Source organism: Anomaloglossus baeobatrachus, unplaced genomic scaffold (genome assembly GCF_048569485.1).
Source record: "Anomaloglossus baeobatrachus isolate aAnoBae1 unplaced genomic scaffold, aAnoBae1.hap1 Scaffold_2584, whole genome shotgun sequence".
In the NCBI taxonomy this organism is placed as follows: Eukaryota; Metazoa; Chordata; class Amphibia; order Anura; family Aromobatidae; genus Anomaloglossus; species Anomaloglossus baeobatrachus.
In genome coordinates this window covers 13,485-85,573 of record NW_027442137.1, presented here as the reverse complement: position 1 = coordinate 85,573, position 72,089 = coordinate 13,485, and the positions used below count along the sequence as shown (strand labels likewise).

Genomic DNA, 72,089 nt, shown 5'->3' with positions numbered 1-72,089 from the left:
AACTAATTATAAGTAAGCCATTATACTAGCAAACACTCAGTGTACCTAGTGGCATCCTATACGTGGCTATTGGACTTTGCTATAGTCCCACTAGTGCCAAGACATTTGCAGAGCGCATCTGCCTGCGTTGCACACTCCAACTAATTATAAGTAAGCCATTATACTAGCAAACACTCAGTGTACCTAGTGGCATCCTATACGTGGCTATTGGACTTTGCTATAGTCCCACTAGTGCCAAGACATTTGCAGAGCGCATCTGCCTGCGTTGCACACTCCAACTAATTTTAACTTAGCCATTATACTAGCAAACACTCAGTGTACCTAGTGGCATCCTATACGTGGCTATTGGACTTTGCTATAGTCCCACTAGTGCCAAGACATTTGCAGAGCGCATCTGCCTGCGTTGCACACTCCAACTAATTATAAGTAAGCCATTATACTAGCAAACACTCAGTGTACCTAGTGGCATCCTATACGTGGCTATTGGACTTTGCTATAGTCCCACTAGTGCCAAGACATTTGCAGAGCGCATCTGCCTGCGTTGCACACTCCAACTAATTTTAACTTAGCCATTATACTAGCAAACACTCAGTGTACCTAGTGGCATCCTATACGTGGCTATTGGACTTTGCTATAGTCCCACTAGTGCAAAGACATTTGCAGAGCACGTCTGCCTGCATTGCACACTCCAACTTTTTTAAACTAAGCAATTTTACTAGCAAACACTCAGTGTACCTAGTGGCATCCTATACGTGGCTATTGGACTTTGCTATAGTCCCACTAGTGCCAAGACATTTGCAGAGCGCATCTGCCTGCGTTGCACACTCCAACTAATTATAAGTAAGCCATTATACTAGCAAACACTCAGTGTACCTAGTGGCATCCTATCTGTGGCTATTGGACTTTGCTATAGTCCCACTAGTGCCAAGACATTTGCAGAGCGCATCTGCCTGCGTTGCACACTCCAACTAATTATAAGTAAGCCATTATACTAGCAAACACTCAGTGTACCTAGTGGCATCCTATACGTGGCTATTGGACCTTGCTATAGTCCCACTAGTGCCAAGACATTTGCAGAGCGCATCTGCCTGCGTTGCACACTCCAACTAATTATAAGTAAGCCATTATACTAGCAAACACTCAGTGTACCTAGTGGCATCCTATACGTGGCTATTGGACCTTGCTATAGTCCCACTAGTGCCAAGACATTTGCAGAGCGCATCTGCCTGCGTTGCACACTCCAACTAATTATAAGTAAGCCATTATTATTATTATTATTATTATTTATTATTATAGCGCCATTTATTCCATGGCGCTTTACAAGTGAAAGGGTATACGTACAACAATCATTAACAGTACATAACAGACTGGTACAGGAGGAGAGAGGACCCTGCCCGCGAGGGCTTACAGTCTACAGGGAATGGGTGATGGTACAATAGGTGAGGACAGAGCTGGTTGCGCAGTGGTCTACTGGACTGAGGGCTGTTGTAGGTTATAGGCTTGTTGGAAGAGGTGGGTCTTGAGGTTCCTCTTGAAGCTTTCCACGGTAGGGGAGAGTCTGATGTGCTGAGGTAGAGCATTCCAAAGTATGGGGGATGCACGGGAGAAATCTTGTACGCGATTGTGGGAAGAGGAGATAAGGGAGGAGCAGAGAAGGAGATCTTGTGAGGATCTGAGGTTGCGTGCAGGTAGGTACCGGGAGACTAGGTCACAGATGTAGGGAGGAGACAGGTTGTGCATGGCTTTGTATGTCATAGTTAGTGTTTTGAACTGGAGTCGTTGGGTGATGGGAAGCCAGTGAAGGGATTGGCAGAGTGGCGAGGCTGGGGAGTAGCGAGGGGAGAGGTGGATTAAGCGGGCCGCAGAGTTTAGGATAGATTGGAGGGGTGCAAGAGTGTTGGAAGGGAGGCCAGAGAGCAGGAGGTTGCAGTAGTCGAGGCGGGAGATGATGAGGGCATGCACTAATGTTTTTGCTGATTCTTGGTTAAGGAAAGCACGGATCCGGGAGATGTTTTTGAGTTGTAATCGGCATGAGGTGAAGAGGGCTTGGATGTGTGGCTTGAAGGATAGAGCAGAGTCGAGGGTCACTCCAAGGCAACGAGCTTGTGAGACTGGGGAGAGTAAGCAACCATCGAGTTTGATGGAAAGGCTTGTTGGAGGAGATGAGTGAGGAGGAGGAAAGACAATGAATTCTGTTTTGTCCATGTTAAGTTTTAGGAATCGCACAGAGAAGAAGGATGAAATAGCAGACAGACATTGTGGGATTCTGGTTAGTAGAGAGGTAATGTCAGGTCCATTATACTAGCAAACACTCAGTGTACCTAGTGGCATCCTATCTGTAGCTATTGGACTTTGCTATAGTCCCACTAGTGCCAAGACATTTGCAGAGCGCATCTGCCTGCGTTGCACACTCCAACTAATTATAAGTAAGCCATTATACTAGCAAACACTCAGTGTACCTAGTGGCATCCTATACGTGGCTATTGGACCTTGCTATAGTCCCACTAGTGCCAAGACATTTGCAGAGCGCATCTGCCTGCGTTGCACACTCCAACTAATTATAAGTAAGCCATTATACTAGCAAACACTCAGTGTACCTAGTGGCATCCTATACGTGGCTATTGGACTTTGCTATAGTCCCACTAGTGCCAAGACATTTGCAGAGCGCATCTGCCTGCGTTGCACACTCCAACTAATTATAAGTAAGCCATTATACTAGCAAACACTCAGTGTACCTAGTGGCATCCTATACGTGGCTATTGGACTTTGCTATAGTCCCACTAGTGCCAAGACATTTGCAGAGCGCATCTGCCTGCGTTGCACACTCCAACTAATTTTAACTTAGCCATTATACTAGCAAACACTCAGTGTACCTAGTGGCATCCTATACGTGGCTATTGGACTTTGCTATAGTCCCACTAGTGCCAAGACATTTGCAGAGCGCATCTGCCTGCGTTGCACACTCCAACTAATTATAAGTAAGCCATTATACTAGCAAACACTCAGTGTACCTAGTGGCATCCTATACGTGGCTATTGGACTTTGCTATAGTCCCACTAGTGCCAAGACATTTGCAGAGCGCATCTGCCTGCGTTGCACACTCCAACTAATTTTAACTTAGCCATTATACTAGCAAACACTCAGTGTACCTAGTGGCATCCTATACGTGGCTATTGGACTTTGCTATAGTCCCACTAGTGCAAAGACATTTGCAGAGCACGTCTGCCTGCATTGCACACTCCAACTTTTTTAAACTAAGCAATTTTACTAGCAAACACTCAGTGTACCTAGTGGCATCCTATACGTGGCTATTGGACTTTGCTATAGTCCCACTAGTGCCAAGACATTTGCAGAGCGCATCTGCCTGCGTTGCACACTCCAACTAATTATAAGTAAGCCATTATACTAGCAAACACTCAGTGTACCTAGTGGCATCCTATCTGTGGCTATTGGACTTTGCTATAGTCCCACTAGTGCCAAGACATTTGCAGAGCGCATCTGCCTGCGTTGCACACTCCAACTAATTATAAGTAAGCCATTATACTAGCAAACACTCAGTGTACCTAGTGGCATCCTATACGTGGCTATTGGACCTTGCTATAGTCCCACTAGTGCCAAGACATTTGCAGAGCGCATCTGCCTGCGTTGCACACTCCAACTAATTATAAGTAAGCCATTATACTAGCAAACACTCAGTGTACCTAGTGGCATCCTATACGTGGCTATTGGACCTTGCTATAGTCCCACTAGTGCCAAGACATTTGCAGAGCGCATCTGCCTGCGTTGCACACTCCAACTAATTATAAGTAAGCCATTATTATTATTATTATTATTATTTATTATTATAGCGCCATTTATTCCATGGCGCTTTACAAGTGAAAGGGTATACGTACAACAATCATTAACAGTACATAACAGACTGGTACAGGAGGAGAGAGGACCCTGCCCGCGAGGGCTTACAGTCTACAGGGAATGGGTGATGGTACAATAGGTGAGGACAGAGCTGGTTGCGCAGTGGTCTACTGGACTGAGGGCTGTTGTAGGTTATAGGCTTGTTGGAAGAGGTGGGTCTTGAGGTTCCTCTTGAAGCTTTCCACGGTAGGGGAGAGTCTGATGTGCTGAGGTAGAGCATTCCAAAGTATGGGGGATGCACGGGAGAAATCTTGTACGCGATTGTGGGAAGAGGAGATAAGGGAGGAGCAGAGAAGGAGATCTTGTGAGGATCTGAGGTTGCGTGCAGGTAGGTACCGGGAGACTAGGTCACAGATGTAGGGAGGAGACAGGTTGTGCATGGCTTTGTATGTCATAGTTAGTGTTTTGAACTGGAGTCGTTGGGTGATGGGAAGCCAGTGAAGGGATTGGCAGAGTGGCGAGGCTGGGGAGTAGCGAGGGGAGAGGTGGATTAAGCGGGCCGCAGAGTTTAGGATAGATTGGAGGGGTGCAAGAGTGTTGGAAGGGAGGCCAGAGAGCAGGAGGTTGCAGTAGTCGAGGCGGGAGATGATGAGGGCATGCACTAATGTTTTTGCTGATTCTTGGTTAAGGAAAGCACGGATCCGGGAGATGTTTTTGAGTTGTAATCGGCATGAGGTGAAGAGGGCTTGGATGTGTGGCTTGAAGGATAGAGCAGAGTCGAGGGTCACTCCAAGGCAACGAGCTTGTGAGACTGGGGAGAGTAAGCAACCATCGAGTTTGATGGAAAGGCTTGTTGGAGGAGATGAGTGAGGAGGAGGAAAGACAATGAATTCTGTTTTGTCCATGTTAAGTTTTAGGAATCGCACAGAGAAGAAGGATGAAATAGCAGACAGACATTGTGGGATTCTGGTTAGTAGAGAGGTAATGTCAGGTCCATTATACTAGCAAACACTCAGTGTACCTAGTGGCATCCTATCTGTAGCTATTGGACTTTGCTATAGTCCCACTAGTGCCAAGACATTTGCAGAGCGCATCTGCCTGCGTTGCACACTCCAACTAATTATAAGTAAGCCATTATACTAGCAAACACTCAGTGTACCTAGTGGCATCCTATACGTGGCTATTGGACCTTGCTATAGTCCCACTAGTGCCAAGACATTTGCAGAGCGCATCTGCCTGCGTTGCACACTCCAACTAATTATAAGTAAGCCATTATACTAGCAAACACTCAGTGTACCTAGTGGCATCCTATACGTGGCTATTGGACTTTGCTATAGTCCCACTAGTAAAAAGACATTTGCAGAGCACGTCTGCCTGCATTGCACACTCCAACTTTTTTAAACTAAGCAATTATACTAGCAAACACTCAGTGTACCTAGTGGCATCCTATACGTGGCTATTGGACTTTGCTATAGTCCCACTAGTGCCAAGACATTTGCAGAGCGCATCTGCCTGCGTTGCACACTCCAACTAATTATAAGTAAGCCATTATACTAGCAAACACTCAGTGTACCTAGTGGCATCCTATACGTGGCTATTGGACCTTGCTATAGTCCCACTAGTGCCAAGACATTTGCAGAGCGCATCTGCCTGCGTTGCACACTCCAACTAATTATAAGTAAGCCATTATACTAGCAAACACTCAGTGTACCTAGTGGCATCCTATACGTGGCTATTGGACTTTGCTATAGTCCCACTAGTGCCAAGACATTTGCAGAGCGCATCTGCCTGCGTTGCACACTCCAACTAATTATAAGTAAGCCATTATACTAGCAAACACTCAGTGTACCTAGTGGCATCCTATACGTGGCTATTGGACCTTGCTATAGTCCCACTAGTGCCAAGACATTTGCAGAGCGCATCTGCCTGCGTTGCACACTCCAACTAATTATAAGTAAGCCATTATACTAGCAAACACTCAGTGTACCTAGTGGCATCCTATCTGTGGCTATTGGACTTTGCTATAGTCCCACTAGTGCCAAGACATTTGCAGAGCGCATCTGCCTGCGTTGCACACTCCAACTAATTATAAGTAAGCCATTATACTAGCAAACACTCAGTGTACCTAGTGGCATCCTATACGTGGCTATTGGACTTTGCTATAGTCCCACTAGTGCCAAGACATTTGCAGAGCGCATCTGCCTGCGTTGCACACTCCAACTAATTATAAGTAAGCCATTATACTAGCAAACACTCAGTGTACCTAGTGGCATCCTATACGTGGCTATTGGACTTTGCTATAGTCCCACTAGTGCCAAGACATTTGCAGAGCGCATCTGCCTGCGTTGCACACTCCAACTAATTTTAACTTAGCCATTATACTAGCAAACACTCAGTGTACCTAGTGGCATCCTATACGTGGCTATTGGACTTTGCTATAGTCCCACTAGTGCCAAGACATTTGCAGAGCGCATCTGCCTGCGTTGCACACTCCAACTAATTATAAGTAAGCCATTATACTAGCAAACACTCAGTGTACCTAGTGGCATCCTATACGTGGCTATTGGACTTTGCTATAGTCCCACTAGTGCCAAGACATTTGCAGAGCGCATCTGCCTGCGTTGCACACTCCAACTAATTTTAACTTAGCCATTATACTAGCAAACACTCAGTGTACCTAGTGGCATCCTATACGTGGCTATTGGACTTTGCTATAGTCCCACTAGTGCCAAGACATTTGCAGAGCGCATCTGCCTGCGTTGCACACTCCAACTCATTATAACTAAGTTGCATTGTCAGGGATATTTATTCTTTATTATTCTGCTGTTAATAAAGCTAGACCACCACTGCAATCTTCACCACCTCTCAATTTTTACTACCACATTTTCAGTCCACAATCTTGTCGCAATCAACATGAGTGGCAAAATGACAGATGCTGGTGGAAAGGGGAAGAGGCGTGGTGGAAAAGGCAAAAAAGGTTTTGTCTGTGGGGAAAGTGCAGCAGCACTGAATACACGTTCAGAGACAACGCTGGCAGCTGGACACGACAAAATCTCCAAGGCGTAACTGGAGAGCTCTGGCCATTTTTCTAGGTTTGAAGCCCAAAAGGAGCAAGGCTCCAGTTGCACAGTCATGGCATCGATGTTCATTTGGAGATACTCCTGTATCATCCTCTCCAGCCGTTGAGTATGTGTCAGACTTGTTGTCTCTGGTGGCCTTGCAAAAGAGGGTCTAAAAAAATTATGAAAAGATTCCATAAAATTGCTGTTACCGGCACCAGATACGGTCCTACTGGTACGGGTAGACTGTTGAAGATGACGAGACCGTCCCATGTTTGTCAAGTTACAACTGGGAGATTCCCTCCCTGCACCTGCACGGTTGTTTGGTGGAAAAGCCGAGCTAAGATCGAGTAACAGCTTCTGCTGATACTCCTGCATACGTGCGTCCCTTTCTATGGCTGGAATTATGTCACAAAATTTGGACTTGTACCGGGGATCTAATAGTGTGGCAATCCAGTAGTCATCATCACTAGTGATGAGCGAGTACTAAAAAGCTCGGGTGCTCGAAGCTCGGGCCGAGCCTCCCAAGATACTCGTGTACTCGGCCCGAGCAACGAGCCCAATGTTATCCTATGGGAGACCCGAGTATTTTTGTGAAATGACCTCCCGGCAGCATGGAGAAACCCTAAAAATGGCACAAAAGTCTCAGAAGAGTGCTCAAATGACATGGCAACAGCATGGGGAAGACCCCTTGAAGCATTTATCACTCAAAAGTCACAGCTGTGAACAATTTTGTCTGCGTTTTACGCCATTTTTACGGACTCACCAGAAAACCTTCCAAAATGACCCCAAAATGATTTTTCATGGCGGAAATGTTAAGGGCACATACCCAATAGTGAGATAGATCTGGTGTATGTTACTTTTTGAGATTAATACATGAAAGATTTTAAGTGAAAACATTGTGTGGCACTCCGATGTCCCTGAGAAGAGACGTACATGAAGGCCTCTTGAGTCTAATGTGCCCATTTTGAGGAAGTGAGTCTTTGTAGTATTTTCCTTTGCCAGGGCAGTCCAAAATTGTGAGGTTCACCAATGCCCCTGCATACAGACGTGCATGAGGGCCTCAAAACATTAAGTGTCCATTGTCAGGAAGTGGGTGTATTATAGTATAGCCCTTAGGCAGGGCAGCCAAAAATTGGGAGGCTCCACATTGTCCCTGGATAGAGACGTGCATGATGGCCTTTAAACCTGAAGTGCCCATTGTAAGGAAGTGGGTCTATTTCAGTATAGCCCTTTGCCAGGGCAGCCAAAAATTGGGAGGCTCCACGTTGTCCCTGGGTAGAGACGTGCATGATGGCCTCAAAACATTAAGTGTCCATTTTAAGGAAGTGGGTGTATTTCAGTATAGCCCTTAGGCAGGGCAGCCAAAAATTGGGAGGCTCCACATTGTCCCTGGGTAGAGACGTGCATGAGGGCCTCAAAACATTAAGTGTCCATTTTAAGGAAGTGGGTGTATTTCAGTATAGCCCTTTGCCAGGGCAGCCAAAAATTGGGAGGCTCCACATTGTCCCTGGGTAGAGACGTGCATGATGGCCTCAAAACATTAAGTGTCCATTTTAAGGAAGTGGGTGTATTTCAGTATAGCCCTTAGGCAGGGCAGCCAAAAATTGGGAGGCTCCACATTGTCCCTGGGTAGAGACGTGCATGAGGGCCTCAAAACATTAAGTGTCCATTTTAAGGAAGTGGGTCTATTTCAGTATAGCCCTTAGGCAGGGCAGCCAAAAATTGGGAGGCTCCACATTGTCCCTGGGTAGAGACGTGCATGAGGGCCTCAAAACATTAAGTGTCCATTTTAAGGAAGTGGGTGTATTTCAGTATAGCCCTTAGGCAGGGCAGCCAAAAATTGGGAGGCTCCACGTTGTCCCTGGGTAGAGACGTGCATGAGGGCCTCAAAACATTGTTCCCATTGCAAAGGAGCGGGTCTCCTGTCGTTGTAATGTCCATTCTGCAAAGAATGGGCGAAAAAATTTACCACTGGGGGTATACCTGAAACAAAGACCTAACTATTGTAACGGTCATCATGATGGCGCATGAGGAGAAGGAGGAGCAGTCCAGCGATTATCCAAAGTCGAGAAGTGTACCCATGGGTGAGTGGAGGTACATGGCAAACTTTAAATTCCGCTCTCATTTGCTGGTGGTGTGGTGAAGTCTGGCCCAATCCAACCCTTGTTCATCTTTATCAGAGTCAGCCTGTCAGCATTTTCAGTTGACAGGCGGGTGCGTTTATCTGTAATGATTCCACCTGCGGCACTAAAAACACGCTCTGACAAAACGCTAGCAGCAGGGCAGGCCAGGACTTCCAAGGCGTAGAGAGCCAATTCATGCCACGTGTCCAGCTTGGATACCCAATAATTGTAAGGCACAGAGGAATGTCGGAGTACAGTTGTTCGATCTGCAAGGTACTCCTTCAGCATCTGGGCAAACTTAGGATTTCTTGTGGCACTACCCCGCACCTCAGGGGCTGTGGTACGTGAGGGGCTGAGAAAACTGTCCCACATCTTAAAGACTGTTCCCCTACCTCTGGCGGATTGGACTTGTGCCTCTCTCGGCTGTACGCCTCGGTTGTCCACTGATTCCTGACCTATGCCGCTAGCGTTTTGGGAGGGGAATGCTTTGCCTACTTCCGTGAGTATGGCCGCCTTCCGAAACTGCTGCATTTTGGTTGACCTCTCCTCCACGGGAATAAGAGACAAAAAGTTCTCCTTGTAGCGTGGGTCTAACAGTGTTACCAACCAGTAATGATTGTCGGCCAAGATGTTCTTAACGCGAGGGTCACGAGACAGGCAGCTTACCATAAAGTCAGCCATGTGCGCCAGACTCTTAACAGCCAGGACTTCAGTAGCCTGACCAACAAGATGACTGAACATGCTGTCCTCCTCCTCCTCCTCCTCCTCCTCCTCCTCATCTACCCTGTCCTCTGGCCAGCCACGCTGAATCGAGGATATGACTGGTGTGCATGTCATATCCTCAATTTGGCCGGAGAGTTGCTCCATGTCTTCATCCTCCTCCTCGTCATAGTCCTCCACTGCACGTTGTGATGAGACGAGGCTGGGCTGTGTGTTATCACCCACACCCACTACTGTTTCTTGCTGCAACTCATCGCGCTCCGCCTGCAATGCATCATGTTTGTTTTTCAGCAGGGACCGTTTTAGAAGGCAGAGTAGCGGTATGGTGACGCTAATAATGGCGTCATCACCACTCACCATCTTGGTGGAGTCCTCAAAGTTTTGGAGGATGGTACATAGGTCTGACATCCATCTCCACTCCTCAGGTGTTATGTGTGGAGTTTGACCCATTTCCCGACGGCTTAGGTGATGCAGGTACTCAACAACTGCCCTCTTCTGCTCACATATCCTGACCAACATGTGCAGAGTTGAATTCCAACGCGTGGGGACATCACACACCAGTCTGTGAGCCGGAAGATGCAAACGGCGCTGAAAGCCGGCAAGGCCGGCTGAAGCAGTAGGTGACTTTCGAAAATGTGCAGACAGGCGGCGAACTTTTACCAGCAGATCAGACAGCTCTGGGTATGACTTTATAAACCGCTGAACCACGAGGTTGAGCACATGGGCCACGCATGGAACATGTGTCAGCTGGCCTCGCCTCAAAGCCGCCACCAGGTTCCGGCCATTGTCACAAACGACCTTTCCTGGCTTTAGGTTCAGAGGTGTGAGCCAGTGATCTGCCTGCTGTTTCAGAGCTGTCCACAGCTCTTCTGCATTGTGGGGTTTGTCACCTATGCAGATTAGCTTCAGCACAGCCTGTTGCCGCTTCGCCGAGGCAGTGCTGCAGTGCTTCCAGCTTGTGACTGGTGTGGAGGGCACAGTGGATGAGGATGCGCAGGAGGAGGAGGAGGCTGAAGAGCATGACATTCCGGAGCTGTAGAGTGTGGGTGAAACACTGACTGAGGTAGGGCCTGCAAACCTTGGTGTGGGAAGGACGTGTTCCGTCCCTCGCTCAGACTGGGTCCCAGCTTCCACAATATTAACCCAGTGTGCCGTCAACGAGATGTAGCGGCCTTGCCCACAAGCACTTGTCCACGTGTCTGTGGTTAGGTGGACCTTGGGTGAAACAGCGTTGTTCAGGGCACGTGTGATGTTTTGTGACACGTGGTTATGCAACGCGGGGACGGCACACCGGGAGAAATAGTGGCGGCTGGGGACCGAGTAACGTGGGACAGCTGCCGCCATCAGGTCACGGAATGCTTCTGTCTCCACCAGCCTAAAAGGCAACATTTCCAGCGCAAGCAGTCGCGAAATGTTAGCATTTAGAACTGTGGCATGTGGGGTGTTGGCAGTGTATTTGCGCCTGCGTTCAAAGGTTTGCTGAATGGATAACTGAACGCTGCGCTGGGACAAGGACGTGCTTGATGATGGTGTTCTTTCTGCGTAGGCAACTGCAGGTGCAGGAGTGGAGGAGGCTTGTTCGCAGGCAGCATGGACAGAGGATTGGCTCGCATGCACAACCAGCGAAGACGTAGCAGTGACATCAGCAAGCACTGCTCCTCGACTCTGTTGTACTTCCCACAAAGTCGGGTGCTTGGCTGACATGTGCCTGATCATGCTGGTGGTGGTCAGGCTGCTAGTTTTGGTACCCCTGCTGATGCTGGCACGGCAGGTGTTGCAAATGGCCTTTTTTGAATCATCTGGATCCAACTTAAAAAACTGCCAGACTCGTGAAGACCTAACATTTGTACAGGCACCTTGTGTCGTCGTGTTGTTCCGGGGAACGGTTGCCTGACTTCTGCCTGGGGCCACCACCCTGCTTCTTACTGCCTGTTGTGATGCTACGCCTCCCTCCCCCTGTGCACTGCTGTCCTCGCTCTGCATATCCTCCTGCCAGGTTGGGTCAGTTACTGGATCATCCACCACGTCGTCTTCCTCTTCCGCACCCTGCTCCTCCTCCTGACTTGCTGACAATTGTGTCTCATCATCGTCCACCACTTGTTGAGACACGTTGCCAACTTCGTGAGAACGTGGCTGCTCAAATATTTGGCCATCTGTACAGACGATCTCCTCATGACCCACTTCAATATGAGCTGGCGAGAGGCCAGAATGTGTGAATGGAAACGTGAACAGCTCTTCCGAGTGTCCAAGTGTGGGATCATTAATGTCCGAGGAGGACGTGTACTCAGCCTGGTGGTAGGAAGGAGGATCAGGTTCAGAAATGTGCGGTGCAGTATCACGGCTACTGACACTTGACCGTGTGGAAGACAGAGTGTTTGTGGTGGTGCCAATCTGACTGGAAGCATTATCCGCTATCCAACTAACAACCTGTTGACACTGGTCTTGGTTCAAGAGCGGTGTACTGCTGCGGTCCCCAAGAATTTGGGACAGGACGTGCGAGCGACTAGATGTGGCCCTTTGTTGTGGCGAAATTAGAGCTTGCCCACGACCTCGGCCTCTGCCTGCACCACCATCACGTCCACTTCCTTGTTCCTTGCCAATGCCCTTGCGCATTTTGCAATGCTGTGCACTGCTGACGTGTATATTCACTACTTGTGCGTTATATCAAAGTTTCTGGAAATTGCACACAAGTGCACCTGTACGCTGCCACCGACAGGCACACACGTGCGGTTTTTAAATGCAAGCACGGACGCACTAAGAACCTAACACAGGTTTTAGGAGCAAAAATTAAGAACTCTGACACTATCAGCCACTGCTGACTGACGTGTATTATACACTACACTTGTGCGTTATATAATAGTTTGGTAAAAACGCACACCAGTGCACCTGTACGCTGCCACCAACAGGCACACACGTGCGGTTTTAAAAACCAAGCACGGACGCAATAATAACCTAACACAGGTTTTAGGAGCAAAAATTAAGAACTCTGACACTATCAGCCACTGCTGACTGACGTGTATTATACACTACACTTGTGCGTTATATAATAGTTTGGTAAAAACGCACACCAGTGCACCTGTACGCTGCCACCAACAGGCACACACGTGCGGTTTTAAAAACCAAGCACGGACGCAATAATAACCTAACACAGGTTTTAGGAGCAAAAATTAAGAACTCTGACACTATCAGCCACTGCTGACTGACGTGTATTATACACTACACTTGTGCGTTATATAATAGTTTGGTAAAAACGCACACCAGTGCACCTGTACGCTGCCACCAACAGGCACACACGTGCGGTTTTAAAAACCAAGCACGGACGCAATAATAACCTAACACAGGTTTTAGGAGCAAAAATTAAGAACTCTGACACTATCAGCCACTGCTGACTGACGTGTATTATACACTACACTTGTGCGTTATATAATAGTTTGGTAAAAACGCACACCAGTGCACCTGTACGCTGCCACCAACAGGCACACACGTGCGGTTTTAAAAACCAAGCACGGACGCAATAATAACCTAACACAGGTTTTAGGAGCAAAAATTAAGAACTCTGACACTATCAGCCACTGCTGACTGACGTGTATTATACACTACACTTGTGCGTTATATAATAGTTTGGTAAAAACGCACACCAGTGCACCTGTACGCTGCCACCAACAGGCACACACGTGCGGTTTTAAAAACCAAGCACGGACGCAATAATAACCTAACAGGTTTTTTTGGGGAGCGACAATTACAGTACAGACAAGTCAGACACTATCTGGACTGTTTTACACTGTGTACACCAGCCCCAGATATGAAGGCTGGTATACGGTCACCACTACCCTGCCTGCCTGCCTGCCTGTATACTGCTACAATAGTCCTGACAAGGACTCTTTTGGTCACTAGCCTGTATTCAGACCTGGCTATACCCTGCCTGTATATAGCAACAATAGTCCTGAGAAGGACTCTGCTACTGTACGCCGACCTGGCTATACCCTGCCTGCCTGTATACAACTAGAATAGTCCTGAGAAGGACTTTTGGTCACACTGTTTGCAGCCCTGCAACTGAAAAAGCTATAAAGGGCCGCAAAGCTTTCCCTGAATCAGCGACACTCTCCCTACACTCACTGTCAGAATAGCTGTGAGCAGAGCACAGCGCGCCGGCCTATATAAAGGCTCGGTGACGCTGTGCAGGCCGGCCAATCACTGCAATTCCACAACTAACAGGGCTGTGGCATTGCAGTGGTCTGCCAGCCAATCCCTGCATGAGGGCTGGCTCTCAAAAGAGCGCCAACATGCAGAAATGAAGACCACGAGTAAAGCACGAGTATCGCGAGATTACTCGGTCCCCGCCGAGCAGCCCGAGTACAGTGATACTCGTGCGAGTACCGAGTAGTGACAAGCATGCTCGCTCATCACTAATCATCACTTCTAATTTTGACAATACGACTGTCATGTTGGAGGTAGTGCAACAAAAAGGCACTCATGTGTCTTGCGCAGCCATGCGGACCAAGTCCACGCTGTGTTTGTGGCATAGAGGTGCTACCCGTTCTTTCTTCCTCTGACATCTCCCCCCAACCTCTTTCAACTGAAATTTGACCAAGGTCTCCCTCATCCGCTGAGTCTTCCATGTCCATGGACAGTTCGTCCTCCATTTCTTCATGTTCTCCTGCACCTTGCTCAACATTTCGCCTGCTACTATGCGCCCTTGTCGATCCCTGTTCCCCATGGTCCCATGCCTGCTGCGTTGGTGATGATGAACGTCTGGACCTTGGTGATGTTGTTGTCCCTTGCGCATATGAATCCTCCTGTAGTTCCTCCCCTTCATGTTGTCCCACCCCCTGACTCCGAATAGTGTTTAGCGTGTGCTCCAGCATGTAAATGACTGGAATCGTCATGCTGATAATGGCATTGTCAGAGCTAAACATATTCGTCGCCATGTCGAAACTGTGCAGAAGGGTGCATAGGTCCTTGATCTGAGACCACTCCATCAGGGTGATCTGCCCCACCTCTGCATCTCGTTGGCCCAGGCTATACGTCATGACGTATTGCACCAGGGCTCTGCGGTGCTGCCACAGTCGCTGTAACATGTGGAGAGTTGAATTCCAGCGTGTCGCCACATCGCATTTCAGGCGATGAACCGGCAGGCCGAAAGACTTCTGGAGCGATGCAAGTCGCTCTGCTGCGGCGCTTGAACGGCGGAAGTGAGCTGACAGTTTTCGTGCCCTGTTCAGAAGGCCATCTAGGCCGGGATAGTGTGTTAAAAATTGCTGGACGACAAGGTTCAACACGTGAGCCATACAAGGTACGTGTGTCACAATGCCCAGGCGAAGTGCCGCACCCAGGTTTGCAGCATTGTCGCACACGGCCTTACCAGGCTGCAGGTTGAGTGGAGACAACCATTTATTAAACTCGGACCGCAGAGCTGACCACAACTCCTCAGCTGTGTGACTCTTATTCCCAAGACATGTCAAGCTAAAGACCGCCTGATGCCGTTACGCTCTGCTGCCAGCATAGTAATGAGGCGTGCGTGATTCCTTCTGCGCAGTGAGAACGCTGGTGGCCTGACCAGGCAGGCTTGGGGCGGAGGTGGAGGACCCAGATGAGGTGGAGGATGCAGAAGCTGTGGCGGAACTTGGACAGACAGAGGATTGACACACAAGTCGTGGGGACGGCAAGACTTGTGCAGCAGACCCTTCACCATCTATCACCATAGTTACCCAGTGCCCAGTCAGCGACATGTAACGTCCCTGTCCATGCTTACTGGTCCAAGTATCGGTGGTGAAATGCACCCGTTCACACACAGAGTTTCTCAAGGAAGCGGTGATGTTGTGTGCGACATGCTGGTGTAGCACGGGCACACCTTTCTTAGAGAAGTAGTGGCGACTAGGCATCTGGTACTGGGGCACAGCGACAGACATAAGGTCTCTAAAATCCTGTGTGTCCACTAGGCGGAAAGGCAGCATTTCGGTAGCCAACAGCTTACAGAGGGATAGAGTCAACCTCTTAGCTTTGTCATGGGTCGGAGGAAGTGGCCTTTTATTTGACCACATCTGAGGGACAGAGATCTGGCTGCTGTGTGTAGACGGTGTTGAGTAGGGTGTCCCTGGAAAAATGCAGGTTTGTGAGGAAAGTGCAGGCGGAGACATGATGTTGCCTTCATCCAACGTTGGTGCTATCGATGTCTGAGAGAGCTGTACACACTCACTTGTTTCCCCTTCCAAACCAACTGACGACCTTACAAGCAAACTGCCTGTTGCGGTTACAGTGGTGGAAGTTTGGCGTGGAAAAACAGGTGTGACAGCTGTCCCCACAGTCCTAGAAGATGAAGAGCGCGCGGATGCACTGGAAGGGGCGGGCGGTGGATGGTTCGCTCTTGCAGCATTGCAGCACAGTGAGCTTCCCACCGGGACCTATGATATTTATTCATGTGACGATTCATGGAAGAAGTTGTCAAACTGCTGAGGTTTTGACCTCTACTAAGAGAATCATGACAAATTTTACATATCACATGATTTGGGCGATCTTTTTCTATGTCAAAAAAGGACCAGGCTAGGCAAGGCTTAGAGGCCATGCGACCTGTTGATCCACCCCGAATAATGCTCATAGGCAGAGTGGTGGCTGAGGATGCAGTTGTAGACGTGCTACCAGTGCTCCGACTCTGTCCAGGAAGGCGCAAGGTAACTTCGTCGTCGGTTGCATCCTCCTCCACCGCCTCTGTTGACCTCCTCGAGTGCCTGACTGGGGGTTGACAGTAGGTGGGATCTAGAACTTCATCATCAATTGTTGTGTTTTCACTCCCCTCCCCCTCAGACCGAGCCTCTTCTTGCCCTGACCGAATATTTAAGTTGTCATCCCAATCGGGTATCTGCGTCTCATCTTCATCAGTATGTTCCTCATTGTCTATAACCACAGGTGTTACAGTTTGTGACAAAGGGTCAACATTATGCTCAGAAACTTGGTCCTCACGGCCTGAATCAGAGTCACAAAGGTTCTGGGCATCACTGCAGACCATTTCCTGTTCTGTACTCACTGTAGCTTGGGAGCAGACCTCTGATTCCCAGGCTATAGTGTGACTGAACAGCTCTGCAGACTCAGCCATCTCAGTTCCACCATACTGTGCAGGGCTGATGGAGACTTCAGAGCTGGGAGAAATCAAGTGTGATTGGGATGACAACTCAGAGGACTGGTGTTTTTTGGATGCGGTACTTGAAGTGGCTGAGAGGGCACTTGTTGGACCACTTGAGATCCATTCAAGCATTTTCCTTTTTTGCCCATCATCTACCTTTCTTCCTGTTGTTCGTGTCCGTAAAAAAGGGAGCACATCGGATTGTCCACGGTAAGTAGTAGACATCTTACTTTTGCTGGTAGATGGTCTATCTTCAGCAGATGATAATGGAGCTTTGCCACTTTCCCCACAGACAAAACCTTTTTTGCCTTTTCCACCACGCCTCTTCCCCTTTCCACCAGCATCTGTCATTTTGCCACTCATGTTGATTGCGACAAGATTGTGGACTGAAAATGTGGTAGTAAAAATTGAGAGGTGGTGAAGATTGCAGTGGTGGTCTAGCTTTATTAACAGCAGAATAATAAAGAATAAATATCCCTGACAATGCAACTTAGTTATAATGAGTTGGAGTGTGCAACGCAGGCAGATGCGCTCTGCAAATGTCTTGGCACTAGTGGGACTATAGCAAAGTCCAATAGCCACGTATAGGATGCCACTAGGTACACTGAGTGTTTGCTAGTATAATGGCTAAGTTAAAATTAGTTGGAGTGTGCAACGCAGGCAGATGCGCTCTGCAAATGTCTTGGCACTAGTGGGACTATAGCAAAGTCCAATAGCCACGTATAGGATGCCACTAGGTACACTGAGTGTTTGCTAGTATAATGGCTTACTTATAATTAGTTGGAGTGTGCAACGCAGGCAGATGCGCTCTGCAAATGTCTTGGCACTAGTGGGACTATAGCAAAGTCCAATAGCCACGTATAGGATGCCACTAGGTACACTGAGTGTTTGCTAGTATAATGGCTAAGTTAAAATTAGTTGGAGTGTGCAACGCAGGCAGATGCGCTCTGCAAATGTCTTGGCACTAGTGGGACTATAGCAAAGTCCAATAGCCACGTATAGGATGCCACTAGGTACACTGAGTGTTTGCTAGTATAATGGCTTACTTATAATTAGTTGGAGTGTGCAACGCAGGCAGATGCGCTCTGCAAATGTCTTGGCACTAGTGGGACTATAGCAAAGTCCAATAGCCACGTATAGGATGCCACTAGGTACACTGAGTGTTTGCTAGTATAATGGCTTACTTATAATTAGTTGGAGTGTGCAACGCAGGCAGATGCGCTCTGCAAATGTCTTGGCACTAGTGGGACTATAGCAAAGTCCAATAGCCACAGATAGGATGCCACTAGGTACACTGAGTATTTGCTAGTATAATGGCTTACTTATAATTAGTTGGAGTGTGCAACGCAGGCAGATGCGCTCTGCAAATGTCTTGGCACTAGTGGGACTATAGCAAGGTCCAATAGCCACGTATAGGATGCCACTAGGTACACTGAGTGTTTGCTAGTATAATGGCTTACTTATAATTAGTTGGAGTGTGCAACGCAGGCAGATGCGCTCTGCAAATGTCTTGGCACTAGTGGGACTATAGCAAAGTCCAATAGCCACGTATAGGATGCCACTAGGTACACTGAGTGTTTGCTAGTATAATGGCTTACTTATAATTAGTTGGAGTGTGCAACGCAGGCAGATGCGCTCTGCAAATGTCTTGGCACTAGTGGGACTATAGCAAGGTCCAATAGCCACGTATAGGATGCCACTAGGTACACTGAGTGTTTGCTAGTATAATGGCTTACTTATAATTAGTTGGAGTGTGCAACGCAGGCAGATGCGCTCTGCAAATGTCTTGGCACTAGTGGGACTATAGCAAAGTCCAATAGCCACGTATAGGATGCCACTAGGTACACTGAGTGTTTGCTAGTATAATGGCTAAGTTAAAATTAGTTGGAGTGTGCAACGCAGGCAGATGCGCTCTGCAAATGTCTTGGCACTAGTGGGACTATAGCAAAGTCCAATAGCCACGTATAGGATGCCACTAGGTACACTGAGTGTTTGCTAGTAAAATTGCTTAGTTTAAAAAAGTTGGAGTGTGCAATGCAGGCAGACGTGCTCTGCAAATGTCTTTGCACTAGTGGGACTATAGCAAGGTCCAATAGCCACGAATAGGATGCCACTAGGTACACTGAGTGTTTGCTAGTATAATGGCTTACTTATAATTAGTTGGAGTGTGCAACGCAGGCAGATGCGCTCTGCAAATGTCTTGGCACTAGTGGGACTATAGCAAGGTCCAATAGCCACGAATAGGATGCCACTAGGTACACTGAGTGTTTGCTAGTATATATGGCAAAATTATAGATGGAAAGGGAGAAGGGGAGGGGGGGAGAGAGGAGGCTGTAATTGACTACAAGGGTATGAGTTATGAGTGATCATAGGGATAGTGTTACATAAGTGGAAATACCTATGGAGGACCGGATGTGTAAGCGCATACCTTATACAAACCTATAGAGTGCTGATGGGTGAGAGTGTGATGTTAGATATAAGACATCCTATAGTGAATAGTGAGCCGTAATCAAGTGCAACAGGGATATTTCACGTGACTATGGGAACATGGAAGGTAAAGAAAGGGGAGAAAAAACTGTTAGACAAGGTAATCAGACATAATGTAACCAGTTGATCAGACATGACAAACATGACAAATAAAAAACAAGGAAGAATGGAACTCCATACATAGTGGAACCATATATAGTGTGAACACGAAAAAGAACCGGGCGTTAGAAAAAATGTGCACGGCCCAATGAATCAAGTCGGTTCTTCATATTCATGGTTTAAGCCCTTGGGTTCCAACGTGCCCAGAGTATATATCCAGAAAGATTCCCTTTCTTTGAGCTTCCTAATTCTATTGCCTCCTCTGCGTATGGCTGGGACATGTTCGATGACTTGGAATCTTAATTGGGCCACTGTGTGATTATGCGTCACAAAATGGTGTGGGACTGGTAATAGAATCTGCTTACAATGTATTGTTGACTTGTGCTTAGCACAAAAAAAGGGAATCTTTCTGGATATGTACTCTGGACACATTAAAACCCAAGGGCTTAAACCGTGAATATGAAGTACAGACTTGATTCATTGGGCCGTGCACCATGTCACCATGTGTGCAATTGCATTGTCCAATGGCTCACAATGGTTATGCGTTTTCATTGGATGGATAATCGAAGCCATGTTTTTTTCCTTTCTCTTGGGTTTGTTGTGTGAGTAGCCTATAGGATTAAGTTAGTTACCGCAGGCAGTGGATTTAGCTTCCTGTCTTTGGTCCAGTGGTAGATTGATTGTTTGGTCTATGAGCTGTTATGGGTTTTAATCCAGGTGAATGCCCATGGGCTGCCTATAACTGTGTGAAATATGTAGTTTTACTGGGCTGGGATGAGAGAATCCATCGAAGCATGGTGTAGGGATTGTGGTTCCTGTGTGCTAAGAAGAAAGGCTAGCACCAGCCAGAAAGCCCCATTACAGCCAATAATCAACCGCTAGCCGCTGGAACTCGTTGCTCTAGATCATGTCAAACTCTCACCAAGCAGGAATAGATACATTAGCCCACCATCCCACCCAAAGAGCAACTTCTGCTGCGCAGCTGGCTTTCTAGGCAGCAGCGCTATTGTGATGTCAGCGGGGGACATTGTGACAAGCCAGTGTTCCGTCACTTCATGTTGTGCACTGTTCAAACGGAAAATACATCAACAGGCAGACTACAGAAAAGCTTACTGACAAAGGATAGAGAGGGGCTTTCTCAGAGGGCTTTTTACAGTTTGTCTATTCCCAATTAGCCGTTTAAGTATGCTTAATGAAAGTACTAATTCTTTCATAGGCCGCCCATTCTTAGTATTTGACGTTCCTTATATTGCGGTATCAGGCTTCGCAGCAGGTTGCAAAACATTCATCACCCATGACTGTCCCCAATTGGGCTCAGAAGCTAAATGTCTATCATGACCTCTCTTTTTGAAAGTCCAAGAGCAAGCAAACTCTTCCTCCAGGAGAGGGAGCCAACAGATCACTAAAGACATTGCTCAAAGAAAACACCGAAAAACAATGGAAGCTTTAATTGGAGTGGAATCTGATAGACAGCACCTGATGCCAAGTCTGCATCTTCTAACACCTGCAGTCACTGCAGCAGCTGAATCCAATGTGTCCAAAAGGGATCTATTCTATTCAATTGCAAATGATCTAGATAAGACTGAGAATAAGATACTGCACGGGACATAGCAGAGTTGGTCAAGTTGAGTGGAGATGAGTTTGCTATTTGGCACAGCTTTTGCATCAATAAAGCAAGTAAAAGGTGTGAAAGATAAAAAAAAAGGGTGAAAGTGTGAAAAGTGAATTGGCCAAATTGAGGTGCATATAAAGTTTTTGCTTTCTTTCAATTCACTAATGAGGCTCATTTGAATCAGGTGAATTGAGTTCTGCTTTTGGAAACTCGGTTAAGAAGGGGTGCACCGGTCCTGGAGGTACTGCAATACCAGGTCAATGCGTGGAGTGGACAGAGCAAGATTTTTTCCATCTCCTTGTTCTAAAAATCCATTTAATATATGGTCCCTAGAGAGGGGACGTATCAGATATTAAACTGATAAGAACAGATTTAATTTTTTTTTTTTCTGTTTATCAGTAGGACTTCAAAATAACAAAGGTGATCGCCTCCCGTTGCCTGGGAACCGTCCAGGCACAAGAGGGCTATGTGTCACCAGAAGGCGCACACACTCCCTCAAGGCCGGCAGACGTGCAATCCCAGGCACCTTCCAGTACCGACCAAGGTAGCGTCCTCCGAAACTACACTTGATCTTAGCCAAAAGGCCGAGAAGCTATAACCCGAATTGGTTACGGCCTTGAGTGGCACCCTGGCCTATACCGGACACATCTTAGGGAGAGGGAGACAAACCCACGCCTACAGAAGACATTTTGTCACCCAAGCCAAACCCTTGAAAAGGCTGTTTTGCAGAGCAAAAACAAGGAGAATGGTACTTTTTGCAGCCGCCGCCCACTGCAATGAATCTGAATAACTCCTCCTTTTGGGCACAAGCACCTCCCCTCCCCCTTGCAGTCTTTCCAATTCATGATACAAAAAGACGGACGGACAGGACAGGACAGGACCATCTGCCTGACTTTCCGTCACTGCCACCCTTTGCCATCCTTGCCCGTAGAAAGCCCTTTCATCATCCCCAAACCCTAATCTTTTCCCTTCCCTTCCCAGCTGCGTCTCACTCCCTTTCATTAGGAAGTGAGCGCAGCCTTTTCTCCGTTCTGCACATGCGCGACGTTAAACACAAATGCGCAGGCGTGCGTTCCATTAGCCTCACTGCATTCCACTCCCATACAGGAAGTGGGCACAGCTATTACTACGGTCGCACATAAAAGAACCCACGGCCACCACTGCACATAGCTGACTCCACCACAGGACACCCACTTCTACACCAACGCAGGTAAGACAGGATCGGCACCTCTATGCTCCCGTTACAATCAGGCTCAGTCACCATGTGATAACGCTCTCAACTCTTTAGTTGCAGGCTCCCCTTGCTTCACCTCCACTGGCTGTGCTGCCATTTCCTCTCCCACCTGGAAGTTATACTTTATTCCACTATTTTCCTGTTTCTCTCTTCCCCCTTTTCCCATAACCTACTTTTATCTGCATTTGTGGGGTATCTATATGCTATTTACATCATAGTTTTATTCATTAATATGGAAGGGAAGAGTGCCCATGAGAGTGTTGAACTGCGGAGAGCAAAAGATTAAGCTGCTCCGATTTGCCACCATTGATAAGCTGTTCTCAGTAGATACACATGCTATCCAAACAGCAGCATCCACCATTGCTTCAGCCCACCCATTCAGTGACAGCTCACCAAGTCAGCCAGAGGAGTGGTGTAAGGAATTACACGTAGGCACTGACTCCACACCTTCACATCACAAGAAGGGGGTCTACAGGCTAGTGCAAGAATACGAGCAAGTCTTCAGCAAACATCCGCTAGACTTTTGAAAAATAAAAGGGGTCAAACACTACATCCCCACAAGTGCACACCCACCCATCAAAGAGAGATATAAGCCAAATCTACCTGCACATTACCAGTGTACCAAGGACATGTTGAGCAACATGAAGGAGGCTGGGGTTATCCGTGACAGTTGTAGCCTCTGGGCAGCTCCGTTGGTCCTGTTAAAGAAGAAGGACAGCACCACTCCCCTGTATTGAGGAATAGCTAGCTGCATTGACAACTGCAAATTATTTTTCTACCCTTGATCTCACTAGTCACTATTGGCAAGTGTCCGTTGCTGAGGCAGACCGGAAGAAGACCGCCTTTGCCACCCCGATGGGTCTCTGCGAGTTCAAAAGCATGCCCTTCGAGCTGTGCAATTTGCCAGGAACCTTCCAGAGGCTGATGGAATGCTGCTTGGGACACCGAAACTTTGAAACGGTACTGCTATACCTTTATGATGTTATTGTTTATTCTAACGCAAACAAGATTTTAGGGTGTATAAAAAGGGAGATTAGATCCGATGATCCCAACGTATTGTTACCCCTCTATAAATCACTTGTAAGGCCACATCTGGAATATGGGGTAAAGTCCTGAGCAGGTTGATAACCATTGGTTTGAGCATGGTAGGGTGTAGTACGCATCTTCCTGCATCGGTAAAAGCTGCAGAAGTCCTTGAAGATTTCCGCTTCAAAGGCAGTGCCTTGATCTGTGAGGACTCTCTCTGAGTAGCCATGAGGTCTGCATAAGTGTGCTTGGAAGACCTTCGCTGCAGTATGGGCCATTAGATCTTTGACTTGTACCACAACCATAAATCTCGAGTAGTTGTCTACCATCGTAAGTGCATACGTGAGCTCACCTCGATATTCTGCAACAAAACTCCCTTTTTCGATTTCAGTTTCAGCAAACACTCCTCTTCCTGTAGAAAATATTTATCATTACCTAAGACAGTCATTCTAATGCATGACAATATTAAGGCAATTTAGTTAAAACTTGTTTTAACTCACCTTTAAGGGGATTGATGTATTTCATGGTCAATCCAGGTTTGTCAGTGATGGCACTGACATAATGTATGGCGTCTTTTTCGGGCGTTATCCTTTGCCTTTTCATTGTGAAAATCCAGTTGCCTATATCAAAGCAAATTCTACTACTTGTAAAGTATGCAGAAAATGAAATGTAGAACATATAACATCAACTGCTTAGGAACGCATCATAGGTTAGTACTTAAAAGGATATTGTCATGTTCTAGTCATAATGCAAGCTGGACATTTTTCATGTTACCCTGTAATCGCCGGCCTGTTCTAATGCTCACAAGCCAAGATATAGGCTCAGCTGCTAAGGCTTCCCTCTGCCTTCTGAATGAAAATTGAATATGTCTGGCTCACTGTGTATATAGCAGGTGCTCAGAAAAAATAAGAGTTAATTCAATAGAAATAGCTCTGGCACACTATAGTGATCAATAACGTAAGAAAAGAACTCTTAGAATGCTGAAAATTCTTTATTTGTGCAAAAGGATAATTCATCCAACGTTTTGAACTTGTTTTTAGGTCTTTATCAAGGATAAAGTTATCTAAGATCATAAAGGGTTACAAAACCATATAAACACGTAATTAGTACATAGTACAACATAACAGTACAATATATTGCTACTTGAGAGTACAATGGGTCAAATGACCATGATGCACATACAAAAAAATTTTCCAAAGCCATAGTGAAAACATTTGTACTGAGGAAAGAAAATTTCCACATGACCTATCTGGAGAAACATTCTGGATCAAACAACCAAAAATAGTCAAGCAGGTAAATACACACCTATATGGATAACAGGATGATATGTGTTCAATTGTATAGCGTCATTGCCATTAAGGTACAAATGGAAAACTTGCAATCCTATATAGTGAAGGAAATGAACACATATCATATCAAAGAACACAGGAACATGGGTGTGAGAAAAACCTCAATGTTTATACTTTGTTCTTTATAATGGTGTGAACATGTATATGTCTCAGTACCTTATGAACTTGAGAATTCTAGTGAGTAGATGATGAAAGCCTATTCCAGAACTGGAATCGGTAAATAATTGTAGGTGGAATCTAAATGAAAAGATGGTACAAGTGTTATCATGACACGTGGGCTATAACACAATGGACCGTGTGACAAAGAAGAAAGGAGAGAAAGAAGAGGAAGAAAATGGAACTACCTGTAACATTACGTGATAGTCACTGGTAAGTATCACTTGACAATTCAGGTGAAAAAGGATTCCTTTATTAAAGGGTTCTCAGTCGCCTCAGGATCATGAAATACTAGGGTAAATGATATGAGAATGGGTAAGAAGCACCACTAAAGGAAATATGAGATGCAGGACATATATCTATAAACCCCTGAACTACATGATAGAAATAAAAAGAAGAAAAAAGAAAAAAAAGAAGAAAGAAGAAGAACACATAGAATGCGGAAAGAGAATGGGTACAACTACCTGAGTTACTGCAGGGAGGCCCCTGGTAGGTATTGTGAGGGTTAGTGGAATTCCTTCACTGAAGGGTTCTCAGTTGCCTCAGGTTCGTGAAAAATGCTATAGACAAATAATGCCCGGAGAAAAGGGGTTCATATACAGCGAATAATGGTAATACAAGGTACATGTGTCCCATGTAATAGTATAAATATATATATATTGTACTAAGCTCTACACCAGAAATAGAAAGTAGTCCCTCTGCCTTCTGTCTAGGTGCCCTGAGTTATGTCCTGTAAACTGTCACAGTGACCTAGACACACATGTGTAGTAGGGGAATATCCCTGCTGAGATGCCAGTGCTAGAGCACTCGTTTGCTGTGGAGTTGAACGCTATGTGAGCAGTTCTTACCTTCAATGAGCAGAAGTCTCTTTTTTCAGATTTCAATATCTCTGTGGGTATCTGGCAGAAATATGGAATACTCTTTACTGCTAAGACCCTGTACACCACTCCCACTAAAGGGGGCTTTACACGCTGCGACATCGCTAATGCGGAGTCGTTGGGGTCACGGAATTTGTGACGCACATCCGGCCGCATTAGCGATGTTGCTGCGTGTGATACCGATGAGCGATTTTGCATCGTTGCAAAAACGTGCAAAATCGCTCATCGGTGACATGGGTCTCCATTCTCGATTATCGTTACTGCAGCAGTAACGATGTAGTTCGTCACTCCTGCGGTAGCACACATCGCTCCGTGTGACACCGCAGAAACTAGGAACCTCTCCTTACCTGCCTCCCAGCCGCTATGAGGAAGGAAGGAGGTGGGCGGGATGTTCCGGCCACTCATCTCCGCCCCTCCGCTGCTATTGGGCGGTCGCTCAGTGACGTCGCTGTGACGCCGCACGGACCGCCCCCTTAGAAAGGAGGCGGTTCGCCGGACACAGCGACGTCGCCGGGCAGGTAAGTATGTGTGACGGGTCTGGTCGGTGTTTGTGCGGCATGGGCAGCGATTTGCCCGTGTCGCGCAACAGATGGGGGCGGGTACCCACACTAGCGATATCGGGACCGATATCGCAGTGTGTAAAGTAGCCTTTAGTCACATGACCAAGACTGTATCTGTGTCCCTACAACACACTTGAGACAAATGTGTGTGTGAGCCTGCATTGTGGGGTATATATAATATATTATAGAGCTGGGAAGGATCATTCTAAGCAGTGAGCTGTTCCAGTATTTGTAGGAAAATACCCAGTAGAAGCATCAAACACAGCACCAATACCTCCCATCAGTATTCCACCACAGTGCCATGTAACCCATGCCCTACACTCCCATCTACACCAATACTATACAGGCACAAACTAGTATATCTGACTAAAAGCCCCCAAAATATGAAGAACGGCCTATAGTTGAGTGTGGATATAAAATCTATGTGAGCAGAGCTAGAATAGAAATCACTGATCGCATTGAAGTCATTCTGACCATAAATCACCATGATATCAAGGTGAGGAGTTGTGTGTTACTGCTGGGAGGAAAGGGTTAACAGTGGAATATTAAGGTGCATTTCTGTGTGCAGTGTTACTAGTCAATGTAACAATTCAGTATGAGCTGCTCTTGGTGCCGGGGGAGGGAGATGCTCTCCTGAGCAAGATAGATGGGGAATGAACATGATATCTATATAGTGTAAGGCAGGGGGTCTCAAACCAGGTGATCATGTCTGATCAACTGGTTACATTATGTCTGATTACCTTGTCTAACAGTTTTTTCTCCCCTTTCTTTACCTTCCAGGTTCCCATAGTCACGTGAAATATCCCTGTTGCACTTGATTACGGCTCACTATTCACTATAGGATGTCTTATATCTAACATCACACTCTCACCCATCAGCACTCTATAGGTTTGTATAAGGTATGCGCTTACACATCCGGTCCTCCATAGGTATTTCCACTTATGTAACACTATCCCTATGATCACTCATAACTCATACCCTTGTAGTCAATTACAGCCTCCTCTCTCCCCCCTCCCCTTCTCCCTTTCCATCTATAATTTTGCCAGTACAATATTAGTTTACATTAGGCACACACTCACATATTCCTTTCCTTAGTGATTTATTGTAATTCACATTCACATACAATTCTCTATGCCTGCCCCATTACTACATTCATACCTACTTGACCCTATCCTGATACCCCTTGTCTCACCTTGTTGGTCCCTACACCTGTTATCATGTCCTTTCCTGTGTCTGTCTTGTCACACAACACTTATGTCCATTATGTCCATGCATGGCCCAATGAATCAAGTCTGTACTTCATATTCATGGTTTAAGCCTTTGGGTTCCAATGTGCCCAGAGTATATATCCAGAAAGATTCCCTTTCTTTGAGCTTCCTAATTCTATTGCCTCCTCTGCGTATGGCTTGGACATGTCCGATGACTTGGAATCTTAATTGGATCACTGTGTGATTATGCGTCACAAAATGGTGTGGGACTGGTAATAGAATCTGCTTACAATGTATTGTTGACTTGTGTTTAGCTCAAAGAAAGAGAATCTTTCTGGATATGTACTCTGGGCACATTAGAACCCAAGGGCTTAAACCGTGAATATGAAGTAAAGACTTGATTCATTGGGCCGTGCACCATGTCACCAAGTGTCCAATTGCATTGTCCAATGGCTCACAATGGTTATGCGTTTTCATTGGGTGGATAATCGAAGCCATGTTTTTTTCCTTTCTGTTGGGTTTGTTGTGTGAGTAGCCTATAGGATTAAGTTGGTTACCGCAGGCAGTGGATTTAACTTCCTGTCTTTGGTCCAGTGGTAGATGGATTGTCTGGTCTATGAGCTGTTATTGGTTTGAATGCAGGTGAATGCCCATGGGCTGCTTATGACTGTGTAAAATAGTATTGATTCATGATGGATTTCAGACTACATGTAGATATCTTCAGTCTTTCTATCCACATCATTTAAATGAACATTATCCATGCAGCTTGAAATTCATCCAATAAGAGAAGCAACCTTGTACAACCAATCTGATAAGGGCACAGTATATCCTAAGGGAAGGTTATGGCTATAAAAGGGGACTTCTTGGAGTCACCAGGTTGTTGATGGATGTTGCATGATCTAGTCTAAGCTCTTAGGAGCTGGCTAGGGGATCAGAACCAGGATGCCTTGTGGACTCGGTCTAGGGACTTTGGCTTCAACTAGAGGATCACTTGGCTACATGGCTTCAATCTAGGGGCTCCAATTCCGATTGGAGATCATAACCGCAATCTAGGGATTTCGACTCCGGCTGCCAGGATTATACCATATCATCATACCAGAGACTACTTAAGGAAGAAACCCAGGTTGGACAATTTTGTCACCTGGCTACAGACTTTGCAGACCTCAGCCAGCTTCCTAAATCTGGCGCTATTCTATTGTCGGTGGGTGCCCGACAAATTACACAGCTATGTAAAATTTTGGTTTATGAAACTTCAAATCCAGTGACTGATTATTATGTTTTCTAATGTCCTGATTTAAAAAAAAAAATAAATATTTTTTTTTAACCATCAAATATTGATTTTGTACAATCCATGTGTGAAGTTACATACAAGTGACATGAACAAGAAAAATACTTATTGTAACCAAAAATATTCACAATTTTATATATAAAATACATTTATTTATTGTACAGTCATTCTGCAACTTTATTAGAAATTTATTCTTGCACTTTTTCCTTTTCTCTAGATCCCCCTTTTCTCTTATAGAAGGCCTGTGGATCTTCTCTGTGAAGCATCCGGCAATCATGTTCACGTTTCATTTACTTTGGTATCGTCGTTCCATCTCCTTGATATTCCGATGAAAACCTTCTTGTTCTTCCCACCAGCACCAAGGTTTTCAGACAAGTAGTCCAAATAGGAATGTAAAAAATGTAACTTCAAATTCATTAGACAACCCAAGGCTTTGAAACGTTTCAGCATGTTCTCCACGATGGACTTAAATTTTGATTCTTTGTTGTTACCTAGAAACGTATTTATTGCTTCTTTCAAAGAGTCCCAAGCCCTTTTTTCAACAGTTTTCATTATTGTTTAAAACACGTCATCCTTCATTCATGGGTTTCTGAATATCCGAACCCACAAAAATGCTTTTGTGCTGCCCCTGTGCCAGCAGCCGCCGTTGGTCGGATCCAGACCTTCTAAGAGAGTGGCTCGACCCGGGGGTCTCGCGGACATGTCGAATAAAAGGAGGAATGTAGATGTATGGGCTAGGCCGTATTAAGTTTGTGACGCCACCAACGGTGTGTGGTGAGGTGGGACACCACCGCTGCCGTTATGGGATACCCGGGAGAGATGTAGTGGCAGCTGGATGTTAACCCCTCCGTGTGTAGGGATGATTGCCCCGGGGCCCAGTGTCTTTGTGCAGGGTATGGTGATGGCAAGGGCCGGCGCGCCTGAGCAAGCAGGGGGATGTTTGGTTACTCACAGTAAATGAATCACACGAGTCTTTCGGTAAACCAAAGGTGCTGGTGGCCTGCCGCCCCGGCCGGTTGCATTCAGGTCCCCCACCCAGGCTGGTGGTCGCTGTCCTTTACTCTGCACTTGTTTTTGTGTATGGTGGACTGCCTGGTCTGGAACTCAGGAGTCCGCTCCCGGCTGGATATGGCCTAAGGAGCCGTGCCCGCAGGCGCTGGCCCGTGGGATCTAAGGGCCCTGGCGGTGGCCTTATCCCTATCAGTGGGCTGTTGTCTTCTTTGAGGGACTTTAGGTGGGATAGGACCTATAATCCTGCCCTCAATCATTTAATTAGCTAGGCCGCTGGTTTCGGTCCTGGCTTCAGGGTCCTAGGTGACTAGGGTTTCAGGTCGGCTGTGTGTTTCCTAAGTGAGGAAAGGTGTTGTGCGGGGGCCTATCTGTAACTACCTGGTTTTGTCAGGGCATCACACCTTCCTTCAGACTTGATTCTGACAGTCCCTGAAACTTGGTACACAGGTACTTAAACATCTCTCCTTCTTTCAGTAGCGCTTTCACAAACAGCTTCATCAGTCCAAGCTTACAGTGGAGTGGTGGCAAGAGAACTTTAGGTGGGATCAACTAAGCTTTATGCAACAATGTTCTTGAGTCCCGGTTACAAAGATGTTCTTGTTGGCCAATTTTTTTTGCTCCAGTGAAGAGTCCTAACCTGGCTTTCCAATTCACACAAAAAGCATGTGTTCTGCCTTCTTTTACGTAATGCTGTGAATCTCTAGCATACAGCTAAACCCTAGTTCACATTTCAAATAAACAGACTGTGGAGTTCAATAGCCTTGATTTATTAGCTGGTAACGTGAACTTGATTGCAGTATACATGGAATATACAGTGAATATAGGAATATCCAAGATGCAGTTGAAGACAGAATACGGTATATCCAAGATACTGTTTTATACGGGTAAAAACTATAACAAGAAAATGATTACAGTCAGTACAGTGTTAATACAGAGTTAACATAGCATAACAGTACATGAGATGCAGTTCTTACGAGAATGTAGGTGAAAGGTCACTGCATCTGCAATACATAGAAATCCTATCTAGACAAACAAGACAGGGATGACACTAAAGGTGTAGAAGTACAATGTACAATGCATTTACTACACTCTTCCATCTAGGATTCTATCACTAACACATGTAATTTGCTTTGCTCACCGGATTACACTAGGCAGGGGTGAATGTACAGAGAGGTAAGTTGGCATGTCCTTTCCTGACAAATCCAAAGAGAAAATGGCTGCAGGCTTCTTCTCAGCTCAGGGAGGCATTCCTTACCCAGAATACATTTAGCTTAAAGGGAAACTCAGCAATTCAAAAGAATAACAATGACCTCTAGGGGTTGTAACAGAAATTTCAATGAATGACTATTAGCAGGCTGCCATGAGGCAGAACAGCATGGGTATTTAATATATCCTCCTTGCTGCCCAAGAAGCAATGAGAACATTTTTAGACCACCACATATTGACCATCCATGCTCCTTGTAGTTAAGTTTCTTGAGAATAAAGTCTAAATTCTCACAGCTTTCTTCCAAGTGCATAGCATGTGTGACGCCCTGGACTAGCCAGGTAGTCACAAACACAAAATCACACACACCCCCTCCCCTGGATAGTCTACATCAGTCACACAAAATCCTTGTTGCCTCCTCCAGGGTCTGATGTCCACACCAGGTGGGGCGGAGCCAGGCGGTTGGCCCCACCCACCGAGGAGTTCACAGGCCTGGAGGCGGGAAAAAGCAGTTAGTTTAGTTTTGTAGTGGAAAGTGAGAGGACAGAAACTGTTAGTGTCTGGGTAGGAGCCCAGGCACTGTCAGCAAGGTCGGCAGACGGTGGTGGCCGTCTGCAGGAGGTGGTACAAGTCAGCTGAACCGTAGGACCGGGGACGGGCGGTGACCCGAGGGGAACTGAACCGGTGAGCGGATCTGTACCAAGCACAAAGGCAGGGCCATTGGACCCTGACCAGGCTAGGAGCCGCCGACAATGGTCAAATCCGAGAGTGACCGGAATCCCAGGGGTTCCCTAACACCCAAGACCCGACAGAAGGCAACCGTCCACACCGTGAGGATAAAAAGCCACCGCCATAGGCTAGAGATCCAAGGGCCAGCGCCTGCGGGCAAACGGGCTCCCTCGGTACGTACACCCCAGCCATCCAGCCTCCCCGTACCGCCACCGGGCCCCGGGATCACCAACCCCTACCCACGGAGGGGGAACCAACATCCTAGCTGCTCCCTGCCATCGCTCCCGGGATCCCCGTCACCAGCAGTGGTGGTGCCCATTATCACCACGACCTGTGGGTGACGTCACTAACTATCTCCCCAAACAAACCACCCCCTTTTCACTCGTGGGCGAGGAGCGCTGCTCGAGTCCCCGGATCTGGCCCTCCGCTCGAGCCACCGAGCAGCAGCAGCAGCAGAAGTCCCCGAACCCGAGCGTAGCGTGCGTGGCCCCTCTGCCCGCGACACATGCCCTACACACACTGAAGAATACTTACTGCCATTGAGCAGTAGCACAGCTTTCAGACTTTTTGGATGAAACAATGACGTGTCTCCACTCGCTCACATTGTACTTAATGTTACATTTTCCATCAGCACAGGAACATTGCTTGAATACACTAGAGCACCATCTTCAGAAAAGTATGGAGGGAATCTTTTCAGAATTCTAACCTTTTGGAAACCTATTGTCACGCTCTCCGGGTCCCCTGCTCTGCCCCCCGGCTCACCTGCCACGCTCCCCGGCTTCCCTGCTTCGCTCCCCGGCTCCTCTGGCAGACATCCCCCGCTCCACGGTCTCCAGCCTCCACCACCTGCGGTCCCCAGGCGGCCCGGTCCCCGCTCCCGGCGCCCGTCGGCAGCCCTGCTCCAGGCCGGCTCCCCTGCTTCCTATACACCGCTCCCTGCCCTGGCTTCTGGCACCCGGGCCTCGCGCATGCGCATTAGGGCGCGCGCGCGGTCATTGACCCTCTCTTAAAGGGCCAGCGTCCACTGACAGGAAATTGAACACACAGGTACAGGGTATAAAGGGGTTTAATGTCCAAGTGGGCGGGGCCTGTTCTTCGTGTTTCCTAAGCTAGGAGTCAGGTCTCCTTGTGTCTCTGTGATATACTTACCTATCTCTCTTCTAGAGCCGCTCCTGCCTCGCCATCCGGTCCTGCCGATTCCCGAACCCCGAACGCTGACTATCTGCCATCCCGTCAGTCCGTACCATCTCTGATCCCTGTGGTGACCCGTCCTCTCGCTCCATCGGTTCCGGACTCTGCCTGACATCTCGGCCTCCGAACCTGAGCTCCGTCACCCGGACTACCATCAGTGACTCCGTGGTCCCAGGGACTTCTCCATTCCACTCTTTTGCACGGACTGTCCTGCTACCCGTAGTGCTCCGGCTACCGGACCCCTTGCCTTCATTAAGGTGTTCGGCCCAGTGGATCCACCTCCTGGGTCTGCCCGTCCACCTGGCCCTAACACCTATAGAATCAGTGTTTGTGAAAAAACTGTACGTGATGATATTTTTTCAATATTTTTACTGAGTCCAATGATCGAAAGTATGAAAAAAATCACATCTTTCAAAAATTTTTACCCTTGGAAACCTGTGTTATTATTACTATGCACGAGCCCTAAATTGTCTGAAAAACAACAAATATGCTGGTTGGATAGACCTTGACCCCACAATTCAACGGCCACAATTAAGGAGAAAAGTGCTAAGAGAGTTAAATTTGCCCCTGAAATAACCCATGATACGGGCCAAGGAGGGACACACCATTTTGATCCGAAAATAGCCCAACACCATGAGAGACGGGCAAATCCGTGAAAAGACAAAGTTTCAAGCTACAACTGACGCAGGATCTACAGCACATACGCCCATTGTAATTGTTCATGATTTCCGGCCACTACGCATTTCAGCCTTCAGGGACCTGGTAATTCGAATGCTATGTCCAGGAGTAGAGATGAGCGAACCGGTCCCGGTTCGGCTCGAGGTCGGTTCGCCGAACGGAGCTCCCGTTCGAGTTCGGCTCGTCGAACGTTCGACGAACCGAACTCGAGCCAATAGGAAACAATGGCAGGCAATCACAAACACAGTAAAACACCTAGAAAACACCCTCAAAGGTGTCCAAAAGGTGACAAACAACTCACAACACAACACAAACACATGGGAAAGTGACAAGGACATATACTCATGCGAAAACAAAACAGCTGGACAAGGAAAAAGAGGAGGACACACAGATATAGGCATGGCACGCCATTCTAAAATCATGTAAAACACCGCAAGGTGACTCCAAGCGGAGTCTCCCTTTTTTCCAAAAATTGGGCCCCACACACACCCACCCCTTCAGTGGCAGCAGTTGTGCCCCAGTTGTACACTTCACAGCTACATTTGCATCAAGCACATTCAAAAATACGCTATTCTTAACCGTCCCCAGGATGACACCGGGGTAGGTAGCAAAGTCTTTCCTGATCCCAGCTCTGTTCATCTTGGCTTCTTTTAAAAACACAGCAAGCAAGGGTTACTCCAAGCGGAGTCTCCCTTTTTTCCAAAAATTGGGCCACACAGACACCCACCCCATCAGTGGCAGCACTTGGGCCCTAGTTGCAAACAGGATGTTTTGATTTGCATCAAGCAAATTCAAAAATACGCCATAATTAACCGTCCCCAGGATGACACCGGGGTAGGTAGCAAAGTCTTTCCTGATCCCAGCTCTGTTCATCTTGGCTTCTTTTAAAAACACAGCAAGCAAGGGTTACTCCAAGCGGAGTCTCCCTTTTTTCCAAAAATTGGGCCACACAGACACCCACCCCATCAGTGGCAGGACTTGGGCCCTAGTTGCAAACAGGATGTTTTGATTTGCATCAAGCACATTCAAAAATACGCCATTCTTATCCGTCCCCAGGATGACACCGGGGTAGGTAGATAAAGTCTTTGCTGACCCATGACTTGTTCATCTTGGCTTCTTTTAAAAACACAGCAAGCAAGGGTTACTCCAAGCGGAGTCTCCCTTTTTTCCAAAAATTGGGCCACACAGACACCCACCCCATCAGTGGCAGCACTTGGGCCCTAGTTGCAAACAGGATGTTTTGATTTGCATCAAGCACATTCAAAAATACGCCATAATTAACCGTCCCCAGGATGACACCGGGGTAGGTAGCAAAGTCTTTCCTGATCCCAGCTCTGTTCATCTTGGCTTCTTTTAAAAACACAGCAAGCAAGGGTTACTCCAAGCGGAGTCTCCCATTTTTCCAAAAATTGGGCCACACAGACACCCACCCCATCAGTGGCAGCACTTGGGCCCTAGTTGCAAACAGGATGTTTTGATTTGCATCAAGCAAATTCAAAAATACGCCATAATTAACCGTCCCCAGGATGACACCGGGGTAGGTAGCAAAGTCTTTCCTGATCCCAGCTCTGTTCATCTTGGCTTCTTTTAAAAACACAGCAAGCAAGGGTTACTCCAAGCGGAGTCTCCCTTTTTTCCAAAAATTGGGCCACACAGACACTTACCCCATCAGTGGCAGCACTTGGACCCTAGTTGCAAACAGGATGTTTTGATTTGCATCAAGCACATTCAAAAATACGCCATAATTAACCGTCCCCAGGATGACACCGGGGTAGGTAGCAAAGTCTTTCCTGATCCCAGCTCTGTTCATCTTGGCTTCTTTTAAAAACACAGCAAGCAAGGGTTACTCCAAGCGGAGTCTCCCTTTTTTCCAAAAATTGGGCCACACAGACACCCACCCCATCAGTGGCAGCACTTGGGCCCTAGTTGCAAACAGGATGTTTTGATTTGCATCAAGCACATTCAAAAATACGCCATAATTAACCGTCCCCAGGATGACACCGGGGTAGGTAGCAAAGTCTTTCCTGATCCCAGCTCTGTTCATCTTGGCTTCTTTTAAAAACACAGCAAGCAAGGGTTACTCCAAGCGGAGTCTCCCTTTTTTCCAAAAATTGGGCCCCACACACACCCACCCCTTCAGTGGCAGCAGTTGTGCCCCAGTTGTACACTTCACAGCTACATTTGCATCAAGCACATTCAAAAATACGCTATTCTTAACCGTCCCCAGGATGACACCGGGGTAGGTAGCAAAGTCTTTCCTGATCCCAGCTCTGTTCATCTTGGCTTCTTTTAAAAACACAGCAAGCAAGGGTTACTCCAAGCGGAGTCTCCCTTTTTTCCAAAAATTGGGCCACACAGACACCCACCCCATCAGTGGCAGCACTTGGGCCCTAGTTGCAAACAGGATGTTTTGATTTGCATCAAGCACATTCAAAAATACGCCATAATTAACCGTCCCCAGGATGACACCGGGGTAGGTAGCAAAGTCTTTCCTGATCCCAGCTCTGTTCATCTTGGCTTCTTTTAAAAACACAGCAAGCAAGGGTTACTCCAAGCGGAGTCTCCCTTTTTTCCAAAAATTGGGCCACACAGACACCCACCCCATCAGTGGCAGCACTTGGGCCCTAGTTGCAAACAGGATGTTTTGATTTGCATCAAGCACATTCAAAAATACGCCATAATTAACCGTCCCCAGGATGACACCGGGGTAGGTAGCAAAGTCTTTCCTGATCCCAGCTCTGTTCATCTTGGCTTCTTTTAAAAACACAGCAAGCAAGGGTTACTCCAAGCGGAGTCTCCCTTTTTTCCAAAAATTGGGCCCCACACACACCCACCCCTTCAGTGGCAGCAGTTGTGCCCCAGTTGTAAACTTCACAGCTACATTTGCATCAAGCACATTCAAAAATACGCTATTCTTAACCGTCCCCAGGATGACACCGGGGTAGGTAGCAAAGTCTTTCCTGATCCCAGCTCTGTTCATCTTGGCTTCTTTTAAAAACACAGCAAGCAAGGGTTACTCCAAGCGGAGTCTCCCTTTTTTCCAAAAATTGGGCCACACAGACACCCACCCCATCAGTGGCAGCACTTGGGCCCTAGTTGCAAACAGGATGTTTTGATTTGCATCAAGCACATTCAAAAATACGCCATAATTAACCGTCCCCAGGATGACACCGGGGTAGGTAGCAAAGTCTTTCCTGATCCCAGCTCTGTTCATCTTGGCTTCTTTTAAAAACACAGCGAGCAAGGGTTACTCCAAGCGGAGTCTCCCTTTTTTCCAAAAATTGGGCCACACAGACACCCACCCCATCAGTGGCAGCACTTGGGCCCTAGTTGCAAACAGGATGTTTTGATTTGCATCAAGCACATTCAAAAATACGCCATAATTAACCGTCCCCAGGATGACACCGGGGTAGGTAGCAAAGTCTTTCCTGATCCCAGCTCTGTTCATCTTGGCTTCTTTTAAAAACACAGCAAGCAAGGGTTACTCCAAGCGGAGTCTCCCTTTTTTCCAAAAATTGGGCCACACAGACACCCACCCCATCAGTGGCAGCACTTGGGCCCTAGTTGCAAACAGGATGTTTTGATTTGCATCAAGCACATTCCAAATCAACAAGCATTTACTCTCCCCAGGATGACACAGGGGTAGTAAATTCCTTCTGGATCCATGACTTGTTCATTTTGATGAACGTCAGTCTGTCCACATTGTCACTGGACAGACGCGTGCGCTTATCTGTCAGCACACACCCAGCAGCACTGAATACACGTTCAGAGACTACGCTGGCAGCTGGACACGACAAAATCTCCAAGGCGTAACTGGAGAGCTCTGGCCATTTTTCTAGGTTTGAAGCCCAAAAGGAGCAAGGCTCCAGTTGCACAGTCATGGCATCGATGTTCATTTGGAGATACTCCTGTATCATCCTCTCCAGCCGTTGAGTATGTGTCAGACTTGTTGTCTCTGGTGGCCTTGCAAAAGAGGGTCTAAAAAAATTATGAAAAGATTCCATAAAATTGCTGTTACCGGCACCAGATACGGTCCTACTGGTACGGGTAGACTGTTGAAGATGACGAGACCGTCCCATGTTTGTCAAGTTACAACTGGGAGATTCCCTCCCTGCACCTGCACGGTTGTTTGGTGGAAAAGCCGAGCTAAGATCGAGTAACAGCTTCTGCTGATACTCCTGCATACGTGCGTCCCTTTCTATGGCTGGAATTATGTCACAAAATTTGGACTTGTACCGGGGATCTAATAGTGTGGCAATCCAGTAGTCATCATCACTTCTAATTTTGACAATACGACTGTCATGTTGGAGGTAGTGCAACAAAAAGGCACTCATGTGTCTTGCGCAGCCATACGGACCAAGTCCACGCTGTGTTTGTGGCATAGAGGTGCTACCCGTTCTTTCTTCCTCTGACATCTCCCCCCAACCTCTTTCAACTGAAATTTGACCAAGGTCTCCCTCATCCGCTGAGTCTTCCATGTCCATGGACAGTTCGTCCTCCATTTCTTCATGTTCTCCTGCACCTTGCTCAACATTTCGCCTGCTACTATGCGCCCTTGTCGATCCCTGTTCCCCATGGTCCCATGCCTGCTGCGTTGGTGATGATGAACGTCTGGACCTTGGTGATGTTGTTGTCCCTTGCGCATATGAATCCTCCTGTAGTTCCTCCCCTTCATGTTGTCCCACCCCCTGACTCCGAATAGTGTTTAGCGTGTGCTCCAGCATGTAAATGACTGGAATCGTCATGCTGATAATGGCATTGTCAGAGCTAAACATATTCGTCGCCATGTCGAAACTGTGCAGAAGGGTGCATAGGTCCTTGATCTGAGACCACTCCATCAGGGTGATCTGCCCCACCTCTGCATCTCGTTGGCCCAGGCTATACGTCATGACGTATTGCACCAGGGCTCTGCGGTGCTGCCACAGTCGCTGTAACATGTGGAGAGTTGAATTCCAGCGTGTCGCCACATCGCATTTCAGGCGATGAACCGGCAGGCCGAAAGACTTCTGGAGCGATGCAAGTCGCTCTGCTGCGGCGCTTGAACGGCGGAAGTGAGCTGACAGTTTTCGTGCCCTGTTCAGAAGGCCATCTAGGCCGGGATAGTGTGTTAAAAATTGCTGGACGACAAGGTTCAACACGTGAGCCATACAAGGTACGTGTGTCACAATGCCCAGGCGAAGTGCCGCACCCAGGTTTGCAGCATTGTCGCACACGGCCTTACCAGGCTGCAGGTTGAGTGGAGACAACCATTTATTAAACTCGGACCGCAGAGCTGACCACAACTCCTCAGCTGTGTGACTCTTATTCCCAAGACATGTCAAGCTAAAGACCGCCTGATGCCGTTGCGCTCTGCTGCCAGCATAGTAATGAGGCGTGCGTGATTCCTTCTGCGCAGTGAGAATGCTGGTGGCCTGACCAGGCAGGCTTGGGGCGGAGGTGGAGGACCCAGATGAGGTGGAGGATGCAGAAGCTGTGGCGGAACTTGGACAGACAGAGGATTGACACACAAGTCGTGGGGACGGCAAGACTTGTGCAGCAGACCCTTCACCATCTATCACCATAGTTACCCAGTGCCCAGTTAGCGACATGTAACGTCCCTGTCCATGCTTACTGGTCCAAGTATCGGTGGTGAAATGCACCCGTTCACACACAGAGTTTCTCAAGGAAGCGGTGATGTTGTGTGCGACATGCTGGTGTAGCGCGGGCACACCTTTCTTAGAGAAGTAGTGGCGACTAGGCATCTGGTACTGGGGCACAGCGACAGACATAAGGTCTCTAAAATCCTGTGTGTCCACTAGGCGGAAAGGCAGCATTTCGGTAGCCAACAGCTTACAGAGGGATAGAGTCAACCTCTTAGCTTTGTCATGGGTCGGAGGAAGTGGCCTTTTATTTGACCACATCTGATGGACAGAGATCTGGCTGCTGTGTGTAGACGGTGTTGAGTAGGGTGTCCCTGGAAAAATGCAGGTTTGTGAGGAAAGTGCAGGCGGAGACATGATGTTGCCTTCATCCAACGTTGGTGCTATCGATGTCTGAGAGAGCTGTACACACTCACTTGTTTCCCCTTCCAAACCAACTGACGACCTTACAAGCAAACTGCCTGTTGCGGTTACAGTGGTGGAAGTTTGGTCGTGGAAAAACAGGTGTGACAGCTGTCCCCACAGTCCTAGAAGATGAAGAGCGCGCGGATGCACTGGAAGGGGCGGGCGGTGGATGGTTCGCTCTTGCAGCATTGCAGCACAGTGAGCTTCCCACCGGGACCTATGATATTTATTCATGTGACGATTCATGGAAGAAGTTGTCAAACTGCTGAGGTTTTGACCTCTACTAAGAGAATCATGACAAATTTTACATATCACATGATTTGGGCGATCTTTTTCTATGTCAAAAAAGGACCAGGCTAGGCAAGGCTTAGAGGCCATGCGACCTGTTGATCCACCCCGAATAATGCTCATAGGCAGAGTGGTGGCTGAGGATGCAGTTGTAGACGTGCTACCAGTGCTCCGACTCTGTCCAGGAAGGCGCAAGGTAACTTCGTCGTCGGTTGCATCCTCCTCCACCGCCTCTGTTGACCTCCTCGAGTGCCAGACTGGGGGTTGACAGTAGGTGGAATCTAGAACTTCATCATCAATTGTTGTGTTTGCACTCCCCTCCCCCTCAGACCGAGCCTCTTCTTGCCCTGACCGAATATTTAAGTTGTCATCCCAATCGGGTATCTGCGTCTCATCTTCATCAGTATGTTCCTCATTGTCTATAACCACAGGTGTTACAGTTTGTGACAAAGGGTCAACATTATGCTCAGAAACTTGGTCCTCACGGCCTGAATCAGAGTCACAAAGGTTCTGGGCATCACTGCAGACCATTTCCTGTTCTGTACTCACTGTAGCTTGGGAGCAGACCTCTGATTCCCAGGCTATAGTGTGACTGAACAGCTCTGCAGACTCAGCCATCTCAGTTCCACCATACTGTGCAGGGCTGATGGAGACTTCAGAGCTGGGAGAAATCAAGTGTGATTGGGATGACAACTCAGAGGACTGGTGTTTTTTGGATGCGGTACTTGAAGTGGCTGAGAGGGCACTTGTTGGACCACTTGAGATCCATTCAAGCATTTTCCTTTTTTGCCCATCATCTACCTTTCTTCCTGTTGTTCGTGTCCGTAAAAAAGGGAGCACATCGGATTGTCCACGGTAAGTAGTAGACATCTTACTTTTTCTGGTAGATGGTCTATCTTCAGCAGATGATAATGGAGCTTTGCCACTTTCCCCACAGACAAAACCTTTTTTGCCTTTTCCACCACGCCTCTTCCCCTTTCCACCAGCATCTGTCATTTTGCCACTCATGTTGATTGCGACAAGATTGTGGACTGAAAATGTGGTAGTAAAAATTGAGAGGTGGTGAAGATTGCAGTGGTGGTCTAGCTTTATTAACAGCAGAATAATAAAGAATAAATATCCCTGACAATGCAACTTAGTTATAATGAGTTGGAGTGTGCAACGCAGGCAGATGCGCTCTGCAAATGTCTTGGCACTAGTGGGACTATAGCAAAGTCCAATAGCCACGTATAGGATGCCACTAGGTACACTGAGTGTTTGCTAGTATAATGGCTAAGTTAAAATTAGTTGGAGTGTGCAACGCAGGCAGATGCGCTCTGCAAATGTCTTGGCACTAGTGGGACTATAGCAAAGTCCAATAGCCACGTATAGGATGCCACTAGGTACACTGAGTGTTTGCTAGTATAATGGCTTATTTATAATTAGTTGGAGTGTGCAACGCAGGCAGATGCGCTCTGAAAATGTCTTGGCACTAGTGGGACTATAGCAAAGTCCAATAGCCACGTATAGGATGCCACTAGGTACACTGAGTGTTTGCTAGTATAATGGCTAAGTTAAAATTAGTTGGAGTGTGCAACGCAGGCAGATGCGCTCTGCAAATGTCTTGGCACTAGTGGGACTATAGCAAAGTCCAATAGCCACGTATAGGATGCCACTAGGTACACTGAGTGTTTGCTAGTATAATGGCTTACTTATAATTAGTTGGAGTGTGCAACGCAGGCAGATGCGCTCTGCAAATGTCTTGGCACTAGTGGGACTATAGCAAAGTCCAATAGCCACGTATAGGATGCCACTAGGTACACTGAGTGTTTGCTAGTATAATGGCTTATTTATAATTAGTTGGAGTGTGCAACGCAGGCAGATGCGCTCTGCAAATGTCTTGGCACTAGTGGGACTATAGCAAAGTCCAATAGCCACAGATAGGATGCCACTAGGTACACTGAGTGTTTGCTAGTATAATGGCTTACTTATAATTAGTTGGAGTGTGCAACGCAGGCAGATGCGCTCTGCAAATGTCTTGGCACTAGTGGGACTATAGCAAGGTCCAATAGCCACGTATAGGATGCCACTAGGTACACTGAGTGTTTGCTAGTATAATGGCTTACTTATAATTAGTTGGAGTGTGCAACGCAGGCAGATGCGCTCTGCAAATGTCTTGGCACTAGTGGGACTATAGCAAAGTCCAATAGCCACGTATAGGATGCCACTAGGTACACTGAGTGTTTGCTAGTATAATGGCTTACTTATAATTAGTTGGAGTGTGCAACGCAGGCAGATGCGCTCTGCAAATGTCTTGGCACTAGTGGGACTATAGCAAGGTCCAATAGCCACGTATAGGATGCCACTAGGTACACTGAGTGTTTGCTAGTATAATGGCTTACTTATAATTAGTTGGAGTGTGCAACGCAGGCAGATGCGCTCTGCAAATGTCTTGGCACTAGTGGGACTATAGCAAAGTCCAATAGCCACGTATAGGATGCCACTAGGTACACTGAGTGTTTGCTAGTATAATGGCTAAGTTAAAATTAGTTGGAGTGTGCAACGCAGGCAGATGCGCTCTGCAAATGTCTTGGCACTAGTGGGACTATAGCAAAGTCCAATAGCCACGTATAGGATGCCACTAGGTACACTGAGTGTTTGCTAGTAAAATTGCTTAGTTTAAAAAAGTTGGAGTGTGCAATGCAGGCAGACGTGCTCTGCAAATGTCTTTGCACTAGTGGGACTATAGCAAAGTCCAATAGCCACAGATAGGATGCCACTAGGTACACTGAGTTTTTGCTAGTATAATGGCTTACTTATAATTAGTTGGAGTGTGCAACGCAGGCAGATGCGCTCTGCAAATGTCTTGGCACTAGTGGGACTATAGCAAGGTCCAATAGCCACGTATAGGATGCCACTAGGTACACTGAGTGTTTGCTAGTATAATGGCTTACTTATAATTAGTTGGAGTGTGCAACGCAGGCAGATGCGCTCTGCAAATGTCTTGGCACTAGTGGGACTATAGCAAGGTCCAATAGCCACGTATAGGATGCCACTAGGTACACTGAGTGTTTGCTAGTATAATGGCTTACTTATAATTAGTTGGAGTGTGCAACGCAGGCAGATGCGCTCTGCAAATGTCTTGGCACTAGTGGGACTATAGCAAAGTCCAATAGCCACAGATAGGATGCCACTAGGTACACTGAGTGTTTGCTAGTATAATGGCTTACTTATAATTAGTTGGAGTGTGCAACGCAGGCAGATGCGCTCTGCAAATGTCTTGGCACTAGTGGGACTATAGCAAGGTCCAATAGCCACGTATAGGATGCCACTAGGTACACTGAGTGTTTGCTAGTATAATGGCTTACTTATAATTAGTTGGAGTGTTCAACGCAGGCAGATGCGCTCTGCAAATGTCTTGGCACTAGTGGGACTATAGCAAGGTCCAATAGCCACGAATAGGATGCCACTAGGTACACTGAGTGTTTGCTAGTATATATGGCAAAATTATAGATGGAAAGGGAGAAGGGGAGGGGGGGAGAGAGGAGGCTGTAATTGACTACAAGGGTATGAGTTATGAGTGATCATAGGGATAGTGTTACATAAGTGGAAATACCTATGGAGGACCGGATGTGTAAGCGCATACCTTATACAAACCTATAGAGTGCTGATGGGTGAGAGTGTGATGTTAGATATAAGACATCCTATAGTGAATAGTGAGCCGTAATCAAGTGCAACAGGGATATTTCACGTGACTATGGGAACATGGAAGGTAAAGAAAGGGGAGAAAAAACTGTTAGACAAGGTAATCAGACATAATGTAACCAGTTGATCAGACATGACAAACATGACAAATAAAAAACAAGGAAGAATGGAACTCCATACATAGTGGAACCATATATAGTGTGATCACGAAAAAGAACCGGGCGTTAGAAAAAATGTGCACGGCCCAATGAATCAAGTCGGTTCTTCATATTCATGGTTTAAGCCCTTGGGTTCCAACGTGCCCAGAGTATATATCCAGAAAGATTCCCTTTCTTTGAGCTTCCTAATTCTATTGCCTCCTCTGCGTATGGCTGGGACATGTTCGATGACTTGGAATCTTAATTGGGCCACTGTGTGATTATGCGTCACAAAATGGTGTGGGACTGGTAATAGAATCTGCTTACAATGTATTGTTGACTTGTGCTTAGCACAAAAAAAGGGAATCTTTCTGGATATGTACTCTGGACACATTAAAACCCAAGGGCTTAAACCGTGAATATGAAGTACAGACTTGATTCATTGGGCCGTGCACCATGTCACCATGTGTGCAATTGCATTGTCCAATGGCTCACAATGGTTATGCGTTTTCATTGGATGGATAATCGAAGCCATGTTTTTTTCCTTTCTCTTGGGTTTGTTGTGTGAGTAGCCTATAGGATTAAGTTAGTTACCGCAGGCAGTGGATTTAGCTTCCTGTCTTTGGTCCAGTGGTAGATTGATTGTTTGGTCTATGAGCTGTTATGGGTTTTAATCCAGGTGAATGCCCATGGGCTGCCTATAACTGTGTGAAATATGTAGTTTTACTGGGCTGGGATGAGAGAATCCATCGAAGCATGGTGTAGGGATTGTGGTTCCTGTGTGCTAAGAAGAAAGGCTAGCACCAGCCAGAAAGCCCCATTACAGCCAATAATCAACCGCTAGCCGCTGGAACTCGTTGCTCTAGATCATGTCAAACTCTCACCAAGCAGGAATAGATACATTAGCCCACCATCCCACCCAAAGAGCAACTTCTGCTGCGCAGCTGGCTTTCTAGGCAGCAGCGCTATTGTGATGTCAGCGGGGGACATTGTGACAAGCCAGTGTTCCGTCACTTCATGTTGTGCACTGTTCAAACGGAAAATACATCAACAGGCAGACTACAGAAAAGCTTACTGACAAAGGATAGAGAGGGGCTTTCTCAGAGGGCTTTTTACAGTTTGTCTATTCCCAATTAGCCGTTTAAGTATGCTTAATGAAAGTACTAATTCTTTCATAGGCCGCCCATTCTTAGTATTTGACGTTCCTTATATTGCGGTATCAGGCTTCGCAGCAGGTTGCAAAACATTCATCACCCATGACTGTCCCCAATTGGGCTCAGAAGCTAAATGTCTATCATGACCTCTCTTTTTGAAAGTCCAAGAGCAAGCAAACTCTTCCTCCAGGAGAGGGAGCCAACAGATCACTAAAGACATCATCATTGCTCAAAGAAAACACCGAAAAACAATGGAAGCTTTAATTGGAGTGGAATCTGATAGACAGCACCTGATGCCAAGTCTGCATCTTCTAACACCTGCAGTCACTGCAGCAGCTGAATCCAATGTGTCCAAAAGGGATCTATTCTATTCAATTGCAAATGATCTAGATAAGACTGAGAATAAGATACTGCACGGGACATAGCAGAGTTGGTCAAGTTGAGTGGAGATGAGTTTGCTATTTGGCACAGCTTTTGCATCAATAAAGCAAGTAAAAGGTGTGAAAGATAAAAAAAAAGGGTGAAAGTGTGAAAAGTGAATTGGCCAAATTGAGGTGCATATAAAGTTTTTGCTTTCTTTCAATTCACTAATGAGGCTCATTTGAATCAGGTGAATTGAGTTCTGCTTTTGGAAACTCGGTTAAGAAGGGGTGCACCGGTCCTGGAGGTACTGCAATACCAGGTCAATGCGTGGAGTGGACAGAGCAAGATTTTTTCCATCTCCTTGTTCTAAAAATCCATTTAATATATGGTCCCTAGAGAGGGGACGTATCAGATATTAAACTGATAAGAACAGATTTAATTTTTTTTTTTTCTGTTTATCAGTAGGACTTCAAAATAACAAAGGTGATCGCCTCCCGTTGCCTGGGAACCGTCCAGGCACAAGAGGGCTATGTGTCACCAGAAGGCGCACACACTCCCCCAAGGCCGGCAGACGTGCAATCCCAGGCACCTTCCAGTACCGACCAAGGTAGCGTCCTCCGAAACTACACTTGATCTTAGCCAAAAGGCCGAGAAGCTATAACCCGAATTGGTTACGGCCTTGAGTGGCACCCTGGCCTATACCGGACACATCTTAGGGAGAGGGAGACAAACCCACGCCTACAGAAGACATTTTGTCACCCAAGCCAAACCCTTGAAAAGGCTGTTTTGCAGAGCAAAAACAAGGAGAATGGTACTTTTTGCAGCCGCCGCCCACTGCAATGAATCTGAATAACTCCTCCTTTTGGGCACAAGCACCTCCCCTCCCCCTTGCAGTCTTTCCAATTCATGATACAAAAAGACGGACGGACAGGACAGGACAGGACCATCTGCCTGACTTTCCGTCACTGCCACCCTTTGCCATCCTTGCCCGTAGAAAGCCCTTTCATCATCCCCAAACCCTAATCTTTTCCCTTCCCTTCCCAGCTGCGTCTCACTCCCTTTCATTAGGAAGTGAGCGCAGCCTTTTCTCCGTTCTGCACATGCGCGACGTTAAACACAAATGCGCAGGCGTGCGTTCCATTAGCCTCACTGCATTCCATTCCCATACAGGAAGTGGGCACAGCTATTACTACGGTCGCACATAAAAGAACCCACGGCCACCACTGCACATAGCTGACTCCACCACAGGACACCCACTTCTACACCAACGCAGGTAAGACAGGATCGGCACCTCTATGCTCCCGTTACAATCAGGCTCAGTCACCATGTGATAACGCTCTCAACTCTTTAGTTGCAGGCTCCCCTTGCTTCACCTCCACTGGCTGTGCTGCCATTTCCTCTCCCACCTGGAAGTTATACTTTATTCCACTATTTTCCTGTTTCTCTCTTCCCCCTTTTCCCATAACCTACTTTTATCTGCATTTGTGGGGTATCTATATGCTATTTACATCATAGTTTTATTCATTAATATGGAAGGGAAGAGTGCCCATGAGAGTGTTGAACTGCGGAGAGCAAAAGATTAAGCTGCTCCGATTTGCCACCATTGATAAGCTGTTCTCAGTAGATACACATGCTATCCAAACAGCAGCATCCACCATTGCTTCAGCCCACCCATTCAGTGACAGCTCACCAAGTCAGCCAGAGGAGTGGTGTAAGGAATTACACGTAGGCACTGACTCCACACCTTCACATCACAAGAAGGGGGTCTACAGGCTAGTGCAAGAATACGAGCAAGTCTTCAGCAAACATCCGCTAGACTTTTGAAAAATAAAAGGGGTCAAACACTACATCCCCACAAGTGCACACCCACCCATCAAAGAGAGATATAAGCCAAATCTACCTGCACATTACCAGTGTACCAAGGACATGTTGAGCAACATGAAGGAGGCTGGGGTTATCCGTGACAGTTGTAGCCTCTGGGCAGCTCCGTTGGTCCTGTTAAAGAAGAAGGACAGCACCACTCCCCTGTATTGAGGAATAGCTAGCTGCATTGACAACTGCAAATTATTTTTCTACCCTTGATCTCACTAGTCACTATTGGCAAGTGTCCGTTGCTGAGGCAGACCGGAAGAAGACCGCCTTTGCCACCCCGATGGGTCTCTGCGAGTTCAAAAGCATGCCCTTCGAGCTGTGCAATTTGCCAGGAACCTTCCAGAGGCTGATGGAATGCTGCTTGGGACACCGAAACTTTGAAACGGTACTGCTATACCTTTATGATGTTATTGTTTATTCTAACGCAAACAAGATTTTAGGGTGTATAAAAAGGGAGATTAGATCCGATGATCCCAACGTATTGTTACCCCTCTATAAATCACTTGTAAGGCCACATCTGGAATATGGGGTAAAGTCCTGAGCAGGTTGATAACCATTGGTTTGAGCATGGTAGGGTGTAGTACGCATCTTCCTGCATCGGTAAAAGCTGCAGAAGTCCTTGAAGATTTCCGCTTCAAAGGCAGTGCCTTGATCTGTGAGGACTCTCTCTGAGTAGCCATGAGGTCTGCATAAGTGTGCTTGGAAGACCTTCGCTGCAGTATGGGCCATTAGATCTTTGACTTGTACCACAACCATAAATCTCGAGTAGTTGTCTACCATCGTAAGTGCATACGTGAGCTCACCTCGATTTTCTGCAACAAAACTCCCTTTTTCGATTTCAGTTTCAGCAAACACTCCTCTTCCTGTAGAAAATATTTATCATTACCTAAGACAGTCATTCTAATGCATGACAATATTAAGGCAATTTAGTTAAAACTTGTTTTAACTCACCTTTAAGGGGATTGATGTATTTCATGGTCAATCCAGGTTTGTCAGTGATGGCACTGACATAATGTATGGCGTCTTTTTCGGGCGTTATCCTTTGCCTTTTCATTGTGAAAATCCAGTTGCCTATATCAAAGCAAATTCTACTACTTGTAAAGTATGCAGAAAATGAAATGTAGAACATATAACATCAACTGCTTAGGAACGCATCATAGGTTAGTACTTAAAAGGATATTGTCATGTTCTAGTCATAATGCAAGCTGGACATTTTTCATGTTACCCTGTAATCGCCGGCCTGTTCTAATGCTCACAAGCCAAGATATAGGCTCAGCTGCTAAGGCTTCCCTCTGCCTTCTGAATGAAAATTGAATATGTCTGGCTCACTGTGTATATAGCAGGTGCTCAGAAAAAATAAGAGTTAATTCAATAGAAATAGCTCTGGCACACTATAGTGATCAATAACGTAAGAAAAGAACTCTTAGAATGCTGAAAATTCTTTATTTGTGCAAAAGGATAATTCATCCAACGTTTCGAGCTTGTTTTTAGGTCTTTATCAAGGATAAAGTTATCTAAGATCATAAAGGGTTACAAAACCATATAAACACGTAATTAGTACATAGTACAACATAACAGTACAATATATTGCTACTTGAGAGTACAATGGGTCAAATGACCATGATGCACATACAAAAAAATTTTCCAAAGCCATAGTGAAAACATTTGTACTGAGGAAAGAAAATTTCCACATGACCTATCTGGAGAAACATTCTGGATCAAACAACCAAAAATAGTCAAGCAGGTAAATACACACCTATATGGATAACAGGATGATATGTGTTCAATTGTATAGCGTCATTGCCATTAAGGTACAAATGGAAAACTTGCAATCCTATATAGTGAAGGAAATGAACACATATCATATCAAAGAACACAGGAACATGGGTGTGAGAAAAACCTCAATGTTTATACTTTGTTCTTTATAATGGTGTGAACATGTATATGTCTCAGTACCTTATGAACTTGAGAATTCTAGTGAGTAGATGATGAAAGCCTATTCCAGAACTGGAATCGGTAAATAATTGTAGGTGGAATCTAAATGAAAAGATGGTACAAGTGTTATCATGACACGTGGGCTATAACACAATGGACCGTGTGACAAAGAAGAAAGGAGAGAAAGAAGAGGAAGAAAATGGAACTACCTGTAACATTACGTGATAGTCACTGGTAAGTATCACTTGACAATTCAGGTGAAAAAGGATTCCTTTATTAAAGGGTTCTCAGTCGCCTCAGGATCATGAAATACTAGGGTAAATGATATGAGAATGGGTAAGAAGCACCACTAAAGGAAATATGAGATGCAGGACATATATCTATAAACCCCTGAACTACATGATAGAAATAAAAAGAAGAAAAAAGAAAAAAAAGAAGAAAGAAGAAGAACACATAGAATGCGGAAAGAGAATGGGTACAACTACCTGAGTTACTGCAGGGAGGCCCCTGGTAGGTATTGTGAGGGTTAGTGGAATTCCTTCACTGAAGGGTTCTCAGTTGCCTCAGGTTCGTGAAAAATGCTATAGACAAATAATGCCCGGAGAAAAGGGGTTCATATACAGCGAATAATGGTAATACAAGGTACATGTGTCCCATGTAATAGTATAAATATATATATATTGTACTAAGCTCTACACCAGAAATAGAAAGTAGTCCCTCTGCCTTCTGTCTAGGTGCCCTGAGTTATGTCCTGTAAACTGTCACAGTGACCTAGACACACATGTGTAGTAGGGGAATATCCCTGCTGAGATGCCAGTGCTAGAGCACTCGTTTGCTGTGGAGTTGAACGCTATGTGAGCAGTTCTTACCTTCAATGAGCAGAAGTCTCTTTTTTCAAATTTCAATATCTCTGTGGGTATCTGGCAGAAATATGGAATACTCTTTACTGCTAAGACCCTGTACACCACTCCCACTAAAGGGGGCTTTACACGCTGCGACATCGCTAATGCGGAGTCGTTGGGGTCACGGAATTTGTGACGCACATCCGGCCGCATTAGCGATGTTGCTGCGTGTGATACCGATGAGCGATTTTGCATCGTTGCAAAAACGTGCAAAATCGCTCATCGGTGACATGGGTCTCCATTCTCGATTATCGTTACTGCAGCAGTAATGATGTAGTTCGTCGCTCCTGCGGTAGCACACATCGCTCCGTGTGACACCGCAGAAACGAGGAACCTCTCCTTACCTGCCTCCCAGCCGCTATGAGGAAGGAAGGAGGTGGGCGGGATGTTCCGGCCACTCATCTCCGCCCCTCCGCTGCTATTGGGCGGTCGCTCAGTGACGTCGCTGTGACGCCGCACGGACCGCCCCCTTAGAAAGGAGGCGGTTCGCCGGACACAGCGACGTCGCCGGGCAGGTAAGTATGTGTGACGGGTCTGGTCGGTGTTGTGCGGCATGGGCAGCGATTTGCCCGTGTCGCGCAACAGATGGGGGCGGGTACCCACACTAGCGATATCGGGACCGATATCGCAGTGTGTAAAGTAGCCTTTAGTCACATGACCAAGACTGTATCTGTGTCCCTACAACACACTTGAGACAAATGTGTGTGTGAGCCTGCATTGTGGGGTATATATAATATATTATAGAGCTGGGAAGGATCATTCTAAGCAGTGAGCTGTTCCAGTATTTGTAGGAAAATACCCAGTAGAAGCATCAAACACAGCACCAATACCTCCCATCAGTATTCCACCACAGTGCCATGTAACCCATGCCCTACACTCCCATCTACACCAATACTATACAGGCACAAACTAGTATATCTGACTAAAAGCCCCCAAAATATGAAGAACGGCCTATAGTTGAGTGTGGATATAAAATCTATGTGAGCAGAGCTAGAATAGAAATCACTGATCGCATTGAAGTCATTCTGACCATAAATCACCATGATATCAAGGTGAGGAGTTGTGTGTTACTGCTGGGAGGAAAGGGTTAACAGTGGAATATTAAGGTGCATTTCTGTGTGCAGTGTTACTAGTCAATGTAACAATTCAGTATGAGCTGCTCTTGGTGCCGGGGGAGGGAGATGCTCTCCTGAGCAAGATAGATGGGGAATGAACATAATATCTATATAGTGTAAGGCAGGGGGTCTCAAACCAGGTGATCATGTCTGATCAACTGGTTACATTATGTCTGATTACCTTGTCTAACAGTTTTTTCTCCCCTTTCTTTACCTTCCAGGTTCCCATAGTCACGTGAAATATCCCTGTTGCACTTGATTACGGCTCACTATTCACTATAGGATGTCTTATATCTAACATCACACTCTCACCCATCAGCACTCTATAGGTTTGTATAAGGTATGCGCTTACACATCCGGTCCTCCATAGGTATTTCCACTTATGTAACACTATCCCTATGATCACTCATAACTCATACCCTTGTAGTCAATTACAGCCTCCTCTCTCCCCCCTCCCCTTTTCCCTTTCCATCTATAATTTTGCCAGTACAATATTAGTTTACATTAGGCACACACTCACATATTCCTTTCCTTAGTGATTTATTGTAATTCACATTCACATACAATTCTCTATGCCTGCCCCATTACTACATTCATACCTACTTGACCCTATCCTGATACCCCTTGTCTCACCTTGTTGGTCCCTACACCTGTTATCATGTCCTTTCCTGTGTCTGTCTTGTCACACAACACATTTTAGCATATAACTTGTGCTCCTTATTACCTGTCCTGCCTATTAGAATTATGTCCATTATGTCCATGCATGGCCCAATGAATCAAGTCTGTACTTCATATTCATGGTTTAAGCCTTTGGGTTCCAATGTGCCCAGAGTATATATCCAGAAAGATTCCCTTTCTTTGAGCTTCCTAATTCTATTGCCTCCTCTGCGTATGGCTTGGACATGTTCGATGACTTGGAATCTTAATTGGATCACTGTGTGATTATGCGTCACAAAATGGTGTGGGACTGGTAATAGAATCTGCTTACAATGTATTGTTGACTTGTGTTTAGCTCAAAGAAAGAGAATCTTTCTGGATATGTACTCTGGGCACATTAGAACCCAAGGGCTTAAACCGTGAATATGAAGTAAAGACTTGATTCATTGGGCCGTGCACCATGTCACCAAGTGTCCAATTGCATTGTCCAATGGCTCACAATGGTTATGCGTTTTCATTGGATGGATAATCGAAGCCATGTTTTTTTCCTTTCTGTTGGGTTTGTTGTGTGAGTAGCCTATAGGATTAAGTTGGTTACCGCAGGCAGTGGATTTAACTTCCTGTCTTTGGTCCAGTGGTAGATGGATTGTCTGGTCTATGAGCTGTTATTGGTTTGAATGCAGGTGAATGCCCATGGGCTGCTTATGACTGTGTAAAATAGTATTGATTCATGATGGATTTCAGACTACATGTAGATATCTTCAGTCTTTCTATCCACATCATTTAAATGAACATTATCCATGCAGCTTGAAATTCATCCAATAAGAGAAGCAACCTTGTACAACCAATCTGATAAGGGCACAGTATATCCTAAGGGAAGGTTATGGCTATAAAAGGGGACTTCTTGGAGTCACCAGGTTGTTGATGGATGTTGCATGATCTAGTCTAAGCTCTTAAGAGCTGGCTAGGGGATCAGAACCAGGATGCCTTGTGGACTCGGTCTAGGGACTTTGGCTTCAACTAGAGGATCACTTGGCTACATGGCTTCAATCTAGGGGCTTCAATTCCGATTGGAGATCATAACCGCAATCTAGGGATTTCGACTCCGGCTGCCAGGATTATACCATATCATCATACCAGAGACTACTTAAGGAAGAAACCCAGGTTGGCCAATTTTGTCACCTGGCTACAGACTTTGCAGACCTCAGCCAGCTTCCTAAATCTGGCGCTATTCTATTGTCGGTGGGTGCCCGACAAATTACACAGCTATGTCAAATTTTGGTTTATGAAACTTCAAATCCAGTGACTGATTATTATGTTTTCTAATGTCCTGATTTAAAAAAAAAAAAAATATTTTTTTTTAACCATCAAATATTGATTTTGTACAATCCATGTGTGAAGTTACATACAAGTGACATGAACAAGAAAAATACTTATTGTAACCAAAAATATTCACAATTTTATATATAAAATACATTTATTTATTGTACAGTCATTCTGCAACTTTATTAGAAATTTATTCTTGCACTTTTTCCTTTTCTCTAGATCCCCCTTTTCTCTTATAGAAGGCCTGTGGATCTTCTCTGTGAAGCATCCGGCAATCATGTTCACGTTTCATTTACTTTGGTATCGTCGTTCCATCTCCTTGATATTCCGATGAAAACCTTCTTGTTCTTCCCACCAGCACCAAGGTTTTCAGACAAGTAGTCCAAATAGGAATGTAAAAAATGTAACTTCAAATTCATTAGACAACCCAAGGCTTTGAAACGTTTCAGCATGTTCTCCACGATGGACTTAAATTTTGATTCTTTGTTGTTACCTAGAAACGTATTTATTGCTTCTTTCAAAGAGTCCCAAGCCCTTTTTTCAACAGTTTTCATTATTGTTTAAAACACGTCATCCTTCATTCATGGGTTTCTGAATATCCGAACCCACAAAAATGCTTTTGTGCTGCCCCTGTGCCAGCAGCCGCCGTTGGTCGGATCCAGACCTTCTAAGAGAGTGGCTCGACCCGGGGGTCTCGCGGACATGTCGAATAAAAGGAGGAATGTAGATGTATGGGCTAGGCCGTATTAAGTTTGTGACGCCACCAACGGTGTGTGGTGAGGTGGGACACCACCGCTGCCGTTATGGGATACCCGGGAGAGATGTAGTGGCAGCTGGATGTTAACCCCTCCGTGTGTAGGGATGATTGCCCCGGGGCCCAGTGTCTTTGTGCAGGGTATGGTGATGGCAAGGGCCGGCGCGCCTGAGCAAGCAGGGGGATGTTTGGTTACTCACAGTAAATGAATCACACGAGTCTTTCGGTAAACCAAAGGTGCTGGTGGCCTGCCGCCCCGGCCAGTTGCATTCAGGTCCCCCACCCAGGCTGGTGCTCGCTGTCCTTTACTCTGCACTTGTTTTTGTGTATGGTGGACTGCCTGGTCTGGAACTCAGGAGTCCGCTCCCGGCTGGATATGGCCTAAGGAGCCGTGCCCGCAGGCGCTGGCCCGTGGGATCTAAGGGCCCTGGCGGTGGCCTTATCCCTATCAGTGGGCTGTTGTCTTCTTTGAGGGACTTTAGGTGGGATAGGACCTATAATCCTGCCCTCAATCATTTAATTAGCTAGGCCGCTGGTTTCGGTCCTGGCTTCAGTGTCCTAGGTGACTAGGGTTTCAGGTCGGCTGTGTGTTTCCTAAGTGAGGAAAGGTGTTGTGCGGGGGCCTATCTGTAACTACCTGGTTTTGCCAGGGCATCACACCTTCCTTCAGACTTGATTCTGACAGTCCCTGAAACTTGGTACACAGGTACTTAAACATCTCTCCTTCTTTCAGTAGCGCTTTCACAAACAGCTTCATCAGTCCAAGCTTACAGTGGAGTGGTGGCAAGAGAACTTTAGGTGGGATCAACTAAGCTTTATGCAACAATGTTCTTGAGTCCCGGTTACAAAGATGTTCTTGTTGGCCAATTTTTTTTGCTCCAGTGAAGAGTCCTAACCTGGCTTTCCAATTCACACAAAAAGCATGTGTTCTGCCTTCTTTTACGTAATGCTGTGAATCTCTAGCATACAGCTAAACCCTAGTTCACATTTCAAATAAACAGACTGTGGAGTTCAATAGCCTTGATTTATTAGCTGGTAACGTGAACTTGATTGCAGTATACATGGAATATACAGTGAATATAGGAATATCCAAGATGCAGTTGAAGACAGAATACGGTATATCCAAGATACTGTTTTATACGGGTAAAAACTATAACAAGAAAATGATTACAGTCAGTACAGTGTTAATACAGAGTTAACATAGCATAACAGTACATGAGATGCAGTTCTTACGAGAATGTAGGTGAAAGGTCACTGCATCTGCAATACATAGAAATCTTATCTAGACAAACAAGACAGGGATGACACTAAAGGTGTAGAAGTACAATGTACAATGCATTTACTACACTCTTCCATCTAGGATTCTATCACTAACACATGTAATTTGCTTTGCTCACCGGATTACACTAGGCAGGGGTGAATGTACAGAGAGGTAAGTCGGCATGTCCTTTCCTGACAAATCCAAAGAAAAAATGGCTGCAGGCTTCTTCTCAGCTCAAGGAGGCATTCCTTACCCAGAATACATTTAGCTTAAAGGGAAACTCAGCAATTCAAAAGAATAACAATGACCTCTAGGGATTGTAACAGAAATTTCAATGAATGACTATTAGCAGGCTGCCATGAGGCAGAACAGCATGGGTATTTAATATATCCTCCTTGCTGCCCAAGAAGCAATGAGAACATTTTTAGACCACCACATATTGACCATCCATGCTCCTTGTAGTTAAGTTTCTTGAGAATAAAGTCTAAATTCTCACAGCTTTCTTCCAAGTGCATAGCATGTGTGACGCCCTGGACTAGCCAGGTAGTCACAAACACAAAATCACACACACCCCCTCCCCTGGATAGTCTACATCAGTCACACAAAATCCTTGTTGCCTCCTCCAGGCTCTGATGTCCACACCAGGTGGGGCGGAGCCAGGCGGTTGGCCCCACCCACCGAGGAGTTCACAGGCCCGGAGGCGGGAAAAAGCAGTTAGTTTAGTTTTGTAGTGGAAAGTGAGAGGACAGAAACTGTTAGTGTCTGGGTAGGAGCCCAGGCACTGTCAGCAAGGTCGGCAGACGGTGGTGGCCGTCTGCAGGAGGTGGTACAAGTCAGCTGAACCGTAGGACCGGGGACGGGCGGTGACCCGAGGGGAACTGAACCGGTGAGCGGATCTGTACCAAGCACAAAGGCAGGGCCATTGGACCCTGACCAGGCTAGGAGCCGCCGACATTGGTCAAATCCGAGAGTGACCGGAATCCCAGGGGTTCCCTAACACCCAAGACCCGACAGAAGGCAACCGTCCACACCGTGAGGATAAAAAGCCACCGCCATAGGCTAGAGATCCAAGGGCCAGCGCCTGCGGGCAAACGGGCTCCCTCGGTACGTACACCCCAGCCATCCAGCCTCCCCGTACCGCCACCGGGCCCCGGGATCACCAACCCCTACCCACGGAGGGGGAACCAACATCCTAGCTGCTCCCTGCCATCGCTCCCGGGATCCCCGTCACCAGCAGTGGTGGTGCCCATTATCACCACGACCTGTGGGTGACGTCACTAACTATCTCCCCAAACAAACCACCCCCTTTTCACTCGTGGGCGAGGAGCGCTGCTCGAGTCCCCGGATCTGGCCCTCCGCTCGAGCCACCGAGCAGCAGCAGCAGCAGAAGTCCCCGAACCCGAGCGTAGCGTGCGTGGCCCCTCTGCCCGCGACACATGCCCTACACACACTGAAGAATACTTACTGCCATTGAGCAGTAGCACAGCTTTCAGACTTTTTGGATGAAACAATGACGTGTCTCCACTCGCTCACATTGTACTTAATGTTACATTTTCCATCAGCACAGGAACATCGCTTGAATACACTAGAGCACCATCTTCAGAAAAGTATGGAGGGAATCTTTTCAGAATTCTAACCTTTTGGAAACCTATTGTCACGCTCTCCGGGTCCCCTGCTCTGCCCCCCGGCTCACCTGCCACGCTCCCCGGCTTCCCTGCTTCGCTCCCCGGCTCCTCTGGCAGACATCCCCCGCTCCACGGTCTCCAGCCTCCACCACCTGCGGTCCCCAGGCGGCCCGGTCCCCGCTCCCGGCGCCCGTCGGCAGCCCTGCTCCAGGCCGGCTCCCCTGCTTCCTATACACCGCTCCCTGCCCTGGCTTCTGGCACCCGGGCCTCGCGCATGCGCATTAGGGCGCGCGCGCGGGCATTGACTCTCTCTTAAAGGGCCAGCGTCCACTGACAGGAAATTGAACACACAGGTACAGGGTATAAAGGGGTTTAATGTCCAAGTGGGCGGGGCCTGTTCTTCGTGTTTCCTAAGCTAGGAGTCAGGTCTCCTTGTGTCTCTGTGATATACTTACCTATCTCTCTTCTAGAGCCGCTCCTGCCTCGCCATCCGGTCCTGCCGATTCCCGAACCCCGAACGCTGACTATCTGCCATCCCGTCAGTCCGTACCATCTCTGATCCCTGTGGTGACCCGTCCTCTCGCTCCATCGGTTCCGGACTCTGCCTGACATCTCGGCCTCCGAACCTGAGCTCCGTCACCCGGACTACCATCAGTGACTCCGTGGTCCCAGGGACTTCTCCATTCCACTCTTTTGCACGGACTGTCCTGCTACCCGTAGTGCTCCGGCTACCGGACCCCTTGCCTTCATTAAGGTGTTCGGCCCAGTGGATCCACCTCCTGGGTCTGCCCGTCCACCTGGCCCTAACACCTATAGAATCAGTGTTTGTGAAAAAACTGTACGTGATGATAATTTTTCAATATTTTTACTGAGTCCAATGATCGAAAGTATGAAAAAAATCACATCTTTCAAAAATTTTTACCCTTGGAAACCTGTGTTATTATTACTATGCACGAGCCCTAAATTGTCTGAAAAACAACAAATATGCTGGTTGGATAGACCTTGACCCCACAATTCAACGGCCACAATTAAGGAGAAAAGTGCTAAGAGAGTTAAATTTGCCCCTGAAATAACCCATGATACGGGCCAAGGAGGGACACACCATTTTGATCCGAAAATAGCCCAACACCATGAGAGACGGGCAAATCCGTGAAAAGACAAAGTTCCAAGCTACAACTGACGCAGGATCTACAGCACATACGCCCATTGTAATTGTTCATGATTTCCGGCCACTACGCATTTCAGCCTTCAGGGACCTGGTAATTCGAATGCTATGTCCAGGAGTAGAGATGAGCGAACCGGTCCCGGTTCGGCTCGAGGTCGGTTCGCCGAACGGAGCTCCCGTTCGAGTTCGGCTCGTCGAACGTTCGACGAACCGAACTCGAGCCAATAGGAAACAATGGCAGGCAATCACAAACACAGTAAAACACCTAGAAAACACCCTCAAAGGTGTCCAAAAGGTGACAAACAACTCACAACACAACACAAACACATGGGAAAGTGACAAGGACATATACTCATGCGAAAACAAAACAGCTGGACAAGGAAAAAGAGGAGGACACACAGATATAGGCATGGCACGCCATTCTAAAATCATGTAAAACACCGCAAGGTGACTCCAAGCGGAGTCTCCCTTTTTTCCAAAAATTGGGCCCCACACACACCCACCCCTTCAGTGGCAGCAGTTGTGCCCCAGTTGTACACTTCACAGCTACATTTGCATCAAGCACATTCAAAAATACGCTATTCTTAACCGTCCCCAGGATGACACCGGGGTAGGTAGCAAAGTCTTTCCTGATCCCAGCTCTGTTCATCTTGGCTTCTTTTAAAAACACAGCAAGCAAGGGTTACTCCAAGCGGAGTCTCCCTTTTTTCCAAAAATTGGGCCACACAGACACCCACCCCATCAGTGGCAGCACTTGGGCCCTAGTTGCAAACAGGATGTTTTGATTTGCATCAAGCAAATTCAAAAATACGCCATAATTAACCGTCCCCAGGATGACACCGGGGTAGGTAGCAAAGTCTTTCCTGATCCCAGCTCTGTTCATCTTGGCTTCTTTTAAAAACACAGCAAGCAAGGGTTACTCCAAGCGGAGTCTCCCTTTTTTCCAAAAATTGGGCCACACAGACACCCACCCCATCAGTGGCAGGACTTGGGCCCTAGTTGCAAACAGGATGTTTTGATTTGCATCAAGCACATTCAAAAATACGCCATTCTTATCCGTCCCCAGGATGACACCGGGGTAGGTAGATAAAGTCTTTGCTGACCCATGACTTGTTCATCTTGGCTTCTTTTAAAAACACAGCAAGCAAGGGTTACTCCAAGCGGAGTCTCCCTTTTTTCCAAAAATTGGGCCACACAGACACCCACCCCATCAGTGGCAGCACTTGGGCCCTAGTTGCAAACAGGATGTTTTGATTTGCATCAAGCACATTCAAAAATACGCCATAATTAACCGTCCCCAGGATGACACCGGGGTAGGTAGCAAAGTCTTTCCTGATCCCAGCTCTGTTCATCTTGGCTTCTTTTAAAAACACAGCAAGCAAGGGTTACTCCAAGCGGAGTCTCCCTTTTTTCCAAAAATTGGGCCACACAGACACCCACCCCATCAGTGGCAGCACTTGGGCCCTAGTTGCAAACAGGATGTTTTGATTTGCATCAAGCAAATTCAAAAATACGCCATAATTAACCGTCCCCAGGATGACACCGGGGTAGGTAGCAAAGTCTTTCCTGATCCCAGCTCTGTTCATCTTGGCTTCTTTTAAAAACACAGCAAGCAAGGGTTACTCCAAGCGGAGTCTCCCTTTTTTCCAAAAATTGGGCCACACAGACACCCACCCCATCAGTGGCAGGACTTGGGCCCTAGTTGCAAACAGGATGTTTTGATTTGCATCAAGCACATTCAAAAATACGCCATTCTTATCCGTCCCCAGGATGACACCGGGGTAGGTAGATAAAGTCTTTGCTGACCCATGACTTGTTCATCTTGGCTTCTTTTAAAAACACAGCAAGCAAGGGTTACTCCAAGCGGAGTCTCCCTTTTTTCCAAAAATTGGGCCACACAGACACCCACCCCATCAGTGGCAGCACTTGGGCCCTAGTTGCAAACAGGATGTTTTGATTTGCATCAAGCACATTCAAAAATACGCCATAATTAACCGTCCCCAGGATGACACCGGGGTAGGTAGCAAAGTCTTTCCTGATCCCAGCTCTGTTCATCTTGGCTTCTTTTAAAAACACAGCAAGCAAGGGTTACTCCAAGCGGAGTCTCCCTTTTTTCCAAAAATTGGGCCACACAGACACCCACCCCATCAGTGGCAGCACTTGGGCCCTAGTTGCAAACAGGATGTTTTGATTTGCATCAAGCACATTCAAAAATACGCCATTCTTATCCGTCCCCAGGATGACACCGGGGTAGGTAGATAAAGTCTTTGCTGACCCATGACTTGTTCATCTTGGCTTCTTTTAAAAACACAGCAAGCAAGGGTTACTCCAAGCGGAGTCTCCCTTTTTTCCAAAAATTGGGCCACACAGACACCCACCCCATCAGTGGCAGCACTTGGGCCCTAGTTGCAAACAGGATGTTTTGATTTGCATCAAGCACATTCCAAAATTCGCCATAATTAACCGTCCCCAGGATGACACCGGGGTAGGTAGCAAAGTCTTTCCTGATCCCAGCTCTGTTCATCTTGGCTTCTTTTAAAAACACAGCAAGCAAGGGTTACTCCAAGCGGAGTCTCCCTTTTTTCCAAAAATTGGGCCACACAGACACCCACCCCATCAGTGGCAGCACTTGGGCCCTAGTTGCAAACAGGATGTTTTGATTTGCATCAAGCACATTCAAAAATACGCCATAATTAACCGTCCCCAGGATGACACCGGGGTAGGTAGCAAAGTCTTTCCTGATCCCAGCTCTGTTCATCTTGGCTTCTTTTAAAAACACAGCAAGCAAGGGTTACTCCAAGCGGAGTCTCCCTTTTTTCCAAAAATTGGGCCACACAGACACCCACCCCATCAGTGGCAGCACTTGGGCCCTAGTTGCAAACAGGATGTTTTGATTTGCATCAAGCACATTCAAAAATACGCCATAATTAACCGTCCCCAGGATGACACCGGGGTAGGTAGCAAAGTCTTTCCTGATCCCAGCTCTGTTCATCTTGGCTTCTTTTAAAAACACAGCAAGCAAGGGTTACTCCAAGCGGAGTCTCCCTTTTTTCCAAAAATTGGGCCACACAGACACCCACCCCATCAGTGGCAGCACTTGGGCCCTAGTTGCAAACAGGATGTTTTGATTTGCATCAAGCACATTCAAAAATACGCCATAATTAACCGTCCCCAGGATGACACCGGGGTAGGTAGCAAAGTCTTTCCTGATCCCAGCTCTGTTCATCTTGGCTTCTTTTAAAAACACAGCAAGCAAGGGTTACTCCAAGCGGAGTCTCCCTTTTTTCCAAAAATTGGGCCCCACACACACCCACCCCTTCAGTGGCAGCAGTTGTGCCCCAGTTGTACACTTCACAGCTACATTTGCATCAAGCACATTCAAAAATACGCTATTCTTAACCGTCCCCAGGATGACACCGGGGTAGGTAGCAAAGTCTTTCCTGATCCCAGCTCTGTTCATCTTGGCTTCTTTTAAAAACACAGCAAGCAAGGGTTACTCCAAGCGGAGTCTCCCTTTTTTCCAAAAATTGGGCCACACAGACACCCACCCCATCAGTGGCAGCACTTGGGCCCTAGTTGCAAACAGGATGTTTTGATTTGCATCAAGCACATTCAAAAATACGCCATAATTAACCGTCCCCAGGATGACACCGGGGTAGGTAGCAAAGTCTTTCCTGATCCCAGCTCTGTTCATCTTGGCTTCTTTTAAAAACACAGCAAGCAAGGGTTACTCCAAGCGGAGTCTCCCTTTTTTCCAAAAATTGGGCCCCACACACACCCACCCCTTCAGTGGCAGCAGTTGTGCCCCAGTTGTACACTTCACAGCTACATTTGCATCAAGCACATTCAAAAATACGCTATTCTTAACCGTCCCCAGGATGACACCGGGGTAGGTAGCAAAGTCTTTCCTGATCCCAGCTCTGTTCATCTTGGCTTCTTTTAAAAACACAGCAAGCAAGGGTTACTCCAAGCGGAGTCTCCCTTTTTTCCAAAAATTGGGCCACACAGACACCCACCCCATCAGTGGCAGCACTTGGGCCCTAGTTGCAAACAGGATGTTTTGATTTGCATCAAGCACATTCAAAAATACGCCATAATTAACCGTCCCCAGGATGACACCGGGGTAGGTAGCAAAGTCTTTCCTGATCCCAGCTCTGTTCATCTTGGCTTCTTTTAAAAACACAGCGAGCAAGGGTTACTCCAAGCGGAGTCTCCCTTTTTTCCAAAAATTGGGCCACACAGACACCCACCCCATCAGTGGCAGCACTTGGGCCCTTGTTGCAAACAGGATGTTTTGATTTGCATCAAGCACATTCAAAAATACGCCATAATTAACCGTCCCCAGGATGACACCGGGGTAGGTAGCAAAGTCTTTCCTGATCCCAGCTCTGTTCATCTTGGCTTCTTTTAAAAACACAGCAAGCAAGGGTTACTCCAAGCGGAGTCTCCCTTTTTTCCAAAAATTGGGCCCCACACACACCCACCCCTTCAGTGGCAGCAGTTGTGCCCCAGTTGTACACTTCACAGCTACATTTGCATCAAGCACATTCAAAAATACGCTATTCTTAACCGTCCCCAGGATGACACCGGGGTAGGTAGCAAAGTCTTTCCTGATCCCAGCTCTGTTCATCTTGGCTTCTTTTAAAAACACAGCAAGCAAGGGTTACTCCAAGCGGAGTCTCCCTTTTTTCCAAAAATTGGGCCACACAGACACCCACCCCATCAGTGGCAGCACTTGGGCCCTAGTTGCAAACAGGATGTTTTGATTTGCATCAAGCACATTCCAAATCAACAAGCATTTACTCTCCCCAGGATGACACAGGGGTAGTAAATTCCTTCTGGATCCATGACTTGTTCATTTTGATGAACATCAGTCTGTCCACATTGTCACTGGACAGACGCGTGCGCTTATCTGTCAGCACACACCCAGCAGCACTGAATACACGTTCAGAGACAACGCTGGCAGCTGGACACGACAAAATCTCCAAGGCGTAACTGGAGAGCTCTGGCCATTTTTCTAGGTTTGAAGCCCAAAAGGAGCAAGGCTCCAGTTGCACAGTCATGGCATCGATGTTCATTTGGAGATACTCCTGTATCATCTTCTCCAGCCGTTGAGTATGTGTCAGACTTGTTGTCTCTGGTGGCCTTGCAAAAGAGGGTCTAAAAAAATTATGAAAAGATTCCATAAAATTGCTGTTACCGGCACCAGATACGGTCCTACTGGTACGGGTAGACTGTTGAAGATGACGAGACCGTCCCATGTTTGTCAAGTTACAACTGGGAGATTCCCTCCCTGCACCTGCACGGTTGTTTGGTGGAAAAGCCGAGCTAAGATCGAGTAACAGCTTCTGCTGATACTCCTGCATACGTGCGTCCCTTTCTATGGCTGGAATTATGTCACAAAATTTGGACTTGTACCGGGGATCTAATAGTGTGGCAATCCAGTAGTCATCATCACTTCTAATTTTGACAATACGACTGTCATGTTGGAGGTAGTGCAACAAAAAGGCACTCATGTGTCTTGCGCAGCCATGCGGACCAAGTCCACGCTGTGTTTGTGGCATAGAGGTGCTACCCGTTCTTTCTTCCTCTGACATCTCCCCCCAACCTCTTTCAACTGAAATTTGACCAAGGTCTCCCTCATCCGCTGAGTCTTCCATGTCCATGGACAGTTCGTCCTCCATTTCTTCATGTTCTCCTGCACCTTGCTCAACATTTCGCCTGCTACTATGCGCCCTTGTCGATCCCTGTTCCCCATGGTCCCATGCCTGCTGCGTTGGTGATGATGAACGTCTGGACCTTGGTGATGTTGTTGTCCCTTGCGCATATGAATCCTCCTGTAGTTCCTCCCCTTCATGTTGTCCCACCCCCTGACTCCGAATAGTGTTTAGCGTGTGCTCCAGCATGTAAATGACTGGAATCGTCATGCTGATAATGGCATTGTCAGAGCTAAACATATTCGTCGCCATGTCGAAACTGTGCAGAAGGGTGCATAGGTCCTTGATCTGAGACCACTCCATCAGGGTGATCTGCCCCACCTCTGCATCTCGTTGGCCCAGGCTATACGTCATGACGTATTGCACCAGGGCTCTGCGGTGCTGCCACAGTCGCTGTAACATGTGGAGAGTTGAATTCCAGCGTGTCGCCACATCGCATTTCAGGCGATGAACCGGCAGGCCGAAAGACTTCTGGAGCGATGCAAGTCGCTCTGCTGCGGCGCTTGAACGGCGGAAGTGAGCTGACAGTTTTCGTGCCCTGTTCAGAAGGCCATCTAGGCCGGGATAGTGTGTTAAAAATTGCTGGACGACAAGGTTCAACACGTGAGCCATACAAGGTACGTGTGTCACAATGCCCAGGCGAAGTGCCGCACCCAGGTTTGCAGCATTGTCGCACACGGCCTTACCAGGCTGCAGGTTGAGTGGAGACAACCATTTATTAAACTCGGACCGCAGAGCTGACCACAACTCCTCAGCTGTGTGACTCTTATTCCCAAGACATGTCAAGCTAAAGACCGCCTGATGCCGTTGCGCTCTGCTGCCAGCATAGTAATGAGGCGTGCGTGATTCCTTCTGCGCAGTGAGAATGCTGGTGGCCTGACCAGGCAGGCTTGGGGCGGAGGTGGAGGACCCAGATGAGGTGGAGGATGCAGAAGCTGTGGCGGAACTTGGACAGACAGAGGATTGACACACAAGTCGTGGGGACGGCAAGACTTGTGCAGCAGACCCTTCACCATCTATCACCATAGTTACCCAGTGCCCAGTTAGCGACATGTAACGTCCCTGTCCATGCTTACTGGTCCAAGTATCGGTGGTGAAATGCACCCGTTCACACACAGAGTTTCTCAAGGAAGCGGTGATGTTGTGTGCGACATGCTGGTGTAGCGCGGGCACACCTTTCTTAGAGAAGTAGTGGCGACTAGGCATCTGGTACTGGGGCACAGCGACAGACATAAGGTCTCTAAAATCCTGTGTGTCCACTAGGCGGAAAGGCAGCATTTCGGTAGCCAACAGCTTACAGAGGGATAGAGTCAACCTCTTAGCTTTGTCATGGGTCGGAGGAAGTGGCCTTTTATTTGACCACATCTGATGGACAGAGATCTGGCTGCTGTGTGTAGACGGTGTTGAGTAGGGTGTCCCTGGAAAAATGCAGGTTTGTGAGGAAAGTGCAGGCGGAGACATGATGTTGCCTTCATCCAACGTTGGTGCTATCGATGTCTGAGAGAGCTGTACACACTCACTTGTTTCCCCTTCCAAACCAACTGACGACCTTACAAGCAAACTGCCTGTTGCGGTTACAGTGGTGGAAGTTTGGCGTGGAAAAACAGGTGTGACAGCTGTCCCCACAGTCCTAGAAGATGAAGAGCGCGCGGATGCACTGGAAGGGGCGGGCGGTGGATGGTTCGCTCTTGCAGCATTGCAGCACAGTGAGCTTCCCACCGGGACCTATGATATTTATTCATGTGACGATTCATGGAAGAAGTTGTCAAACTGCTGAGGTTTTGACCCCTACTAAGAGAATCATGACAAATTTTACATATCACATGATTTGGGCGATCTTTTTCTATGTCAAAAAAGGACCAGGCTAGGCAAGGCTTAGAGGCCATGCGACCTGTTGATCCACCCCGAATAATGCTCATAGGCAGAGTGGTGGCTGAGGATGCAGTTGTAGACGTGCTACCAGTGCTCCGACTCTGTCCAGGAAGGCGCAAGGTAACTTCGTCGTCGGTTGCATCCTCCTCCACCGCCTCTGTTGACCTCCTCGAGTGCCTGACTGGGGGTTGACAGTAGGTGGAATCTAGAACTTCATCATCAATTGTTGTGTTTGCACTCCCCTCCCCCTCAGACCGAGCCTCTTCTTGCCCTGACCGAATATTTAAGTTGTCATCCCAATCGGGTATCTGCGTCTCATCTTCATCAGTATGTTCCTCATTGTCTATAACCACAGGTGTTACAGTTTGTGACAAAGGGTCAACATTATGCTCAGAAACTTGGTCCTCACGGCCTGAATCAGAGTCACAAAGGTTCTGGGCATCACTGCAGACCATTTCCTGTTCTGTACTCACTGTAGCTTGGGAGCAGACCTCTGATTCCCAGGCTATAGTGTGACTGAACAGCTCTGCAGACTCAGCCATCTCAGTTCCACCATACTGTGCAGGGCTGATGGAGACTTCAGAGCTGGGAGAAATCAAGTGTGATTGGGATGACAACTCAGAGGACTGGTGTTTTTTGGATGCGGTACTTGAAGTGGCTGAGAGGGCACTTGTTGGACCACTTGAGATCCATTCAAGCATTTTCCTTTTTTGCCCATCATCTACCTTTCTTCCTGTTGTTCGTGTCCGTAAAAAAGGGAGCACATCGGATTGTCCACGGTAAGTAGTAGACATCTTACTTTTTCTGGTAGATGGTCTATCTTCAGCAGATGATAATGGAGCTTTGCCACTTTCCCCACAGACAAAACCTTTTTTGCCTTTTCCACCACGCCTCTTCCCCTTTCCACCAGCATCTGTCATTTTGCCACTCATGTTGATTGCGACAAGATTGTGGACTGAAAATGTGGTAGTAAAAATTGAGAGGTGGTGAAGATTGCAGTGGTGGTCTAGCTTTATTAACAGCAGAATAATAAAGAATAAATATCCCTGACAATGCAACTTAGTTATAATGAGTTGGAGTGTGCAACGCAGGCAGATGCGCTCTGCAAATGTCTTGGCACTAGTGGGACTATAGCAAAGTCCAATAGCCACGTATAGGATGCCACTAGGTACACTGAGTGTTTGCTAGTATAATGGCTAAGTTAAAATTAGTTGGAGTGTGCAACGCAGGCAGATGCGCTCTGCAAATGTCTTGGCACTAGTGGGACTATAGCAAAGTCCAATAGCCACGTATAGGATGCCACTAGGTACACTGAGTGTTTGCTAGTATAATGGCTTACTTATAATTAGTTGGAGTGTGCAACGCAGGCAGATGCGCTCTGAAAATGTCTTGGCACTAGTGGGACTATAGCAAAGTCCAATAGCCACGTATAGGATGCCACTAGGTACACTGAGTGTTTGCTAGTATAATGGCTAAGTTAAAATTAGTTGGAGTGTGCAACGCAGGCAGATGCGCTCTGCAAATGTCTTGGCACTAGTGGGACTATAGCAAAGTCCAATAGCCACGTATAGGATGCCACTAGGTACACTGAGTGTTTGCTAGTATAATGGCTTACTTATAATTAGTTGGAGTGTGCAACGCAGGCAGATGCGCTCTGCAAATGTCTTGGCACTAGTGGGACTATAGCAAAGTCCAATAGCCACGTATAGGATGCCACTAGGTACACTGAGTGTTTGCTAGTATAATGGCTTACTTATAATTAGTTGGAGTGTGCAACGCAGGCAGATGCGCTCTGCAAATGTCTTGGCACTAGTGGGACTATAGCAAAGTCCAATAGCCACAGATAGGATGCCACTAGGTACACTGAGTGTTTGCTAGTATAATGGCTTACTTATAATTAGTTGGAGTGTGCAACGCAGGCAGATGCGCTCTGCAAATGTCTTGGCACTAGTGGGACTATAGCAAAGTCCAATAGCCACGTATAGGATGCCACTAGGTACACTGAGTGTTTGCTAGTATAATGGCTTACTTATAATTAGTTGGAGTGTGCAACGCAGGCAGATGCGCTCTGCAAATGTCTTGGCACTAGTGGGACTATAGCAAGGTCCAATAGCCACGTATAGGATGCCACTAGGTACACTGAGTGTTTGCTAGTATAATGGCTTACTTATAATTAGTTGGAGTGTGCAACGCAGGCAGATGCGCTCTGCAAATGTCTTGGCACTAGTGGGACTATAGCAAAGTCCAATAGCCACGTATAGGATGCCACTAGGTACACTGAGTGTTTGCTAGTATAATGGCTAAGTTAAAATTAGTTGGAGTGTGCAATGCAGGCAGACGTGCTCTGCAAATGTCTTTGCACTAGTGGGACTATAGCAAAGTCCAATAGCCACAGATAGGATGCCACTAGGTACACTGAGTTTTTGCTAGTATAATGGCTTACTTATAATTAGTTGGAGTGTGCAACGCAGGCAGATGCGCTCTGCAAATGTCTTGGCACTAGTGGGACTATAGCAAGGTCCAATAGCCACGTATAGGATGCCACTAGGTACACTGAGTGTTTGCTAGTATAATGGCTTACTTATAATTAGTTGGAGTGTGCAACGCAGGCAGATGCGCTCTGCAAATGTCTTGGCACTAGTGGGACTATAGCAAGGTCCAATAGCCACGTATAGGATGCCACTAGGTACACTGAGTGTTTGCTAGTATAATGGCTTACTTATAATTAGTTGGAGTGTGCAACGCAGGCAGATGCGCTCTGCAAATGTCTTGGCACTAGTGGGACTATAGCAAAGTCCAATAGCCACAGATAGGATGCCACTAGGTACACTGAGTGTTTGCTAGTATAATGGCTTACTTATAATTAGTTGGAGTGTGCAACGCAGGCAGATGCGCTCTGCAAATGTCTTGGCACTAGTGGGACTATAGCAAGGTCCAATAGCCACGTATAGGATGCCACTAGGTACACTGAGTGTTTGCTAGTATAATGGCTTACTTATAATTAGTTGGAGTGTGCAACGCAGGCAGATGCGCTCTGCAAATGTCTTGGCACTAGTGGGACTATAGCAAGGTCCAATAGCCACGTATAGGATGCCACTAGGTACACTGAGTGTTTGCTAGTATAATGGCTTACTTATAATTAGTTGGAGTGTGCAACGCAGGCAGATGCGCTCTGCAAATGTCTTGGCACTAGTGGGACTATAGCAAAGTCCAATAGCCACAGATAGGATGCCACTAGGTACACTGAGTGTTTGCTAGTATAATGGCTTACTTATAATTAGTTGGAGTGTGCAACGCAGGCAGATGCGCTCTGCAAATGTCTTGGCACTAGTGGGACTATAGCAAAGTCCAATAGCCACGTATAGGATGCCACTAGGTACACTGAGTGTTTGCTAGTAAAATTGCTTAGTTTAAAAAAGTTGGAGTGTGCAATGCAGGCAGACGTGCTCTGCAAATGTCTTTGCACTAGTGGGACTATAGCAAAGTCCAATAGCCACAGATAGGATGCCACTAGGTACACTGAGTGTTTGCTAGTATAATGGCTTACTTATAATTAGTTGGAGTGTGCAACGCAGGCAGATGCGCTCTGCAAATGTCTTGGCACTAGTGGGACTATAGCAAAGTCCAATAGCCACGTATAGGATGCCACTAGGTACACTGAGTGTTTGCTAGTAAAATTGCTTAGTTTAAAAAAGTTGGAGTGTGCAATGCAGGCAGACGTGCTCTGCAAATGTCTTTGCACTAGTGGGACTATAGCAAAGTCCAATAGCCACAGATAGGATGCCACTAGGTACACTGAGTGTTTGCTAGTATAATGGCTTACTTATAATTAGTTGGAGTGTGCAACGCAGGCAGATGCGCTCTGCAAATGTCTTGGCACTAGTGGGACTATAGCAAAGTCCAATAGCCACGTATAGGATGCCACTAGGTACACTGAGTGTTTGCTAGTAAAATTGCTTAGTTTAAAAAAGTTGGAGTGTGCAATGCAGGCAGACGTGCTCTGCAAATGTCTTTGCACTAGTGGGACTATAGCAAAGTCCAATAGCCACAGATAGGATGCCACTAGGTACACTGAGTGTTTGCTAGTATAATGGCTTAGTTATAATGAGTTGGAGTGTGCAGAGGACAGAAGGGTACAGTGGCAGGATTGTGGTGCTCTGGGTAGAGGAATGGAAGCCTGCCTTTCTATTCCCTCCTAATGGTGAAATGCAGGGAGGAAATCCCTGACCTTGGCTACACAGATGCTGTTGCTGTTTGCAGGACCTGTCACCTATGGCTCTCTGACCCTGCCGGTTTGAGCCCTTAAAAGGACTGCTATAAAGTGCTCTCCCTATGCTGTCTAACGCTGTGTATGCAGCGCATACAGCTGTATCGGCTATAGGACTCAGGAGGACGGAGCTGCGACAGTGATTTCTGACACCAAAGACGCAGAAGGCAGATAATGGCGTCCGTGAAGAAAATGTCCGGTTTTATAATGCAGGGACATGTGACATGCAGATCCTATCACACATGCCGTTGCTTCTCTGGCTCAAAGTCAACTTAGCTGTGTGTGTGTCTGTGATTGGCTGACATGCTGGCCCGCCCCACAAGACGCGCGCACTTAGGGAAGGAAGACAAGAAAAAAAAAAAAAAATGGCGATCGCCATTATAGAAACAGCAGTGATCTGAAGGCGCTGTTCACGCACACTATACACTGAAATGTGATAATAGTTTGATTCACAGAGTGACTTACACTATTACAGCAGAAACCAAGCTATGATTTAGCTGTTTTTTGGCTGCTAGAACCGTTCTCGAACGTTTCTAGAACTATCGAGCTATTGCAAAAAGCTCGAGTTCTAGTTCGATCTAGAACATGCCCCAAAATCACTCGAGCCTAGAACTGGAGAACCACGAACAACGAACCGCACTCAACTCTATCCAGGAGCTTTGGTTCCCTGAGTTTCCAATAGCATATGTCTAGAAAAAACTCTGTCCATTGGCACAACTCAGCAAGAAAACGAGAAGACCGAGAAGATATATTTCATTTATCTTAATGCCACCTTATTAACAGCACTAAACCCTTCTATTATGTCCCTTAGCCTTTTGAGCTTATCCTCTGGTAAGCGGAAGACCATGCCTCTGGTATCGATCTCAGTGCCTAAAAACTGTATTATAGTAGCCAATCAGAATACAAAAGGATGCATAGGAAGCGTGACTTTATTTCAATATTTTAAAACAATCCAATAAAATGAAGAAAAGTCACTCATACAAGATCCACAGAAGTTGTATAATACATACATAAATCAAAACACTATAAGGCCTGTTTCACACGTCAGTGATTCTGGTACGTTTGTGCTTTTTTTTAAACATAACAGAATCACTGAGATACGCAGATCCATTATAATGAATGGGTCTGCTCACACATCAGTGATTTTTCACTGCACGTGTCTCCGTGCGGCGTACCCGCGTGTCCGTGATTGCTGCACGGAGACATGTCCATTTTTTTCTGGCATCACTGATAGGATGTCCATAAGGTGGCAGCAGAGCATAACAGAAAAAGGTGCCTATTGTGCACTGAAAAGACCCAATGTGATGCACCAGACATATAGAGCCCTAATGGATTCACAAATATAAGATATATCATGAATGACTACTGCATAATGAACGCTAGCATGAAAAAAGAAAGGAATCCATAAAAATAAATAATAAATGGTGCACATATGTTAGAGCCCCACCGAAGGACAAAAAAAGTCTGATGGAAATAGAGAGCATATAGGAACAATAAGAATGTGCAACAGAGAGGAAGGTGAGAATGCAGGATCAATCACTGCCTGTCAGATATTAATAATCAGGGAAATAACTCTGGAGCAGACGCACAAATTAGGGTCTTACCTGGTAAGGTAACAAATAATTAATAGTAGTTGCACTCACCTATTAAGGTTGTGCCAGTCACAACCCCTAAATGCACGTTACAAATGGCGACAGCCGCAGCCCCTAGTAGAAGAGCAATAACGTATAGGAGGAAAATCGGGTGCGTGCCGCGCTGTCACCAAAGGAAACTGATGTTAATTATTTCATCTCTTTATTCTTTTTTCCGGTCAATGTGTTTCAGAGATCACTGTCTCCTTCATCAGGGCAAAAAAAGAACAGTATGCAATCAAAGGAGGAAGAACCTCTATATATACACATATGGAGCTACGTCAGAGGACTGACTGCTGTATTTCAAATACTGCCGGGATGGTCAACTGTTACAATACCGGCCATAAAAGTTCTCAAGTGATATATTGAGAAACATTTATAAAATCACTGGGGTATAGTGTTTCAAATTTCATCAGCTTTTTGAGACAAAAATCAGAAAAAGAAGAAGAAGAAGGACAAAATGAAAAAAAGAAAAAAAAGAAGAAAAAAAAAACAAAAAGGGAGCATTGAGCTCCAGACCCTGTATTGAGTCTTAGAAGTGTAGTGACAAGTGCATCTGTCCACAACCCTGTAAGGGTGAACGGGATGACGGACAAGAAAAATTATGTTCGTGGCAAAAAATGGTGGTGTTGCTATATAAAATTGCATTAAGAATAAAGAAAGGAAAAATTTCTTTATAAAAGTAGTGAAGAAAAAAGTGGAAAAAAGGGGAGTGTAAGCCATTTTACTAATAAAT

The 72,089-nt window shown here is 46.7% G+C and overlaps 2 pseudogenes; both read right to left on the bottom strand.

Annotated features, from left to right (window-relative positions):
- Positions 1-21,291: 21,291 nt before the first annotated feature.
- Positions 21,292-21,497, bottom strand: LOC142263447 (U2 spliceosomal RNA; annotated as a pseudogene).
- A 24,039-nt stretch (positions 21,498-45,536) lies between these two features.
- On the bottom strand, positions 45,537-45,742 carry LOC142263449 (U2 spliceosomal RNA; annotated as a pseudogene).
- Between the last annotated feature and the right edge of the window lie 26,347 nt (positions 45,743-72,089).